At 42.9% G+C, this 61,960-nt stretch overlaps 2 protein-coding genes across 2 annotated transcripts; one reads left to right on the plus strand and one right to left on the minus strand.

Moving 5' to 3' along the window:
* The first annotated feature begins 24,195 nt into the window (after window positions 1-24,195).
* Window positions 24,196-33,318, plus strand: LOC144583667 (uncharacterized). Its single transcript, XM_078377965.1, has 5 exons — window positions 24,196-24,342; window positions 26,997-27,025; window positions 30,052-30,114; window positions 31,451-31,658; window positions 32,761-33,318. Exons 1-5 carry the CDS (start codon window positions 24,283-24,285, stop codon window positions 32,899-32,901), a joined length of 501 nt encoding a protein of 166 aa, XP_078234091.1. The 5' UTR covers window positions 24,196-24,282; the 3' UTR covers window positions 32,902-33,318.
* Window positions 33,319-39,012: 5,694 nt separating this feature from the next.
* On the minus strand, window positions 39,013-59,290 carry LOC110079156 (all-trans-retinol 13,14-reductase). Its single transcript, XM_020793998.3, has 11 exons — window positions 58,607-59,290; window positions 52,758-52,940; window positions 50,714-50,943; window positions 49,398-49,593; window positions 46,681-46,878; window positions 46,119-46,241; window positions 44,113-44,251; window positions 42,748-42,857; window positions 40,204-40,370; window positions 39,949-40,108; window positions 39,013-39,733 (listed from the first exon to the last, which is right to left on the minus strand). Exons 1-11 carry the CDS (start codon window positions 58,770-58,772, stop codon window positions 39,588-39,590), a joined length of 1,818 nt encoding a protein of 605 aa, XP_020649657.3. The 5' UTR covers window positions 58,773-59,290; the 3' UTR covers window positions 39,013-39,587.
* Window positions 59,291-61,960: the final 2,670 nt, after the last annotated feature.

The following is a 61,960-nucleotide window of genomic DNA, read 5'->3' on the forward strand; positions in this document are numbered from 1 at the left end:
CAAAATAAACAAAAGCACACAATTGGCACCAATGGATTCCTCTTCTCCTCTGCTCCGTCTTGTGATCATGCCTCCTTGTGAGCTTGTTAGCACCTGCAAATTTGCTGGCCCCTTGATTTTCTGGCCCCAATTTTCATGCAGAAAGCAGAGGTGGCAGAGAAAGAAAGGGCTTTCTTCCAAAACTGTTCAATCCCTTCCACTCCTTTCTCTCTCTCTCTCTCCCAATGCTTCATCCACATTTTCCTTTCCTCCCAATAAAGGCTTGGAATATATCCATTTCTGCCTTGAAAAAATGTACATTCCTTCATAGCATTTCCTAATAACGTATCATTCTCTTCCCAAAAAGATGGCATGGAAAGTGGAGTCAGCCCTTATGAATTTGAAGCTAATCAGGCAACAAAGCTACTTTACACCAAGCCGGACTGTTGGGCCATCTGCGACCCATAATCACCATTTACACCAGTGATTCTGAAACTTTTTTCCACTGACCATGTATTGTTTGTTCTACACATCAGACCATATGTGCATAACTCATATTAACATTTCCCCCTATCAGTTTCACCATCAGGATCCAAAACAGCAATGTCCCAAGAAAATCACAAGTTCTAGGAGAGGCTGCTTAAATGACAATAGCTTGAACTAACCAAGACTTTAGTTTTGTGTGAAAACTTTGTGAAGTCCTTCAGTTGAAGTACAAGTTTGTAGCTCACTGTGTGCTCAGAGGCACTCTGTTCTTTCATCAACAACAAATGTCTTTTGCACCTCTCTCTCTGCTTAGCAGCTTCTGCAGTTCTCTTTTTTAAAATAAAGTTCAAAGTACATCTGACAAGCCTAGAATTTTGTCCTGCCCTGTGATACAGGATGGTTGTGTGTTCTGGAGGTCCTCTTCACACACTTTGCTGAACAACTCAAGGATATTCTTCCCTCTGTGAGTGGGTGCAACGCCATTCCAGCCTTCAATAAACTAAAACAACCTCTTCCCATCCTGCCTTTGAGGAAGACAGTGATTTTCAAACCACCACCTGATCTCCACCTATTTAGTGGGATTAAGTTGCGGTGAAGGAGAACATTAAGTTTCAGCTCTGCACAATCATTAAAAATAATGAGATACCTCACTGCAGCCACAGGTCTCTGCCTTATGCGGCTCAGTTAAAACTATCTGCTGTCTTCCCAAGAGAATTATAACCATTCCCTGAGATAGCTAAGGCCTTGTTAGGAACAGGGAGGGAAAGGTTTTGCTACTGCAAGAAGAGTCAGGCCAATACTGTTAGAATATCACCGGCTTCTTCTGGCAGCAAGTATGATAGCCAGCCCATGCAAGAAGAGTCCTGAAGAAAACTGGGGTGACTATGATTCAGATCTCCAGGTGGTATTTCAACTCATTACTAACTCAGACCCTAGACCAGCTCCCAAGGTCAGGAGGAGGACCAGAAATACCATCTTGAGCTCCGTGGTGGAAACAAGGAGGTATACAGATAAGTACACAAGTGGGGCCATCTTGGATCAGGCTGAAGCGTAATGAAACTACAGTATGCTTCACTTTCTCAAACATCTGGTACACAGAAGCAACATGGCTAGAAATAAGAACGTTAAGAAGGCCCATGATGTATCAGATGATCCCACCTAGTCCAACATTCTGGTATACTTTAGAGCGTAGGCACCTTTTTCTACGTATCCCCAACTCAATACCGACTTGTTTTTCATGTGTGTCTACATAAGTGTTGTGCTTGCTTCCCTCCGGACTCATGCCTTCTCCAATTTCTGGGGCATCATAAGGACTCGATATCACATTGGCTATCTACTGGGTTATTGAAAGGACTCATTTGTCTCTGGTTTTAGCCCCAAAATCTCAGGATAGTTAATGCTGCTGAACTGGCAACCTTGTTTTGAATTATCATCCACTACGATGATTTTAATCTCCCTTTTTTTGGGGGGGTATACAGATTGTCATGTTTCTGGATGCTTCTATTCCCAACCAAATAGTTACATGCTGTGATACAACACAATGGAGAAAGCACTGGCTGACAGGCAGGTCTTTCATTACTGAGATGAAGTAATATAACTAATTCTACATCTCCTGAGGTTCTCCAAGTTTGCAGCCTCCATCTTGAGACTTTACTTTAAACTACAGATCCTGTATCCTCAATGTACGGCCACAGCCACGATCTTGTTTATGATTATTATTCATGCCATAAGCACCATATTACAATTAATAGAATGCAATATAAAAGTAGGCAATAGCTCATATAGAAACACATATCAAGTACAAACTGGTTTATAAAAATAAATTGTACAGCTTAGATAAGGAATCGCCAGGATAATTTTTTCATTCTTCTTTTTCTCCAGCTTGCACCTGTTCCTCTGTATTCCCAGACCAATCAAGAGTCTTGCAGGACCTGAAAGCTTGGTTGCTTCTGATTTTTTTTGTGGTTTAATAAATATATTGTTATGTGCTGTCAAGAATTGCCTTATGGCGGCCCTAATAGGGCTTTCAAGGTAAGTGAGACACTTAAGGAGTGATCTTACCTGTTCCACACCCCTCAGCAGTGAGTTTCCATGGCTAAACAAGGATTCAAACCCAGAGCTAGTCTATCACTCTGTCAACTACACCACACTGGGTATATAATAAAGGGATTTTGTGTTCTTTTTGTATTTTCTGACCACACTGGGAATTCCAGTTTCCCCACTGCCTTTGAACAGAACCATTCTATTGATACATAGAATAACTTATGCTTCTTGGTATCAATAGTTTGCCAAAAAAATCTGCATTAGCTGGCAGAAAAGATACCCTAATGACAAAATGCACTAGCTTAGTTAGTAGGATCATTTTTGTCTCAGCTGTTTTGTTTGTTTTTGGGGTTTTTTTTAAAGCCTGCCTGCTTGACCCTAAGTTGAGGCCACTGTTATAGCTCTGCAGGTGATGATGATGTGGGATAATGTGAGGGTTCAAAAGGGGCCTGGTTGTGTTTTTGCGCAGAGACTACAGGCTCAGTCGGAATAAAGTCAAAATCAGTATTTATTGCAACATTTAATTTAGGGTTCGTAACTCTCAAACTTATATCAGCTTTATCTCTCGTTGACAACGGGTCCCATGAGGGCATCCAAACATCTTGCATAAACGAGTAATAACCAGTTTCGTTCCATGGTCCCTTAGCAAAAGGATTAGAGTCCTCAGGATCCCCTGAGTCTAGTCCCGGGTCTCCTCGTCTCTCCCCTCTGAGTCGAAGGAGTGTTCTCCCCTGGGTAATAAGTCCCACGGTCCGGCCAGTACCCTCTCTGGCAGGCCTTCTCCTGCCTTGCTTTCCGTTTTCATTCTTCCCTCTCCACAGCCTCTTTCTCTTCCCACAACCGGTGTTGCCACTCCTGGGCTTCCTTTTCCCCCCAGTAAGAGGGGCGCTGTGGTAGACTTCTACTCCGTCTATAATCTGCCTCTTCCCGAGGCACCCGGACCTTTTCACACTTCCCCATCCATGGGTCTTCCACCCATATCAATTCCCCACCTCCCGGTATCTCATCTCTGTTCCCTTTTATATCCACCGTTCCCGCCTCCACAACGGCTCTGCCCCTTTCTTCTTTTCCCGTCGTTTCTGCTCCTGTTTGAGTGGCTATAGATATCTTGGCCAGCCCCTGCTCTAGGTCCCTGGTGTCTACAGCCTAATGTGTGACGACCGGTGCAGGCATGTCGGTCTGTGCCTCCTTTTCTTTCTTAGAGGAGGACAACACTCCGGCGAGGGCTTTTAACCCCTCGCCTCTAGTCTCACAGATAAGTACTATGTCACTCTTGGTCTGGGTCAGTTCCATGAGAAAAATGTGACTGGGATGGGGGGGTGGGATGAAAATGCCCTGTGCAAACCGAGGAGGGTTAAAGGGCCATGAATCTCTCTCTTTGAGGCACAAAGAGAATGAGAAATGATGGGCATGCCTTAATCAAAAGTCAGGACTTTCAGACCAGATTCAAACAAATGGGGCTCAAAAGCACTTGGTTGGATCATGACCCCAAAAGTCCTTTTGCAAGTGGGATACTAGTTGCCAGCCCCGATATTCAGACTCGCATGTCTGTACAGAGGAACTGTAAGTCTTGGCTTGCAGATGCATGGGTTCACATTTTCAGGGGCACCAGAAATTCCTTTTATTGGAACCAAACTGGCAGGTCTTTGTCCCTTGCCATCATTGCAGCCCCTATAGGATAACATTAATTACCAGGAATGAAAGCCAATCTCTGTCCAAAGCATCTCTAGAACAAGTGTCAACTCTTCGCTCTTGCGCCAAATGCGTGAAGGGAGCTGCTCCGTGTCAGCTGCCACTGCTGCAGTGGTAGCTTTCGCTGTGTGCCAGATTATATACAAAAGGAGGATTCTAGGATGTGCAGCTGGTATTTCAGAGACAGTAAAACCAAGAACCTGGAATGGAATTGTGATGGAAAGAGTGCCTCTGAGCATGTATGAAGATTGCACACCTCTTGCATGATGAGGTTTCCAGGATCTATGGCCTGTGATTGGCAGGCAGCCTTGATCACACTGTGTGGCCCCGCAGATGGGAGTCGCAGTCCAACCATCAGATCAGCAGGGCTGCACATGGCCCACCCTCAGTGCACTGATGAAAGCTGCCTGCCCTACACTCAGCGTGGTATGCACAACCTTCTGATATTAGACTCGTGAAATGATTAGTGTATAGCATGGGCAACATGTGGCTCTTCCAAGATGTTGTTAGATTGCAACATTTGGAAGGCCACATGTTGTCCACCAGCCATGCTAAACATATATTGGGTCTAATCTCTAGAGGGTTGCACATACCACACTGAGTTTAGGCATTGTCATGGTCATTCCGCGCATTTTTATTTGGAAGCAAGCCTTGCATTCAATGTGCTGTCCTCTTAGGGGAGCATGGATTGGACTGATTGACCCTTGCCATATTATAGCTGGAAGTGTTTTGAGTTCCATTACTGGATCTTATTAGAGAAGATGGCCATGCCCTGCTGCATTTTGCCACCTACTGGCTGGACAGCAGAGGAAATTATTCTTAGACCCATTCTCTGTTTGCTGTCGGATTTCCTGATGCTCATCTGAATAGCTCGGGGAGGAGGGGAGTTGCTTACAGGATGGTGGATGTGGTTTCTAAAACTTACATTCATCTGACTTTCATTTTCAGTAGTATTGGCAGAATACTTCCTTTGGACTGCAATGCCCAGAATCCTCTTTTGACCTCTAGGATTCTGGGAAATGTATACCAAAAGAGGAAGTTTGAGAAAGAGAGTATACATATGCATTTTGCATATCCTGCAGCCTTTTAAAATTCTTCACCATTTCTCAGAGAAAAACAGGGAATCCCTTGTAAACTAGTGGGATTAAAAGCCACTGCCCAAGATCTCACCACTCAGAATGTGAAAATCTCTGTTTCATTTTTCCTGTTTATCTCTAGATCCAAGCTAGATTATCCTCCCCCCATTTGTTTCATACTGAACAGTGTGACATTGTGTTGTGGAGTTTTTGCACAGAGGTGGACATCTATTTTTTAAAAAATTAATTTTCAAATGTTAATGTGTTTTTGTTAACATATGTGTTTCTGCATACATTCCCCCCGTCTAAAGCATGTTTGCATGCATTTTTCAGCAAGATACATTTTCAGCATTGCGCATTGAAGATTCGTTTGAAGAAAATACAGGACTGTTCTCTGTCCAATGGAACACATGTCCACTGGAATCTATTTGGAGAGGCACTTATGGAAGGGTGGTTGGAGCGAGGTTGGGAGGAAGGTGGACCACTGCCAATTTATTCTGTTTACCCTCTATGACATTGGCAAGTTCAGGCTCATGGATGTTTCAGATCTTGGTTCTTCTAAGACTGCTTCTCTTTCTCTGACTGTGAAGAAGATCTGATATCTGGAGAAGATCCCAGAGGTAATAAAGATGGCTGCCTAAGTAACTTAATAAACTTTTTGTGTTATCATTTGGTGAGCCATCAAAACCAAAACTGCACTCAAAAAGAGGATACTCAGTCCTATTTGTTGAGAATATGAATTAGCTGTTTGGATTATACCTCCCCAAAAACCCACAGGTTGTAGGGCATAAGCCTATGAGTTGGAGTATCTGGCTGTGGAGTCAGGGGCTGGGAGTTTGCAGCACCATTGTGTCCCTTTGGGAGAGTGTCAAGTGAGATCACTTCTGTGTGTATGGGTGAGTTTACCTGCCTGGCCACCTGTATGTTCTTGGACAAGCTGCATGATGCTAGAACAGTGGTTTCCAACCTTTTTCGAGCTACAAACCCCTCATATAATAGCCAAGTAACCTGCAATCCCCCACCACCACCATGTTTGCATTAAAAGGCATTTTTAATGGGGTAAAGTCATCCCTCCTCAGAAAGCAGAGGCGTCTTTCTCCCCTTGTTTCTCATACCTCCACACTAACTTTAATATCCTGCTCTGGAAAGCCAAGGAAGAACTTATTTAACAAGAGTCTGTTTCGGGGCCCAATTCAAAATGCTGGCGATGGCCTATAAAGCTTTAAAACATGAATTGCAACAACATTCTCATGCATCCCTAGTCCAGGTCAAATTTCCTGCTTCCTGCTGGGGCCATCAGCTAACAGAGCTATGCTGCTAAAAATAGATTGGAAAGAAGGGTGGTCTTGGGAGCTTTGCTTTTGGACATGAAGGAAAGACTCTGTTCTGCATGCCAGCAGGGCTCTATGGTCTCTAGACCAGTGGTCCCCAAACTTGGGCCTCCAGATGTTCTTGGACTACAACTCCCAGAAGTCTTCACCACCACCTCTGTTGGCCAGTATTTCTGGGAGTTGAAGTCCAAGAACATCTGGAGGCCCAAGGTTGGGTACCACTGGTCTAGACCAGTGGATTACAACTGTGGGTCCCCAAGTGCTCTTGGACTACAACTTGCAGGCGGCTTTTGTGAGTTTTAGGCCAAGAACACTTGGGGACCCAAGGTTGAGAACCATTGGTCTTCTAGAGGGTCACTTAAGCACTGACCTGCACTATAGAGCACCAGCACAGATGAATTCCATCTCCTTCATGGTAGTTCAAGCTGCAGATTGATCAAAGGGTCAACATCAAAATGACCACCAAGCAAAAGAGCAAAAGGAAGCCAAGGGAGAAAATACCTGAGGCATACCAGTAGAGCGGAATAAGAAAGGCATAAATCAACTGTTCTGCCTCATGGAATGGCGTTTTTCTTAAAATGTAGAGATCATCATCCTCAACACCAGTGCTGGTATTGTTTCACGAGCAGGGGAAGCAATTCTTCCTTATTTTTAGCACTATCCAGATGAGTCCTCTGGAAGGTCTATATTGGTCCAAACTGATATTGTTCTTCTGGGAATTCCAGCTGTGCCCTGGTGTGTCTTTTGTGATTTAGAATTTAGTATGACTGGAATCTCATAACCTCACGCTTTGTTTGTAAGCGGAGGAATTGAGAAGGGGACTGATGTCTGAAGTTTGAGGAGATCTCCACGGTTGCTCAGAGGTGTGGACGGCTCATGGCCTGAGTGGGGGAAGGGGGCTGGCTCCCTCCAAAACTGAGAATGGGCCTCTCCCTACACAGTACAAATCACCTTAGGGAGGAGGCAGAGCTACTTGCACTGACACAGATTTCCTATTTTCTTCCCCCTATAAGGTCTTTTTAAAAGGGGGAAGTATGGTTGCATGTTCCAATGACAGTTATTGGCCAGCTTGTCATCATTTCACATTCTCCACAATGTCCCAGACCTAATTTGTTCTACAGTATGAGATGATGGGACCCAAGGGCAGGGTGGCAGAAGATGAATAGTGGAGAATATCTGGAGAAAATTTAGTAAAGTCAACTTTTGGGGGTGCAGTTGAAAATTGGGGAGGGAGGGAAAGAGAAAATATCAGACATTGTCTCTGATGGAGGCAGAGAAAATATCATCCCAGCATGATATGACCTTCTCTCCCATTACTTCCTCTCTCCTTTCACTCACAGTAGCTTATAGAATGGAAGGATTGTAAGAGCCACCATCAGGGTAGAAAAAAAAATACTTGAACCACTGAGCTATCTAGGCTTTATATTGAATGGATCTTATTTTCAATGTCAACTTGGCAAAAAAATTCCATTAACTTTAGTGGAACTTATGTCAAGTAAGCAGGTACAGAATTTCAGTCCTGTTCGATAAAGAGATTTCAGATGATGAAGGGAGCTGTGGATTCTGTCCGTGCCTGCTCCCCTGGGTTGTCTGCTGCATAATCATCATAATAATGTGTCATCAAGTTAGTTCTGACTTAGGGTGACCCTTTCCAGGGTTTTCCAGGTAGAGATACTGAGAAATGATTTACCATTCCCTTCCTTTGGGGCACCTTAGGAATCTACAGCTTGCCCATGGCTGCACAGGCTGGCACAGGGGCCAATCAAACTCCCAACCTTGGCTCCTCAGCCAGATACTAAACTCACAGAGCTGTTCAGTCAGCATCGTCTGCTGCGCAGGAGTTAGTGCCAAGCCAAGATGCAGTTTCTGCCACGTCTCAGCTGGTTCCCACCACCAGCATTTGGAGGGATGGTTTCCAGGTGAGAAGAGGCTGCGGTTTCTAGGACTGAAAAAGCCCCAATAAATTGACTGGTTCCAATTTATTGGTTCTCCTTTCATATATTTCTCAGGGATGTTTCATTTTTTCAAGGAAGGAAGGAAGGAAGGAAGGAAGGAAGGAAGGAAGGAAGGAAGGAAGGAAGGAAGGAAGGAAGGAAGGAAGGAAGGAAGGAAGGAAGGAAGGAAGGAAGGAAGGAAGGAAGGAAGGAAGGAAGGAAGGAAGGAAGGGAGGGAGGGAGGGAGGGAGGGAGGGAGGGAGGGAGGGAGAGAGAGAGAGAGAGAGAGAGAGAGAAAGAAAGAAAGAAAGAAAGAAAGAAAGAAAGAAAGAAAGAAAGAAAGAAAGAAAGAAAGAAAGAAAGAAAGAATGGTGGTGGTTTCAAGTACAGAAAAGAGGGAGCAGGGAACACCTCCTAAATGCACCCCAATTCTTTTTCTTCTCTGTCCCCCACACCTCATCCCAGGGCCTGCCTTTGGAAAGCAAATCTGCCAGTGCCCACACAGGGTGGAAAACAGAATAATCTTCCAGCCGCCACCAGGGAATGGCCTGGGAAACCCATCAGTTTGCTTCTTCCAAAGTTCCAGCCCCTGGTTTACGTGGCAGCTCCAGCCCAGTAGTCAAAACTGGGACAGAGGAGGAGAATTTGCTGTCTGCCGGGTTCCACGTTACATTCCAGGCAGGCAATAGGGGCATGTCAGGCCAGCTGGGGTTTTGGAGCGGGGTGGGGGGGGGAGACCTTTCCTTTGTTGTAAAATTGCAAAAGAAGGAGGGAGGGAAGAGAGAGAGAGAGGGAGGGAAGGAGAGAAATATGACTATGCAGAGGGAAAGAGAGCGAGGAAAAAAATGTTTCCAAAGGACAAATATGTAAAACAGAAGGGTTTGCCTTCCTAAATTGGCTTTGGTTAGAGACACCATATTATTATTTTTTTTTCTTGTTTAATTCTTGTCTTTTTCTTCCTTTGCAATGATTCACGTATCTGCTTTGATCAAAGAGCAGGAATATATTTTGTTCAAAGCCAAACATTGGGGCTTTTTTAGTTTGGGGTGTGTATGTAAAGACAACTGACAGTGTGATCTTACTGCTTGTTTGCTAGCTTGTATTCATGTACTGTTTGAGGTCATAAAACCTTTAAGCCGTTTGCATGGAAATGCATGTGTAAAGCCAACAGAAAGTCATTTTTTTAAAAAAAAAACTTAATAAGTATGTAAAAGCATTTCAAATAAGTATGTCAACCAGCCCAGAAACGGAATAATTGATGCTACACACATTTCCTCACGAGACCTAAGTCTTGCTGAGGGGCAAACGAGATGGAAAGGAGAATAGGTAGTTCCTATAATTAACACATTCTCACTCTGACAAAAGGCTTTGCCCAGAGACGTGTGTTTCAGCAACCAGAAGTGCAAATAATGCCAGTCTTAACTTCACAATGATCAACCACAAAATAAATATACAGAGGTGAGGAAAATACAAATCTAGGGCAAACACACATTGCTTCTAAACAGATGCTAGACTAATATGTGGTCTAGTTTAACCTTGACTGAGGTTGCTGCTACACTGGCAATTAGTACATGATATGCTACAGAAGTAGAATTCAAATTTTTAAAAACTGATTACATGATGCAAAGGCCAATGCAAATCAGCTTGGTCCTTTTTGCTTACGATAGAAAGTTTTGGTGATATATTAAGCTAGGAATGATGTTTTGGACAGCAGGAACACCCACCTCCACAATCTTTCTCCCTAGTCACTCTGAAGTATTTCTTAATTTTAAAAAAAAACTACCAAGTTTTGCACTAGGTCATCTTATCACTGCATTGATACATTTGTTTAGCTCTGGATAACCTCTGCATGGTCATAAAAGAGATCACAACTGTTGAACTACAATAGACAACAATGCAAAAAATGCGAGAAGATAAATAGGTACCACCTTGGTGGAAAGGTAAACGGTGTTCTGTGTCTAGTCACGCTGGTCACGTGACCACGGAGGATTGTCTGCAGACAAAACGCTAGCTCTGTGGGTTGGAAATGGAGATGAGCACCGCCACCTAGAGTCAGACACGACTGGACAAATTGTCAAGGGGAACCTTTACCTTTACCTTTTTATGTGTTTGTATGTTATACAATTCAATCCCATTAGCAATAGAACTGGGATTTAAACCGGTTCTAGCATGTTTGAATGTATTTTCTTTTTTTAAAAGGTGTCTTCATGAGGTAGAAGGAAGCTTGTCCCCGCCCACCCCCCACCCCAAACTTGTGCTTTTCTGTTCGGCACCATATTATTTTAACTCCTCCTCCAGGGACCATTTATTTTAACTTTGGTGTTTTAAAAATTCACTTGCCCAATGCGCACTCTTCTGAGAGAACTGTTAAAAACTGCAAGAACCTATCAGCATGACAATGAACCATAAAATGAGATCTGGGGGTTGGTAGAGGTTGGGATCAAAGGAAGAAGTGGTGTGGGGCAGATTCAGCCACAGTGGATTTAGGGGCCAGTGTGGACACTGGCGCCAAAGGAATCTGCGGTCTCTGTGTGATCACCTAATCTGAACAGCAACAAAAAATAGGCTGCAAATCAAGCCTTGGCAAAATCAAATTGTTCCAGTTCAGGTTGCCAGTGTAATCACAGCCTGAAAGAGGACTTATTCCTAAGTGTGTATAGGATTGTAGCCTGAGAGAGAATATGATATGGGGTTATATGAAAGACACAGGGAAATGGATTAAAATTTGTTTTTCTCTACAAATGGTACAAGAGATCGATGTAAATCAGAGCTTGGTTCTACTGACAAAAAGAACTGCTATTGAATCAGGTTTCAATTTTTAAAAATTGGTTTAAATTAAGTGTCTACATGATGTAAATGGAAGCACAGAACGTTTTACCTAGGATGTGTGTGTTGTGTTTTTTTGTTTGTTTGTTTGAAAAGAGAGGTCAAATATTCTTCCACCAGATTGATTGTAAAACTGAATTATTTCAATTGTTGTAACATATGTAAACTGCTATCAGTGTAAATTGCATCTTTGCCCATTCGCCTGCACTGCTTGCTCTCCCACTCTCCCACTTGCTTCTCCACTCACCTGCTGGCCCTGATTGCTTGACCATCCATCCCTCTTGTTTGCCCGCCAGCCCACTTGCCCACTTGCTCACCTGCCCACACACCCTGCCTACTCAGATATAAGTGTAACTGATATAATGCATTAATGAACTATTAAAGAGATATTGTCAAAATCTAATCCTATTGTGGAACAAATGCAAGTTATAATGCCCTGAAAATTGATCGGCAGGATGTTAGGACTTTTGTTTTATTAAATTAAATCACATCTTGAAACCAAAATTTAAGGACTGAACGATAACTCCACATTAATGGTAGTAACCTCTGTGGCTTTGGATCAACCCAGTGGGTGGGGAATTCTTAGGAAGAGACTGTCACTGTAATGGTTTAGTTTAGAAACACAGAATGGTGGAGAGGAGGGAATCTCAGTTTCCCCACCCACTGGATAGAGATCAGGCCCTTGGCACCTTGATTTAGAGTCTTGCAATATTGCCTCTAGAACTACTTGTCTTTGAGCTTATGTACGCTACTGTTTAACCCCACAGTATGTATAGGAGTTTTTCCGCTGTGATAGGAAGGTCATGTGACAGTCATATGGTATATGAGTCATTATCTACATCTCCTTGAGATAATGGTTAAGGTGTTGCATTTTTGTATTGCTCCCCTTGGGGAAAAATGTAATACATTTTAAGCTGTGTTGTAGGGGGCTACGCAGGCTTTTAAAAAAGTTTCATTTGAGGCTTGCCTGCTCTGCCCTCGTGCTGGCCACTCACCACAATTGCTGTGGCGAGGTGAGGGAGGGAGACAGAGGTCTAAGCTGCTTCTCCTTTTAGAAAGTCTGACTGTGCCTGTCTCTTTAAGAATGCTCCAGTTGTTCCCATTTGTACCCAGAGAGATGAGGGGTGTCTGACCTTGTTGTTGTTGTTGTTTAGTAGTTTAGTCGTGTCTGACTTTCGTGACTCCATGGACCAGAGCACACCAGGCCCTCAAGTCTTCCACTGCCTCCCGAAGTTGGGTCAAATTCATGTTGGTCGCTTCGATGACACTGTCCAACCATCTCGTCCTCTGTCATCCCCTGCTCCTCTTGCCTTCACACTTTCCCAACATCAGAGTCTTTTCCAGGGAGTCTTCTCTTCTCATGAGATGGCCAAAGTATTGGAGCCTCAGCTTCAGGATCTGTCCTTCCAGTGAGCACTCAGGGTTGATTTCCTTCAGAATGGATAGGTTTGTTTTCCTTGCAGTCCAGGGGACTTTCAAAGCCTCCTCCAGCACCACAATTACAGTGGTGCAAAAACACGGATCCATAGATCTTAACATGCGATAATCCCCAAACCACCGTGCAATCTGTTGGTAGAGATGGTTCCTATGAATGAGATTGTTTTGAGGATGATCGTACATAAAAGTCATGTGGCCCCATGCTGTACCTCTGATCCATTTCTTACCCAAAGACAGCTCGTCGCCCCTCCATCCCCACACTGGACTGGTTGCATCCTCCCTTTCCTCTCAGGTTCCCTGCACCTGTCCATCCCTCCTTCCCTCCCTGTGGCTCTTGTTGCTGCTGTCACCTCCCCCACTCCTCTGCTGGTTACCTAAAGAGGTGGGCATGGTTGGGCAGGGAGAGTGAGCAAGGGGACCAGGAGACAAGGACCATGGTGGCAGAGGGCGATCAGGCAGGGAGCAATTTGTGGCAGGAGAGCAAGGCACTATGAGTAATTCGATGCATTAGACTGCGATTCAGCCCTGAGCTAAAATAAATGATCCTGCCAGAAGGAGGTTAAATGATGCTCTTCTGAACAGAATACAGTGGTGCCTCGCTTAGCGAGTGCACCGTATAGCGATGTTTCCATATAGCGATCCCTTTTTCGGGATCGCTATACGGAAACATACCCGATCTTCGCAATGGGGAAAACCCGCATTGCGAAGATTGGGTATTGCGGCGGCCATTTTGGAGCCACCGAACAGCTGTTCGGCGGCTCCAAAATGGCCCCCGGAAGCCCGGAAATGGCTGCCGGCAGCCGTTTTCACGCCCTGCCCTCGCTTAGCGAGGGCGCGAAAATGGCTGCCGGCAAGGGGAATCCTCGCTGAACGGGTAAGTAAGCAAGGTATTGGAACGCATTAAACTAAGTTTAATGCGTTTCAATACGTTTTCCCTACCCGTTTAGCGACGATTCCGCATAGTGAGGGTTAATCCGGAACAGATTAACCTCGCTATGCGGGGCACCACTGTAATGCAAGTCCAAAGGGAAAATCTATGATCCATTGTGGATTGTGTGATCAACTTTGTTTTTAACATCGATGCAATTGCAGCTAAACACGGTTCATATAGCAGTTCTTTTACCCATGTAATCAGGAGCTTTGCCTTAGAGCACAAGATACCATATTTTTGCTCCATAAGATGCACTTTCCCAAAAAAAAGTGTGGGGGGGAATCTGTGTGTCTTATGGAGAGAAGCTGGCGATTTCGCCCCCATTGGCCCCATGGGGGGAGCTTCGCAAGGGTCCGAGGGAGCCTTCCGGACCCTTGCGAGGCTCCCCCCACCCCCCACGGGGCCAGTGGGGGCAAAATCACCATCTTCTGGGACTCTCTTGAGGCTTGGGAAGCTTCAGAAGAGTCCTGAAGGTGGCGATTTCACCCCCTCTGGCCCCCGGGGGGGCAGGGTGAGCCTCCAAAGGGTCCTAGGGTGTGTTCTATAAGACGGACCTCTCCATAAGGCTCACCAAATTTTTAGGAGAAGAAAACAATTATTTTCCTGTTTTATTCTCCTAAAAATTTGGTGCATCTTATGGAGCAAAAATAAGGTATGTTTCCTGATCTGCACTCTGAGATACATTTCCTGATTTTGTAGCACACCCACCCCACCTGTAGGCAACTTTTGCTCTGACACCTTATTGACGTATGAAACTGAAAGGGCATTGATTGCTATCATATCCAGTTTGGGCATCAAATTTTATACTGCTGTCTTGGTTTACTGGAGCTACCTTTTAAAAATGGGCATTGGAAACAATTAAATTTTCAAAGATTTCATAGTGTTAAGTAAGCTATCAAAGAAACTGGCTGTACAGGAATATCTCCCAGTCTGAAACCCCATGCTGGAGTGATTGGGATTGCTCTAAAAATGTCCACTACACAATATTCTTGTTAAATTATTCTAGCCCATCCCTCATGGTGACCAATCTATCCCAGATTGGTCTAAGGTTGGAGCCTAGTTAATTCCGAACAGTTAGGATTGTTCCAAATAAACACAGTTTGCTTGCTATGCAATTGATAGATCACTCCAGTGTGAGTTGGGTGTGCGTTCTTCCTACATGTCAGTGAGGATGTGTAGAGGTGGGTGTGGTCTGGCTGCGGCTGTGAATGGTACCCATCATCCTATTTTGAACAAAAGCATTTTTTTAAAAAAAATACTAGTCTCCCTCTATTAGCCACTGGTTAGGCCTCCAGTTGTAATACTGTGTTCTGGACACACACTTTAAGAAGGATGCCAACAAAATGGGACAAGTTCGGAGGAGGGCAACGATGATGATCCATAGACTGGAAACCAAGCCCTGTGAGGAAAGACTGAAAGAACCGGGCATTTTTAGCCTTGAGAAAAGAAGACTGAGGGGTGATATGATAGCATTTTTAAAATACTTGGATAGATACTCAGGAGGGGAAGGATCCATTCTTGAACATTTATTCATTTGTTTGTTTGCTTGCCTATTTTATTTATTTATTCATTCATTTGAGGAATTTTTACCCTGCCTTTCTCCTTGAAAAGGACCAGAGGTGGCTTGCTACAGTGGAACTCAATATTTAAGATTGAAAACAATAAGTATACAACATTGGTTAACATCATTAAAAGACAATATTTAAAGCTAAAAACAAAGAGTATACAATTTAAAAAACACAGAAATGGAAAACAAAAATCGAAAACACAAGTAGTACTAAAAATCCAGTCAAAGCACTAATGCATAACCATCTAGCCAAAAAAATTCACACACTGGTAGCTACCGGTAGTTATTGAGGGAAGGCTTGCCTGAAGAGAAAGGTATTTGCCTGCTTGTGGAAGATCAGCAAAGATGGGGCCAGTCTGGCCTCTGTGGGAGGGAGTTCCAAAGTCTGGGAGCAGCAACAGAGAAGGCTCTATTCTGTATCCCCATCAGATGCACCGAGAGAAAGACACACTGATAATGTTAACACTCGAGCCGGCTCATAATACAATATTTGAGATGGCTTGGGTCCAGGCCATTTAGAGCTTTATACGTTAAAACCAGCACTTTGAACTGTGCCTGGAAACCGATTAGCAACCAGTGGAGCTAGTGTAACAGCGGAGTTATGTGATCCCTGAAACCAGCCCAGTCAGCAATCTGGCTGCTGCACATTGGACCTGTAAATTCAATTTAAATATTGAATTGATATATCACCCGTCTAGCAAACTGTTATTCTAGGTGGTGTGTAAAAAACTGAACATACATTATATATTAATAATACAAACAATGAACTAACCCAAACATAAAAACCTAAAACAGGCAGTGAAACAATTCCCAGAACACACTACAGATCACCCCAGAGTGCAGGGCGCATAATATGGGCTCAAGCCAGACTTTGGCTGAATATCAATCAGGAAGAACTTCCTAACTGTTAGAGAGCACGACAATGGAATCAATTGCCTTGGGAAGTGGTGAGCACTTCAGTGCTGGAGGCATTCAAGAGAAACCATCAGTCAGATCTACTTTGATTTAGATTCCTGCACTGAACAAGGGGTTGGACTTGATGGCCTTGCAGGTCCCTTCCAAATAATTCATTCTGTGATTCTATGATTTTTGTTTGAATTTAATTTAAACTTAAAATTTAAAAATACTTTTTCACTGTTGCATTGCATCAATTAAGCACTATAAAATATGGGCCTGAATACCCTCTCTGTACAACTTTACCTTTACACATGTTTATTGTCTCCCAGTTTTGCAAACTGACATTGCTCAATGCCTCTCAACAAAGACTATGTAGCACAATAGTACAGTAGGTGGTGATATTTATTTTATTTTAAGATGACAGTGTATTTAAGAAATCACGAGAGTCACTTAGGTTTCTTCAGCGATTAAACAATGCAGTGCTTTGCCACTGTGAGATGCGGGGTGAGAAGGTAGAGGCTCTCGCCGGAGTGTCGTCCTCCCTCAAAAAGGAACAAGAGGCATAGACAGACCCACCTGCACCACCCGTCGAGACTAAACAGTGGGTTGATGGCCCATAGCTAAAATCATATTGAATTTTCATAGAAAAAAGTCTAAAAAAGTTTTAAAAAGCAAATACAGAAGAAAGCAAAACAAACAGAATTGCTCATCCAGCTAAGAGGTTTTGAGTGCTTACCTCTTAAAAAACTGGCTTTTGAATCTCAGTGTGTTCAAGCCTCATTTGAGGTGATGAATAAGGGTTACAGCCTCTTTTTACTAGAAAGATCGTCACATTTAGCAGCTCCACAACAGACAAGTATAACTTGATTCTGTCCGTGCTGGCAATATTCAGTTTAGGTGGTTATCAATTTTTTTTCCAGCTTGGTGTTGAGAAGAACTCTTCCAGATGAGCAAATATTGTCATAAAGCAAAAGAATTAATTTGGGGATTTGAAACATCTGTGACATGGGAAAAACTGAAATTCACAGAATCACCATAACAAATATACTGTAGTTGCATTCTTCATTCTGAAAGAGCAGTCAGGGGCAGCTGATGGTTACTTTTTGTCATATACGACTATTATGTGCTGCCTATAATAGAAAAGCTTTCTGTACTGGGAAATTTGGAAAATAGTTAAGAAAGATTTTGAGTACTGCATGCATGCTCCCTTGCTAACCCTTTCCCCAATCCTACATAAAAGCACTTGCCTATGGTTTTTTTAAATCAATGGGAAAGGAAATCTCACTGCTCGTGACTTGTTGATATAATGTATGTCTTCTCACCAGCAGGCATTGGGGAGGATTTTGTTCAAACTTCATTTTGAATATGAACCACATTTTCACTTTGTAAATAAATAGACTAATAATCTTAAACCCACAGAGCTCAAAGGGACCCTACGGATCATCGAGTCCAGCCCCTGTCAAGGAAGCCCAGTGGGGGAATTGAACTCTCAGCATCTGGCTCGGATATCTAAACCACTGAGCTATCCAGCAGTTCACTATGCAAAGTAGAACACAGCCACCTGCCTACTTGAACTTCTCTGCTACTGTTCTCCGAGCAACAAAATTATGTATACAAAAATGTGCCTCGCTGCAAAAAAGAAATATTTTAGTGTCAGGGACATACGTACAAGAAAAGAGTGTAAGAAGAAAACAGCTTGCTAAAAGTTTGAAGATTAGCAATGAATACAAGCAGAGTATATTAGGAGTACTGTATTACATTACATTAGGCATCCTTCAGTCTCGAAAGACTATGATAACGTGCTCTGTATGGAGGACTTGGAACAGCGTCTAGCGTGACTGAGGAGGCCAGTTCGAGAGTGACAATCCCTTCCATACTGAAGACAAATACAATCTGTCCCCTGTCCAGCTCCCTGATTTTGCTGCTTTCGGGACTGCCTCTTTGCCTCAGCCTGCTGGACAAGGGTCTCTTCAAATTGGGAGAGGCCGTGATGCAACGCCTGCCTCCAGACTGAACACTCAGATGTCAGGATTTCCCATCTGTTGAGATCCATTCCTAAGGCCTTCAGATCCTGCTTGCAGATATCCTTGTATTGCAGCTGTGGTCTCCCTCTGGGGCGATTTCCATGCACTAATTCTCCATACAGGAGAGCTTTGCTTCAAAAAGTGAATGCGGTTTTGTGCACACTGTTTGGAAAATAATGCAGATTGAGAAGAAAATGAATAGAATTAATGAAGGGTGGAAAGATGAGAAACTGAAGGAATGAGGAATGGAAAGATTTGTCTACTCTTACCCTGAAGTGAACCCTGGTGAGTGCAACCAGGCTTAATGTAAAATAAATACATAGGATGGCAGCCATAGGCTATAGGACAAAATATACTGTTGAGTAAACTCCACATGATAGTGCAAATTTTTTCTTGTGAGCACACTTGCATAGCTTTATGCTGTAGGATTAATAGTGCTGGCCTAGCATATAAGGCTGTGCTCAGAATTAGTCAGTGTGTGCAAAAAGGTGCGGTCACACCTGCAAAAAGCTTCCTCCTCATGAATTTTGATTGTTTGTTTTGTTTTGTTCAGACGATACATGGCCATTACCAAATCTTTTACTCCCCCTCTGTGCTATCTCTGTGTCAAGTCCATTCTGTTGGGAGGCTTCTAGTGTATTAGTTCTGCGTTTCATCGAGCATTACATCGATAGGTTTGGGGAGGGAGACATTAGAAAGGTTTAACTGCAGGTTAGTTACATTGCGAATTTTTGGGACTGGGATAGACAGTGGCTTCCTGTAAATTGGCCTGCATTGACACCTTGTGGCCATAACCATAATAACAAGGTATGCATGAAGGAGGATAAGAATGAAAATTGTACACACTCCCCAGCAATTATTGCTGAATGCTGACTGCTGTACAACCTCTGGTCTTGGAGGTCACAGATAGTCATCATTGCTAGTCGTCATTGATAAATTTGTCTTCCATAAGTTTCTATAAAACCCTGAAACTCATCTATAACTTTTCGCTGTCACCATATTTTCTAGCAATGAATTTTATAATAACTCAACTACATACATCCCAGCTAATTCCCTCCAGCCAATCCCTGATGTGTTCCTTTTCTTTCTTTATTGCAAATTACTTTGTTTCCCATCTTGTTGAAGCTGTATTGAATTGTATAATAATTTTCTTTTATTTATATATGTACTTATGTATTTTATGATTTAAGCCGCCTAGAGTGGTCGTAACTGACCAGATAGGCGGGATATAAATGGAATGAATGAATGAATGAATGAATGAATGAATGAATGAATGAATGAATGAATCAATCAATCAATCAATCAATCAATCAATCAATCAATCAATCAATCAATACTTACTGTGAACAGAGCTTTGGAAAGTTACAGCCATGACAGCCAGACCTCACCCACCCTACCATTTTGCTGGGTGAAAAAGCATGTCATTTTATGGGTCCTGAACTCCTCCCAATTCTGATGACAGGTTCTGATATTAGGTTTGGGGGGGTACAGAAAGGGAGACACAAAGAGAGACTTCCTATCCACAATTTGTACATCGTGCATCAATCTTGCAGAATTAATTTCAGACCAGACAAGACCAGGACTATTTACCTACCTAATCATGTGTTGAAACTATGAGTTGACAATATTTGGCACATACTGCCAATGTCCACATCGTAGCTGGAAACTTCTAACCCCGGAAATGCTGTACTTTTGTTACGTTCCCTTGCTCTTCATTCAGTTCACACTGAAAGTGTGAGCAGTGAGGCCAGCAAAGAGAGGAAACTGCAGCTTCCTCTAGCCTTCCTTCTCTGTCTGTTGGTTAGTATATTCCTATAGCACTCCTGAGCCTTTAACAGGCATGTCAAACTGGGAATTTCTCAGATGTATCCTGAATAATAAGTTGTGGAAGTGTGCTCACCGTTTTTGCTCAAATGTACAACAGTCTCTCCCGGACTGCACTCTGAGTAAAGCACTGTCATGCATTTATAGTTGAAACCAGCTGTGCACAGTACTGATTGGCTAGAAACTAGTGACATTAACAACCCATGTCTCTGTTTTGACCTTTGATGTGAAAGAACAGAACCAGGATTTGGAAACACAACTCCTAATCATCACAGCCATTGGCTATGCTCCCTGAGGATTCTGGAAGTTATAGGCCCCAAAGAAACTTTGCCAAACTGTGGAGGAAACTACATATAACTATGTAGGGGATTCTGAAAATTCAAAATGAGTCTACTCTAGTTGTGACATGCTATGCTGAGCAGCAGGATTTCAGCCGGAGTGTGCTCGCAAACCGTTTTCTAACAGTTTTAGAAGAAGTAGCTGTGTTAGTATGAGGTAAAAACAGAAGAAGAATAAAAAAATTAAGACGACAAAAATATTTTAACACCTTAAAGACTAAGTCATATTTTAATAGAACATTTCATGGAACTTCTATGACCACTTCTTCCGACATGTCTGAAGTTGTCTTTCAGCATTTTTGTCTGCTTTATTTTATATATATATATATATATATATATATAATAAAGCAGGCATATATATATATATTTATTATATTTATTATATATATAATAAAGCAAAAAAAGGCTTCTTTTTTGTTTTGTTTCTCACCTGATATGCTTGCACAGGCTAACACAGCTCTCTCTTCTAAAACTACAAATGCAAAAAAAGGTAACTTTTACAAGTGCTAATTTTATTATCACCATCTTTCTGCTTGTGTCAGCCATAATGTTCTGAAGGCAGGAATTTGCTTTGTCCTTCCTTCTGGGCCCTTCAGCTTTGATCTCACATGTCATTCATTCATTCATTCATTCATTCATTCATTCATTCATTCATTCATTCATTCACTCACTTGCTTTGCTTTGCTTTGCTTTGCTTTGCTTTGCTTTGCTTTGCTTTGCTTTGCTTGCTGCATTTCTCCCCTGAGGGGACCGTCTAACAAAAGGACAGAGTTTCTACTTTTCCTGCAACAGTGAGACATCAGGCTACAAAGAACTGAAGTTCTACAGATCAAAGCAGCTTCATCCTTCTTCCGTGTCACACTACAGTTCATTGCCCCTTTAATGCACAACTTATTCCACAGCTGAGAATGATGACTCACCCGTTAAGAATAGATTTCTGATTGCACCCTTGGGTAATTAACCTTGTATGATACTAATTAAGGTGATTTTGTTGTAGATTGGCTTTACTGGTAAAGCTGTGGCCCTTCAATGTTCTTGGACTCCAGCTCCCATCAGCCCCAGCAAGCCACATCCTTAATGATGGGAGTTCAATCATATCAAAAGGGAAACACATTCTCTACCTGTTTTAAATTATCAGTTGGAGAGGAGGAATCTTTTGGAAATCATTGCTTCTCATTAGTTTGTTCTTAGGCACTAGGTAAAGGTAAAGGTTGCCCTTGACATATTAGTCCAGTCGTGTTCGACTCTAGGGGGCGGTGCTCATCCCTGTTTCCAAGCCGTAGAGCCAGCGTTTGTCCATAGACAGTTTCCGTGGTCACATGGCCAGCGTGACTAGACACAGAATGCCATTACCTTCCCACCGAGGTGGTACCTATTTATCTACTTGCATTTTTACATGCTTTCGAACTGCTAGGTTGGCATGAGCTGGGACAAGTGAGGGGAGCTCACTCCATTGTGTGGATTTGATCTTACAACTGCTGGTCTTCTGACCTTGCAGCACAGAGGCTTCTGCGGTTTAACCAACAGCACCACCACGTCCCGTTTTAGGCACTAAATACATGATAAATATGTATAGCTTTTATCCTTATGATAATACTACTGCTTCTGGTCATAAATAGAATGAATGAATGAATGAATGAATGCATGTATGAATGAATGAATGAATGAATGAATGAATGAATGAATGAATGAATAAATAAATAAATAAATAAATAAATAAATAAATAAATAAATAAATAAATAAATTCCCTGTCATCTCTCTGTTTTTCAAGGGCCTCCATCCTGATTAGCTGAACTGCTTTGATCTCATGGAATGTTCACAAGCATTCTAACAATTGACTGGAAAGGTCAGGATTGATTAGCAAATGAAAATCAGAGGCAGTTATATCATACAGGTAGAAGAAGTGTGGGCCCTGTTTCAGTACACTCAGCCACTGACGATGCAGAGGTGGTTTGTGTGAGTGGAGTGATTAATGAAATTTATAGTTTTAGAGGAAGTAGTAGCTGTGTTAGTGTGTGTGAGCATATCAGGCAAAATCCAAAGAAACAAAAAAAATCAAAAGATAAAAACATGTGGCACTTTAGAGGCAAACTATTCTATTTTAATGTGAGCTTTTGTGGATCATGTCTGAAGAAGTGGACATGATCCACGAAAGCTCACATGAAAGTATAATAGTTAGCCTCTAAGGTGCCACACATTTTTGTCTTTTTTTGTAGTGAAATTTGGTCATTGAACAAAGAATTCTATTTGATAGGGAATTAGGTTTGTCACATACAGCTGTATGTGACAAGGTTTAATTTGCTGGAACCCAGTTCACATTGGGATAAAGGGAAGGGAGCTGGATGATTCGAGTACGAGGAACAGCTCGCAGACCATGTCATTAATATATCTTTCCTCCTGTATCAATGTGAAATTAAATGTTGGTTTCAGAAGGAAATAGGTTGCATGTAACACAAGCAGTGGGTGCTGGATAACACTGGCTATAGGGCTCCCCCACCTTTTGTCCTACACTGCAGAACTTCCAGCTCTTTCATTGAAAAGATCATGCATGCCAAATTTGCCTTTTTCAGGTATTCTCTACACACTGTGCAGCCAGGAGGAGTCTTTTCTGTTGATAAAGTCAGTTGCAGTTATCATTTTTATTTATTTATTTAAAATATTTTTATCCTGCCTTTCTCCTAAAAAAGTTAGAATAGGCCCATTTGAATCAATGAAATTCATGGTAGGATTGACTCCCCAAATCCTCAGTTATTCCATCAGCAGGGATGTTGGCAAGTCTTTGAGTCCAAGTCCCACATCTGAATCCTTGGTACCAAGTCTGAGACCCTATTAAAAACAAGCTTTTTTTTCCCTAAAGGAAAAAAAAAGGAGAGATGGGTAAGTTCTGGATCATGAGTCAAGTCCCAGTCATTTAATAATAATAATAATAATAATAATAATAATAATAATAATAATAATAATAATAATAATAATAATAATAATAATAATTATTATTATTATTATTATTATTATTATTATTATTATTATTATTATTATTATTATTATTATTTGTCATTGTAAGTATATACACAGTATACCCATACAACGAAATTCACAGACACCCAGAGACCAGACACATGCACACACATAAAAATCCCCAAACACTCCCCACCCACAAAAGTCCCCCACTAAAAATACAAACATCTACACTATTTGGGGGTGGGGGAAGCAAGTTGAGTCCGAGTCAAGTAACTGGTGTGGTTGAAGTCTGACTTGACAGTGAGTCCCGCAACTTGAGTCCTCATCCCTGCCAATTAGGCTACTCTAGTGCAACTTACTACGCTTAAGTAATAGGATTCTGGCCACTAGAATAGTAGATATATATCTTAAGTTGTCAATTTCCACTGCCTGCTAGGATTGTAAGACTTGTCTTAGTGTTTTGCCACCTCCCATAGGGCCCATTCCACCTTGCCCCCTGGCTCACATAGAGCATGGCCATGTGCAACAGAGGACCAGCCTCCTGCATCTCAACAATGCCCCCTCTGGAATTCCTGTCTTTGCACAGTGATACACCTTACTGGTCTCCTCTTTCTCTTCTTTGCATCTGACCGTACAAGTTCTATCACCGCACAGCAGCAAAGCTTGAAACATATGAGCCTCAGAATCCTTCCCAGGAGAGGGATTCTGGGAGTTATAGATGAAAAATGCAATATTTTCAACACTCTCTGCAGCAGCCGATTTTTTCCTCGAGGATGTACATGGTCCTGGAAAAGCTGCGGAGTTGTGGGAAATCCCCAGCCTCCAACCTGTATTCAAGGCAAAGTCCACAGGGCGGTGAGTGAGATGACGTTTTTTCTCTTTCTGAACGCTGGGGTCGTTTTAGACAGGTGGTTGAACTCAAGGGCAGACGGACAGGAATGTTGGCGCTCATCAAGGCAGAAGTTCTCCTGTTTTACTTCACGACATTTTCCCAAGAGGTAAGGATCAATTTTGTCAAAACTGATACTTGTACTGCTCAGATAGTTTCAGGAAAGGACAAGCTATTTACAAAAACAAGCTAATCTAAACATATGTTTGTTATGAGCCATCAAGTTGGAACTGACTTATAGTGACCCTAATAGGGCTTTCAAGTTAATTGAGATATTTAAAGAGCAATTTTAACAATTTCAACCCACCCATCAGTTTTTATGGCCAAGCAAGCATTCGAAGCCAGGTCTCTGCAGTTCTAGGTCATCATTTGATCTACTAGGTCACACTGAGTGTTCGGGGAGAGGGACATTCTGCTGTTATAGTAGAATTTGTGATTTATTTAATATATGTATTTTCCATCACTTTTGCTAATCTGGGACTCGAGACAGCTCAGTATTTTTTTTGTTGTTGCTTTAATTTATATGTGCATTTCCTCCAGTGAGTCCAAGGCTGCATAAATTGTTCTGTAGATCCCAAGCAACTCTATGATGTAGGCCAAGCTGGAAATGATTGGTTGGCCTAAAATCAGCTATGGAGGTTCCTGGTTCAATGGGGCCTTGAATCTGGAAATCTCCAGTCGTAGCTGAGCACCCTAGCACACTACACCACACTGGTTCTCATCTTCCTCACACTGTGTATTTATGGAGCTCAAGGTGATGTGGCTGAATTTGCTGAAAGGAGCTTTCACAGATTGGCTGGTAATCATGACAAGGAAACTGAATCTCTGTGCTGACGGATGAAATGCAAGGGGAAGAGTTAGGGGAAGTGACTGCCTTCATGCGATACTTACCTTCTTGCTAGAATAGAAGCTATGGAAGTTACTTTATTGAACTCCAGTGCCCTGAATCCCACGACAGATTCCATGATTCTGAGTTTTGTGGTTTAAAAAGTAAGTTTTTTAAAAAAAAATTCTGAGAGATGTGTAGCTCGAGTTACTGGATTGGATAGGTTCTAGGTCTGATTTAACAGAGATTAGTAGTAGGTACACACTGTATTGCAACGAATAGAGTGACAAATGAGGATTCAGGAAGCCTGAATCTTATTTGGTCAGAGAAGTTCAATGAGGGGATGGTAGGACTGATAAAACCACATCTTAAATATCTCACCTGTCTGGAAAGGTCCTACTAGGGTTGCTACAATTTAGTTCCAAGCTGATGGCATATTATGCACAGCAATGTATGATTCTGAGTTTTCAGTGGAGAGACTCATTGATAAACATATGTGTCACTTATTGTTTAGCATAATAAATTGTGTTACTCATTAAAATGATGTGGATTTGATGAATCAGTTTCTCTGTGAGTTCCGTAGAGTCAAATGGGTTTATTCTGTGACTTGCTTTAGTGTAATAAGTTGCACTTAGAGTAGGCCCACTTGAATTAATAAAACATATGGAGAAATTGACTCATAAAATCTCCATTGATTCACTGGGCCTATTCTAACGCAATTTACTATGATAAATAACAGGATTTAGGCCTATTTGCCTTCAACTCTACTTTTTTCTTTAAACCCCATGGCCATGAGATTTAAAGAAACTTACACATTGATATAAATGAATGAAATTTTAATTCTTAATCCTTTGCATTGTCCAAATTTAATAGCTCATTCTATAGAGGTTTCATGAGGTACTTGCCTGCCATGTAGCTATTGCGGATAAAGAACCAGTAATAAATAATAAACTAGCAATCCTAATTTCAACATTACAAACCAGACTTGTAAGCAATATGCAAAGTCTCTCTGAATGAGGAAATCTTCTTCATCATGTGCTGTCAATTCTGACTTATGGCAACCCTTTTGAGTGTTCTCCAAGTAGAGAATACTCAGACGTACTTTAGTTTCCCATTTCCTTCTTCTGGGGGCATCCTGGGACAGTGCAGCTTGCCCAAGGCCACACAGGCTGGCTCTACTGGCAGGAGGCACAGTGGGGAATTGAACTCCCAACCTCTGGTTCTGCAGCCAGATACCTTAACCATTGGGCTATCCAGCCAGCTTAATGAGGAAATATGCCCATTCAAATGTTCTTTTTGTAAAGTTTATGAACAAATACAGTGGACCCTCGACTTACAGACGGCTCGACTTACAGACTTTTCGAGTTACAGACTTCTCTGGCTGCAAAATTTAGATTCGACTTGCAGCCAGAGAATCGACCTACAGACCAGAAAAAAACCAAAATAGAACAAAAATAGAATACAAACTGCCAGTTGTGGGATTAATCAGCTTTCAATGCATTGTAGGTCAATGGAGATTCGATCTACAGACTTTTCGACTTACAGCCATCATTCCAATATGGATTAATTCCTTAAGTAGAGGGTCCACTGTATGTGGATTTAGAAAAATCTTTAGAAGAAAATGAATCCAAATAAAATTGTCATTCTTGCCACGACAGACAGACAGACAGACAGACAGACAGACAGACAGACAGACAGATAGATAGATAGATAGATAGATAGATAGATAGATAGATAGATAGATAGATAGATAGATAGATAGAGGGGTCTAAAATCCAGATGTAAATCTTTAGTTGATCAGCAAGAGAATTAAGTTTTAATTAATTAATGCTTTGGGATTTTTCTCTCTCCAAAATGTATAGTTAAATTTAGACATTAAGTATCCCCACCCAATGCTTTCTTCCAGTCATTCAGACTGAATCTCATTTCTTTTCTAGGTGTCAGCCCAGAATTGTCACCAGTATGTGTAAGTTGCTGTTTCTGCTTCTTGGGATATCCAGTGGAGATCAATGTGGAAACCACTGTAAAACTTAACTGGGGTCTCTTTTTCTTTGTTAACCTGCTATGCAATGCATTACACTTATTTAAAAATAAGTGGGAGGAGACAGAAGGGGCAACAAGGGTTTCCCGTTCTTTTCTTCGACTTGTCTTAAAGGTCAGGTAGAAAACCTTCCCACAACTACGTAATCCCTCTCATTGCCCCTCCTGTCTCCTCCCACTCCCAGAAGGAAGTTTTCAATTTTTCCAAGTGATGGAGCTCATCACTGCTGCCATAATACAATCTAAACAAGAAATAAAAGTTGCTGTTTTTAAAGTTGCTGTTATGTTACCAAGCTGTATACCTGTTAATTGCCTTTTATGCAAAAGCTCTGTATGCTTTACAGTTTTCTGCTTTTTCCTCATAGCAGTCCGCTGTGTTTTATGTATCTAAATATTAATCATGCACTCTTAGCAATGGAATAGTTAGTGATCAATATGTTTTCTTTTCCTGAACATGGTTATGCACTTGTTATGCATCATTATTGTAATTGTAATTACATTGTAAAAGCATACAATTTCCCCACAAATAACTTCCTCTATTCTTCAAGGAGCAGAGGAAGTGTTAATATGCCAATCTGAAGTGGCTGTCTTCTTAAGACACTTGGCAATCTAGAAAATTGACAATGGAAGGAGCAGGATCATACCAGGATGGTACAACCGGACTTCCAATTTGGTTTCTAGTGACTCTGTTTGGCCCACTCCAGCTCAGTTCAATGAGACCATATTTCAGCCTGACTTAGAAACCCAGCAAAATTTCCATGTCCTTTAAAAAGTATGAAATTGAGGCAATTTCTTTGATAGGGCTGCCAAGTTATATGAGGCATAGTTCTTGAGAAACAGGAGAAGAAGCCTGAGAGAGCACAAGAGCAGTGTGTTGGTGGAGAAGGGGACAAGTTGATGACTTTTTAAATTCAAGGCAATTCACAGCTGGGAATTACTCTAACAAACTAACACCAGCATAATTTTTTCAGTTGTTTCAAAATCATTGTTTCAAAGTATACCTACTATAATGAAAAGTGTTTGAGGGCAGTTTGATCTTGAATGGGTAATGAAGAGCTATTAACTTTACAAAGTATCTATTCCTCATTTGTTGGTAGGGATGGATCTATCTGACTGAAATTATTGGACTATCGTGATGAGTGCCTGTACTTCCAGATTTACCACTTGCAACCTACCTTGAGATGCCAGGGAGTAAAACAGGGAGCTTTTGTGTGTAAAATCTTAGAACTACAGAGTAGGAAAGGTCTCTACAGATTATTTTGTCCAGTCCCTCTCAAGGAGGCACAGAGGGGAATCGAACACCCAACCTCTGGTTCTGCAACCAGATGCCTAAGCCACCGAGCAATCCAGCATTGCTTTAGGGATAGGGTTAGAATAGGGTTAGGGTGGCCATATGTCCTCTTTTAGGTCCTCCTTTTCAAAATATTTTCCATCTGAAGCCTAAGTTTGATTTTTAGGATAAAGAACCGCAAGGAGAGTAACCTTGAAATTGTCTATCCAAAATTTGTATGTGGCCAGTAGACTCAGCAGGCATATTGGACATCTGATTGTCTTCCCTATTCTAGCAAAATATGGTGTTATTCTATTTAACTTATGAAAAATAAAATTACAAAAATTATTTAAAAAGTTCTCAGTTTGCATCTGGACTTGAAAATTAGCACATGCCATTCTGTACAAATCACTGCCCTCTTTGGCCATCCTTCATTCCACCCCACCCCCAGCCCAGAAATAAGGAGGCAACACACAAGTTGTTGGGTTAAATCTTGGGCCACAATTTTATTAACTATTTAAGCTAGTCCCCCAACTACAAGGGACTCTGAACATAGTGTGATGTCCTCTGCCAGCTGGAGTAGCCTAGACCTCCAGACATTCATAGAGCAGGGCGAGCTCCTATTTTCTGAATCGTGCTGGCCATTGTACAGCACACCTTCAGGTGCTCTGTGCTAAGGGTACCCCCAACGTCTCAGCCCACCGAGTCTTGTGACCCTAAGTGGGCTGCTGACCAGGAATTCCCCTTATGGAAAAACCACCTCTCGTCAAATGCCCGATTGGCTCCACCTGACAGAAAGACGGCATAATTCTTGTGCCATGTGTTCACCGTGAACTCATTCCAACTCTTGTCTTCGCACTACCTGCAGCTGTGACCACATTGACTTTAACTCTAGGAATTAAGGTTCATTAACCTTACCCATCATGTAAGAATGGGATGGGCGAAAACGCACCCGCATCCAACGGCCAATCTAGGATGCAGGCCAAAAATTCCCATCAGGCTCCAAGAGGCAACCAGCTAATTTCATTCTGACTTAAGGGTGGGTGGGAGGGATTGCTTAAAAAATGGCAAAGAGGCTGAGCCGAAGGAACCATGCCTTATTAAAGGCTCCATCCCTCTTCTCCTCGGAAAGTGGCGTCATTCAACCGGGATGCCGCTCTCTGGGCAGGAGAGCAAACCTCCCCGCCATAGTGACTCAGCACCATGGCGGAGCAATCATGTATTTATTTGAGTCATACGCTTCCCCTTTAGTGGAAACACTACTCCAGGCAGTTTAGAAATTAAAATTCAGAAACCCACCCCACATAACACTACAATCAATATGGTGGTTCACCTATTTAGATCTAATATTTGTATAAAAAAGAAAAAGGAAGCACAAGAAAAGTAAAGCAAATTTAATACCACCAGCAGCCAGGGAAATGAAGTTATTAGAGACAGTACAGTATTGTATATTTCTGTCTTCACTCATTTCCTGAATATCTAAGTGACCAGCCTAAGGATGATGAAGCCAAATCCAGATAGATGAACCCCATGGTTACAGGTCTCTATGAACAGGCAGGGTTATGAAGCTTCTGCAGGGATCCTCTCTAGATTTCAGTCTACCTGTGCCTATGCTAATGGTGCAAGAGTCAGTGTGAGAAACATTTTCTTCTCTAAATCTTCGTGTCTCCTCCTCTCCCTAGGTGTATCGGTGACATATGCAAATGTGAATCATCAACACAATTACAAATGGTTACCTGGATCATGTATGTATTGCACAAAAGGAGATACCTGGCTAATTGTTTCTTTTGGCAGGGCTACTAAGGCAGAAACTGTTGTTTTGCTGGATTTGGGCTTGAACACTCCGCATGTCGATACTGAATCTGAGACTGGCCCACTCTGTTGATTGGGGTTGTGGAACACCCCCGCCATACAGCTTTGTTTCAATTCAAAGACTAATTCTGTTTAGAGAATTCGGATTCAATCCAAACTGACTCAGACCCTGATCCTAAGTAGGCATTAAGAAATCCCTGTCTTAGGATCTTCCTAAGTGGAAGTGATTCTCAGTGGAATTCTTCAGAATTTTTGCCTTTTTTAAAAATAAGGTGAATAGCAGAATTGACCACTAGGGGGAGCCACACAATATTTTCCTCTCTTTTTTTTGATCATACTGGTAACAACACAGTCTTTTGAATAGAGATATTTAAAGAGCAATTTTAACAATTTCAACCCACCCATCAGTTTTCATGGCCAAGCAAGCATTCGAAGCCAGGTCTCTGCAGTTCTAGGTCATCATGTGATCTACTAGGTCACACTGGGTGTTCGGGGAGAGGGACATTCTGCTGTTATAGTAGAATTTGTGATTTGCACACAATATTTTCCTCTCTTTTTTTTGATCATACTGGTAACAACACGAGTCTTTTGAATAGAGCAACAGTAAAAATAACAATAACCTGACTGTCACAAGACAATAAGTAATGGAACAACTTCCTTTTTTAAAAAACAAACAAATTATTTTAAGTTTTGTGCATGGAGCACTGTTATGAAAGCAGCCCATGTTTAGGTGTTTTGTAACATTCCTCACCTCTTCTTAAGGCCAGTAAAATCAGACTAAAACTGTCTCTACTCAGTTATATTTGTTTGATGTTATGATGACTCCATCCTAGAGACTTCTGGGGGTTGAGTTTGTTGAGGTTCCTAGCATTCTGTCCTAGATGGCTTGAGTATACCATTCCTTTGACCTACGGTGGAGATATCTATGTACTCCACACCATGTTACAAATCCCGAAATTCCTTAGGATAGAGCTTAATAACATTGAAAACGATGTCAATGTCATGAAATGGTGTTCTGCAGGTACACCTTTAATTATGCAAATTGGACCAGTCTGTACAATCTGCAGAATTTATACCAGCTGCAGAAATAATGCACTCTTGGTGTAGGATTTTGATGTAATTATGTCAATTAACTGATTATTAGCAGCAAGATTTAAAAAAAAATAAAGAGAGGCTTCCTGAAAAAATCCCTGATGTGGTTTTGGTGATTGAGGAGCCAGATTGGTGTCATGCCTTACGTTTGTTTGTTTGTTTGTTTTCTGTACACAGACCTGTGATTGGGCTCATTGGGGGAGTCATTGGATGTTGTGTCTTTGTAAGAGTTTTAATTTGGTGCTGTCGTGCTTGCAAGGGAGGGGAAGAGACCAGACTCCCAGAAGAACCAAGAAGGGATGTTCCCAGGCCACCTCCTGTCAACCAAACTGTGCCATCTGCTCCATCACTGAACCAGTTCATGGAACCTCCTCCATATACAGAGGTAAGAGCAGATAGTTTCCTTCCAGTGCAAATGAGAAAATCGGCCTGTTTCCTTCCACCTTCAAATTTCTCAGACCTCACATTGCTTCCTGGCTGAATAGGAAGAGGTTTCCAAACCTTAGTGTAGTCTTCAAAAACAAATGGAAACTACAGTATTTTTTTTCCTCTCAACTACACTGGGGAAAAAATCAACTAAGTGAATTGTTTCTAGCTAAGAGAGGACCACGTTGTACATGCCTGAGATGAGGCATCCCTAATTTCACACTAAGGGTCAAACAAGACATCAAGAAGAATGGGCATTTCCTCTGGTTTTCCCTCCTAAAATGGATTTTGCTTCAAGGAGATGTTTCACAGCAATTAGGCTTGTGAATTAAGCTTATGTTTACTTGTCAAGGAGCAATCACAAATCAAAGCACATAAAATACAAGATACAGTGGTGGTGGTGAAAATGATGCGCAAGATATATACACACCTAGCTTTCTTCACCTGAGGGGCCACGTCTTCTAAAATTGTGCTGCATGTATTGTCAGGCTTGGTTCTGAGATGGCTGAATACGCCAGGCTGTGGTCCAAAACCTGCTGAGAACGCAGGATATTGGGGAAAGTTGCCTTACAATATCTTTCTCTCCATAGCTGGCGGTGCATCATTGTCCCCTGAAGATCTAACAGGTCTCTTATTCAAAGCGAGAGGGACCCTTCCATTTGCTGATTTTCTAGGCATTGGTTCCCATCAGCCTATAGTTGTAATTCATTTTTTAAAAAACCTGGACAGAAAAGCAACAATATTGTTGCTTGTTTTGTAAGCTGATCTGATTTTTGTATGAAGGATGTGAAAGGGAGGTGATAAATGTTTTAGTTAATAAACCTGAAATATCAGTTCCCAGAAGCCCATCCGGCATGAGCCAGGTTTTTGGGAGTTGTAGTCTAAATCACTCATGGGGCCCCCAGAGATTTCCTAACAGGGGGTTTAACTCATTTGTTCAGCAGTCCAAGATCATTCAAGGAGACCTTTATAAAGGAGTCTTGTTTTTGAGACATTCTTAGGCACTTAACTTGTATCAAAAGAGAGAGAACATGTAACAAATTTTGTTTCATTTCCCCTAGGTTGGATGGAAGCTTCCTTTATACCCTACTCCTATGGAGGAGCCACCTGCCTATGATAATATTGCCATGGAAGGTCTCCCCCCTCTAGATGTTTCCCGGCCCCCTGGATTTATGCCTGAAGACAGAACCTCAAGAACTTAACATACATGTTGCTATTACCCAGAAAGACTGAGAATAACAGGAAAATTGTGTTGATGAGTACAAGCTGGATTTCGAAGGGGCAGAGGAACTAGAGACCAAATCGCTAACATGCGCTGGATTATGGAGAAAGCCAGAGAGTTCCAGAAAAACATCTACTTCTGCTTCATTGACTACACAAAGGCCTTTGACTGTGTGGACCACAGCAAACTATGGCATGTCCTTAAAGAAATGGGAGTGCCTGACCACCTTATCTATCTCCTGAGAAACCTATACGTGGGACAGGAAGCAACAGTTAGAACTGGATATGGAACAACTGATTGGTTCAAAATTGGCAAAGGAGCATGACAAGACTGTATATTGTCTCCCAGTTTATTTAACTTATATGCAGAATACATCATGTGAAAGGCAGGACTGGATGAATTCCAAGCCGGAATTAAGATTGCCAGAAGAAATATCAACAACCTCAGATATGCAAATGATACCACTCTGATGGCAGAAAGTAAGGAGTAGAGTGGTCCTATGTGATTCAGATAGGCGGGATATAAATTAAATAAATAAAATAATAAAATAATAATTAAGGAACCTCTTAATGAGAGTGAAAGAGAAGAGCGCAAAAAATGGTCTGAAGCTCCACATAAAAAACCTAAGGTCATGGCCGCTGGTGCCATCACCTCCTGGCAAATAGAAGGGAAAGATATGGAGGCAGTGACAGATTTTACTTTCCTGGGCTCCATGATCACTCCAGATGGTGACAGCAGCTACGAAATTAAAAGACGCCTGCTTCTTGGGAGGAAAGCGATGACAAACCTAGACAGCATCTTAAAAAACAGAGACATCACCTTGCCGACAAAAGTCCACATAGTCAAAGCTATGGTTTTTCCAGTAGCGATGTATGGAAGTGAGAGCTGGACCATAAAGAAGGCTGACCACCAAAGAATTGATGCTTTTGAATTGTGGTGCTGGAGGAGACTCTTGAGAGTCCCCTGGACTGCAAAGAGAACAAACCTATCCATTTTGAAGGAAATCAACCCTGAGTGCTCACTGGAAGGACAGATCCTGAAGCTGAGGCTCCAATACTTTGGCCACTTCATGATAAGAGAAGACTCCCTGGAAAAGACCCTGATGTTGAGAAAGTGGGAATGCATGAGGAGAAGGGGACAATAGAGGACGAGATGGTTGGACAGTGTAATTGAAGCTTTAGTCGTTAAGTTGTGTCCGACTCTTTGTGACCCCGTGGACCAGAGCACACCAGGCCCTCCTGTCTTCCACTGCCTCCCAGAGTTTGGTCAAATTCATGTTGGTAGTTTCAATGACATATAGATTTCTCAGGAGATAGATAAGGTGGTCAGGCACTCCCACTTCTTTAAGAACTTGCCATAGTTTGCTGTGATCCACAGAGTCAAAGGCTTTTGTGCAGTCAATGAAGCAGAAATAGACTTTTTCTGGAACTCTCTGGCTTTCTCCATAATCCAGCGCATATTAGCAATTTGGTCTCTAGTTCCTCTGCCCCTTCAAAATCCAGCTTGTACTTCTGGGAGTTCTCAGTCCACATACTGCTGAAGCCTACCTTGTAGGATTTTGAGCATAACCTTGATAGCGTGTGAAATGAGTGCAATTGTACGGTAGTTGGAACATTCTTTGGCACTGCCCTTCTTTGGGAGTGGGATGTAGACTGATCTTTTCCAACCCTCTGGCCACTGCTGAGTTTTCCAAACTTGCTGGCATATTGAGTGGAACTCCTTAACAGCATCATCTTTTAAGATTTTAAATAGTTCGACTGGAATGCCATCACCTCCACTGGCCTTGTTGTCAGCCATGCTTTCTAAGGCCCACTTTACTTCACTCTCCAGGATGTCCGGCTCAAGGTCAGCTACCACACTATCTGGGTTATCTGTGACATTCAGATCTTTCTGATATAATTCCTCTATGTATTCTTGCCACCTCTTCTTGATGTCTTCTGCTTCTGTGAGGTTCCTGCCATTTTTGTCCTTGATCATGTCCATCTTTCTACAAAATGTTCTTTTAATATCTCCAATTTTCTTGAACAGATCTCTGGTTTTCCCCTTTCTATTATTTTCCTCTATATCTTTGCACTGTTCATTTAACAAGGTCCTCTTGTCTCTCCTTGCTATTCTTTGGAAATCTGCATTCAGTTTTCTGTAACTTTCCCTATCTCCCTTGCATTTTGTTTCCCTTCTCTTCTCTGCTATTTGTGAGGCCTTGTTGGACAGCCACTTTGCTTTCTTGCATTTCCTTTTCTTTGGGATGATTTTTGTTGCTGCCTCCTGTACAATGTTATGAGCCTCCATCCATAGTTCTTCAGGCAATCTGTCCACCAAATCCAGTCCCTTGAGTCTGTTCTTCACTTCCCTTAAGTCTGTTCTTCACTGTGTATTCATAAGGGATTTGGTTTAGATTATACCTGACTAGCCAGTGGTCATCGAAGCAACCAACATGAATTTGACCCAACTCTGGGAGGCAGTGGAAAACAGGAGAGCCTGGCGTACTCTGGTCCATGAGGTCATGAAGAGTCGGACACGACTAAACAACTAAACAACAACAACAACAAAGTCAGACACCCCTCATCTCTCTGTTGTATTTTGTGGGTACAAATGGGAACAACTGGAACATTCTTAAAGAGACAGCCACAGTCAGATTTTCTAGAAGTTGAGAGTCCCAGACTAAGACCAAACAGTCCACAATTCCCTCTTTAAGAAAAATGCTTGGAAAAGGCTCACTTTCCTACTACAACTGCTAGGATCCCCCAGACATCATGGTAATTGCAGGAGGATATTCTAGGAGACATAATCCTAAAGCATACCTGTTCCAAACTCTACCCAAGAACACCCCTATGAAGATTGCTAGGAAGGCATCAAGTTGATGACTTGTCCCAGAGGCCAGCAAGGCCACTGCTTCCAGTAGTAGATCATGGGAAACAGCAGTGGACTTATTTCATCTGAACTCCAGCGTTGTTTCTCTCCGAAGGGAATCCATCGTCCAGTCTTTGCAACTATAATGCCTTTGAACTGTAATGCTGTATTTAATTATTACACAACCACTGGCCATATTGGCTATGGCAGTGGTCCCCAACCTTGGGCCTGCAGATGTTCTCAGGCTTCAGCTCCCAGAAATCCTGGCCAGCAGAGGCGGTGGTGAAGGGTTCTGGGAGTTGTAGTCCGAGAACATCTGGAGGCCCATGATTAGGGACCACTGGGCTATGGGATTCGGAGAGTTCATGTCCAAAAAGAAGTAACTTTTCCAAGCTCTAACTGAAAATAGTTGAGAGATTGTTCGTCTACAATACTTACTAGCATAAAAAAACCTATGTTAAGCTAGTGGTCATTGGGCCACATCTTCGTGTTTGTGTTTCTATAATTTAATTATATATTTAAACATGTGTGCATTTTTGTTTATCTTGAACACTCTCCTAAATTAGAAGAGGGGGAATATGGCCTTCACCACGTCCCCATTCCTCCTGATTGCAATGCCTCTGTCAATTACGTTCCACTGTAAACATCTTTTTTATAAACTGAAATAAAAAATTTCTGAGGTTTGAACGCACTATGTCGTTTGCTCTTTATTTAACATTGTCTGAAATCCTGTTGTTTATTGTAGTATGTTCCACTAGAGTAGACCCCTTTATCTGTAGGAGGTGTAATTTCCATTGATTCAAATGAGCCTACTCTAGTCGGGGACTTAATACAGAAAAATAAGTTTCAATTACAGTAGGCCCATTTGAATCAATGGAACCTATGGAGGTGTTGACTCACCAAATCCCCACTGATCCAATGGGCATATTCTACTGTAACTTACTACTGGGTTTCAGAGTCTATTTAGGGGCAGAGTGATAGTTGTTTATATGCATCTGATATTATTGGCCGATATCATACTGAGAACATAAAGGCAACCATGCCCATTATTGCTCTGCTTCAACAGGACTCCTGTTGTGTGACCAATTTTTGAAGCAGCATGAGATCAGGTAGACCAAGAGGAGCTTGTCAGCATGGGAGGGAGCTTACCTGGAAGCCCTCCACGATCACTTGACATAGCAAGATATTTTCCTCTGGTGCCAGAAGAGATGAAGAAGCAGAACACCACCCTCCAGAAACTTGGTCACCCTTCCCATCATACCGTCATTTCCGGGAACATCAGAGGTAGGCATTCCACAATCTGGTCACAGCTTCTCCCTCTTCCACTGGCAGGATTGCCACAGCCAATGGTGGAGGAGGACACAGAAGTGCTGGTGGTTGTTGTGGGTTTTTTGGCCGTGTTCTGAAGGTTGTTCTTCCTAACGTTTCGCCAGTCTCTGTGGCTGGCATCTTCAGAGGACAGCACTCTGTGCTCTGGTGTAGTTGGCTTGGGAGTGCAGTATTTATGGCTGTGAGGTAGGCTTTTGTCTTTTTCTGTAGATGGATGATTAGTGTGTCTTGTTGTGGGTGTATTGTTGTGCTAAGGAGAAGAGATTATCTGTCACTGTGGTTGATGGGTGTCATTAGCTGGTCTCACAGCCATAAATACTGCACTCCCAAGCCAACTACACCAGAGCACCGAGTGTTGTCCTCTGAAGATGCCGGCCACAGAGACTGGCAAAACGTTAGGAAGAACAACCTTCAGAACACGGCCAAAGAGCCCAAAAAACCCACAACAACCATTAGATCCCGGCCGTGAAAGCCTTCGCAAATACACAGAAGTGCTACTTGCACAATGTGGTTAGGAGCGTGTGAATGTGCACAGAGGGGTAGAAGTGACCTGATGACAGGGCAGCATGGAGTACCTAGGACTGGGTCTTGGCTTCCTGCCTCAGGTAACAGAGGAGCTTCAGCTGCCACTACAGGCTGGATCTGAATCACCACCCTCTGCTTTTCTCCAGAGACCTTTGGCCTGTTAATGTTGGGCTTGGTCCTGCTATTACCTACATCTGGTCAAAGTCGAAAGGGACAAAGTCGCTCCCACTTCAGACTGTGGAAATTCTTCCTCTCCAACTCTTTCTTCTCTTACTGGAGGTTAGATAGAATCATGGCCATCTTGACTTTGGCTGCGGCAGTTCCAGACAGTGGACCCGGTCTCACACGCTCTTCAGGCCAGTACGCCCTTCTCCTTCCTGCACAACCCTTTTCATTTAGTTTACCTTGAATGAGGAGTTGCAACGATCTGTTGTTTTTTTCTTTTTCTTTTTATTATATTAAATTTTCTAGCTTTCCTCATTTCATGTGTTTTATGATTTCTTGGTCTTTGCTTATTTTGGCCACCCTCTCAGCCCATGAAATTCTTTGTGTCCTATAGTAAATCCACGCTTCAGGTACTTCTATCCTTTTTATCACTGCCTGAGTTAAAGCCCATGATGAGTGTCTGCTGAGATGGTGAACCATTTTAATAGGAATGCGTTTGATGGGCAAACAAAGCATGATAACCCAGACTTCTGCACATGGACTCTGTTCACAAACACATTGTCCATAAGGCATACTAAAATTATTTGAAATGGACCCTCTGATGCCTGCCTTAAAGGACCACTAGCTCCAAAACTGGGAGTCGGGAAAGCTTAAGGCTGTGTTGCATCTGAAGCTTTTTCCTGTGCCTGCCCACCTACCCTTGCACTGGCTGCCTTATTAGAAAAAAAAATAAATAAATCCAAGATTGATATGGATAGTCTGACATGACAGTGGAAATTTACCAGCCCGCAGAGAGAGAAAGGGGGAAACTCATGGACTCCTCCTTTGGAAAGTGAAACTGACCAGAGATATTTACAATATTGGGAGCTTCTTCACTTTGCAAAGGAGAAAGGAGTGTTTTCTCCTGGCTCCTAAATGTCCACTGTCATGTTAGACTATCAAAATCTTTCTTGGGGGAAAAAAATAAAAATAAGGCAACCAGGACATGTCTGTGGGAAGCAGCCAAGCAGCCAGTGTGAGGCAACAGATACAATTTATTCTGACAAAGGCATTCATGTATACCAAACCAATGAAAAATAAATCAATTTTACATGTGGCTTAAAATAAACCACCCCTTGCCAGCCCAGTAAAATACCTTGCTTCTGATTTTAAAAACAAATAAACATGATCCCTGGGCAAATAAATAAATAAATAAAACCCATGTTTTCATTTGCATCATGTTGCCAGGATTTTTAAATTGATTTTATTTAAGATTCAACAGTGATTCTTATTGCCAGAGTAACTGAACCCTCAGCCAGTTTCTTTTCATGTGCTATTCAGGGCTAGTGTTCTTTTATGGTCAAGAGTGGAGCACAACACATCCCGATTTAAAAACAAGGGTAAAGTAAGGGCATGGATACTTGTTGCAAAACTTGCTTTTAAATCCCTTGAGTACGTGCAATGTGGGTCTTTCTTTGCAAAATATATCTTACTGGTGAGTTATCTGAACCCTCTGTAGGGAAGAGAAATGGCTTGAATTAGGGCATCCAGTTGGCTGTGTCTTTCATGTCCTTCCAATTTTTTTTCCAGTTATGTCTATCTACCTATGAAGCTCAAGAGTCCCCAAAGACCTATTAGGGTAAACAATACTATTTTTAGATAAGAAAGCTAGCTTGGGGACTACCCGAAGGCACCCTATTTTCCACAGTGGTCAAGAGGATGCTGGACACTTTTATTGTGATCCTACAAGGCTCTTCTTAAGTTCCTATATCCAATGCACAGCCTATTTTCTGAGAGAATTGGGTACAGATGAGAGGACTAGATCTCCTTCTTGCGATTTTCCCTCTTCAGTTTCTTCTTCAGTGATGCCAGGTCCAGGTATAAAATGCGTCCCAACACAGCTGAGGCACAAATCAAGCCACCATGTACAGCTCCTACTACACCACAACTGAAGATGTCTTGACCTACATTGTGAGGGTAAAAAGGAACAACTCAAGGGAATGCCCCAGACACAGAGATTAGTCCTTAGCATCATCCATCAACCTTGATTCAGCTTACACTGAGAAAAGAACTAAAGTGAGGCAGGAGCAAGAATACTGGCTCCTCTTTACCAGGTTTCCTCTTTCTATTCGAACCATACAGGGAAGGTATAAGAATGGAAAGGGAAGTAGCCACTCACCTGTTAAGTAAAGATTCTGAATGGGAGTCTTTGCTCTGATGGTGGCCACAGCCTGTGGATCAAAGCGGCCTAAGTCGTGGTCAGCGCCACACGTGTCGCCCAGAGGGGTAGCGAGATAATACTGGTTGCTGAGAGGGGAAGCAGCTTCCATATATTCCACCTGGAAGAGAGGATCAAAATATGAAAGGAGATAACAGACAGATTTTTAGAAAGGGGATTTGTACACAGCTAAACATGCACCCATGGAGGCCTTACCTTGTCACGGAGTTGAGGGAACTTTGCCAGAGCCACATCTAGGAGCTGCTGGGCAATCTCCATCTTGAAGGCGTCATAGTCAGCCCCTCTGTTCCTCACACGGCCTCCGGACCATTCCTCAAACCAATCATACTGAGCCATGGTGAAAATGGTCATACAGGACCGACCTACAAGTAACAGGAAGACTTGCAAGTAGTATTTAATGTCAGTTTTGCATGGGTTTCCCTGCAATCTCATGTGAAACTGACTATACAGTCGGACCATGGTATCTGTGAGGGATCAGTTCCAACCACTCCCAAAAAATACAGAATAACAAATGCTACACATTGCATTCTGGCTCCCTCTAGTGGTAAATACACTTTGGAAATAAAAGGTAAAGGTTCCCCTTGACAATTTTTGTCCAGTCGTGTCCGACTCTAGGGGGCGGCGTTCATCCCGCTCTTCAAGCCATAGAGCCAGCGTTTTGTCCGAAGACAATCTTTCCGTGGTCACATGGCCAGTGTGATTTAGACACGGAACGCTGTTTACCTTCCCACTGAGATGGTACCTATTTATCTACTCACATTTGCATGCTTTCGAACCGCTAGGTTGGCGGGAGCTGGGACAAGCAATGGGCGCTCACTCCGTCGCGTGGATTCGATCTTACGACTGCTTGGTCTTCTGACCCTGCAGCACAGGCTTCTGCGGTTTAGCCCACAGCGCCACACTTTGGAAATACGTATATATAAATATGTATTTCTGGGGTTTTTTATTTAGTATTTCCAGGCAGTGATTAAGTGAATCAGTGGATATTGATACCACAGAGATAGGATCCTGCTGTACATTTAGACACAGAAGAAGGCAGGCACAAACCATTTCGGAATCTTGGCTCCCTCCCTGCTATCCTTCAGCAAGCAAGCAAAATCCTTCCCTTTTAGGCAGGCTTTTACAACTGAACTGGACAATGGGAAAAGATCCGGTCATATGGAACTATATACATGTTACTGCTTTACTGTGTTTTTAAAAGGATTTCAACTTGTTTTTTAAATCAGTGGATTTTAAAAATATGTTTAATTTTTTATTATATAAAGAATTATCTTTTTAATTGTAGTTTTTGAAATCATTTTTTAAAGGCCAGGAGAAAGGTCAGAAATATAAATACAAATATAAGTATAAAATGTAATATTTTCATTAAACTGATACACAGCGTGGTGCAGTGGATAGAGTGACAGACTGGGACTCAAGAGGCCTGAGTTTGAATCCTCACTCAGCTATGGAAACTCACTGGGGGCGTGGAACTGGTGAAACCACTATTTAAATATCTCACTTACCTTGAAAGCCCTTTTAGGGTCACCATATGTTGATTCTGACATGACAGCATATAGCAATAAGAAACAATAAAACACACGTTTATGCATTTTAACGAAACGTGCATTTTATATGGTGTTTGGGCAAAGAACTATATTGTAAAGTTTGTAGAATTGCAAAACTTATACTGTTGTGCTGATCTACGGATTAGTCTGGAATCTGTGAAATGGAATTATATACTTTAAAATGTAAACTTGAGCAACCCTGGTTAAAACACAACCACAAAATAGCTTATAAACATGTTGACTGAAATGTGCACATTGCATTTAGAATCTGAACTCCTTGGCAAAAGATATTTGTTTATACTTTGCACAAGCTTTTCTCACCTCTCTGTCTTGCAAATTATCTTCCTTTGGTTTATGGGTGGTCATCAGAAGGTAAATACACTCTTGATTTGCAAGTCTCATTTTTTTGAGCCTTCAATTTCAAGGAGATCCCGTTGCAGAAAATAATATGCTAGTTTCCAATCACAAGCTGAGTGGTATTCCCAAATTTAACTCTTATTGTGAGTTAATGGACATTTTGGCTCAGTTTAACTTGACTTATGACTTAATAGATCTTTCTGACTTAGTTTAAGTACAGTGGTACCTCGACTTAAGAACTTAATCCATACTGGGACTGCATTCTTAAGTCGAAACGTTCTTAAGTCAAAGCACCATTTCTCATAGGAATACATTGAAAACCATTAATCCGTATCTGCTGTTTTTCATTCTTAAATCAAAGCGCTGTTCCTAAATCGAAGCATTAGTTTCCATAGGAACTAATGCAAAGCTGGTTAATCTGCATCTATCACTAGGGGGTGATTTTTTTTCTTTTTTTCTTCTTTTGACCTAAGGTGAACTTAGGTCAAAAAAAAGGCAGGAAAGTTTTTTTTTCTTCCTTTTTTTGATTAAGTCAAGGCTCCATTCTCAAGCCAAAACAACTTTTTGCAAACGGAGCCATTCATAACTCGAATCGTTCTTATGTAGGGACATTCTCAAGTCAAGTTACCGCTGTAAAAGAAAGGAAGCGAGAGAGTAAGGCCCTGTTTGCATTTTTAGTGTGTTTAGTCCTCTAAAGACCACAAGTTAGGTTATGAAACTGGTTCCCAGTAAAACACCACATAAGATGGTAAGAGACACATGGACAAACATGCATTAGTATAAAGCCTCCTCTTTCTGAAGTATTTCCTTCCAACAAGTAAATAAAATGTGATACCAGGATGCCTCTCTTGGTATGTAGGATCCTTGGCCGATGGGAAAGTGATGAACATCATATCAAGGTTGGCGACCACTTCTTCTCTGGGTAAGGTAGCATATTTGGCCATCCTGCAAAAGAAGAAAAGGGAAATTGGAGGTCTCTCTACAGGAAGCAACAGCAGAGGTAGAACAGTCTAATCTGAGAATATGGAGGAGTCATCTTATGCCAAAGCCTCGCAAGCTGAAGAATCTTATAACGTCAAGAATTTTGGACTGATTTTTGTTTGTTTGTTTACTTTTCCCCTATCACCTCCTTGATACAAATTACTGAAGGAAAATAGGTTTTCCAGCTTGGTTTGGAGCAAGGCCCAGAACTACACATTGCAACAGGTAGAATGGGGTGGTGGCTAATGCAATAGAACAGTGGTCCCCAACCTTGGGCCTCCAGATGTGTTTGGACTACAACTCCCTGAAGCCTTCACCACCACATCTGCAGGCCAGGATTTCTGGGAGTTGAAGTCCAAGAACATCTGGAGGCCCAAGGTTGAGGACCATTGCCATAGAACACCAGGAGTGGCAATTTGCATCTTTCCCCCCTCCAGAAAGGTCTCCTTCACCCCCACTGTCTCATCTCCCTCCTTTCTCTATTGCCTCATCTCACTGTTAGAGTTTTTACAATCTTGCATGCTGGCTCTAGTAGAGGTGGCTGGGAAGGACTTTTCCAGGCTGGGGTGAATCTCAATCTATCCAACATGAACCAATCATTCCTTCCTGTCTCAAAGAGAGTCCTGCCTCTCTGCGGAGTGTTCCTTTCCCTCTCTTTAGTCTCCTGGAAGGCAGTTTGTTGTTATTTTGCTGTGATCTGTTTGTAACTGTAAGTAATGAAACATTTTTGTGCTTTCTCTTACAAATGTCTCAGAACCAGTTCCTGAGATCTAAGGGCCAGTTAATGAGAGAGAGGTGTACTATCTGGGGAATTTGAACCTATTCTCTTCTGTGAGTCTCTGTACTTCTACTGTGTAGCAAAAGGAATTGTACCAGAAATTTAAAACTCAACAACACTCCCCACATTTCTCAGTTTGTGCTCCCTATCCCAGCACTACCCCTGTTCTTCCTTTCTACATACTTTTCCTCATGTCACCTGGCCATTTTCTTACCCACTGTAAAGCAGCACAGGCTGAACAAAATGGCCAGTGCTGCTTTATATATATTGCAAACAGGCAGGTGAGACAAAGGAACAAGGAGGAAGGGAGGCAAGATGAGGTGGGAGAAGGCAGTGGGAGAAGGAGGAGGCAGGACAAGAGCAGTGGAGGGTAGGTAGCAGTAATGAGCTGGCTGTTTTCCTCGTATGTCATGTGACAGCAGAGCTGATGTGCCCACTTACATACTGTCCAGATCATTATGTTTGTAGATCCAGTAGCTGCTTGACTTGAGGCCAAGTTCTTCTTTGGTCCCTCTAAGGCCCACAAAGACTAGCAAGCAACCCATGCTGTGCTGGACCAGGTTAAGGAGGGACTGGATCTCTGGATGGATTACAAAAGTACATTGCTGAAAAGGACTGAAAACTCACAGAATCACAATTTCACATGTGCACACACGCACAGGGACACACATACACAATATGGACGCCATGGTTTTTTGCCACATACAGGACATGGTCCTGACTAAAGCTGCCATGCTGCCACTGGAGGGAATCTTCCTCCAACGATAAATCAGTACCTCCTGGACCAGAGGGGATGGGAAAACATGCCAGTCTGGTTGACTCTGACCCTCGGGGGGGGGGGAGTTTGAGAGGGCCTCAACAGAAGAGTTTGGAGCTATGCTACGGCCACTCTGAGGCCGAAGAAAGGGACAGGGTTTAAAAATACGGGCAAGGCTGTGGCCTCATGAAGGAATGCTCTCCTATGGGGAAAGACAAGTCCAGGACTTGCTGAAAACTAGGGCTTCCTCATGAAGAGGACATGGGCCCACATGTTTGCAGCACTTGTGGCCACGGTGGGCTGTGGCACACTTCTATGTGTATGTTCTTCACAAGGAAGGCTACCAGAAACAATGCCTAAATAAAGGATTTGTCAACCTCCCTGCTTGAACCTGGATGGGTTTGTGACTCTGATTTCAACTTGTCCTCATCTGAAATATCTGTTATGTGGCTTAAGCTTTAAATCAGTTGTTCCCACATGTGCGAAGGATGGTGGGCGCTCGCACGGGCACTTGCACGCATGTGTGAAAGGTGGGGTGCTTGTGCGGGTATGCACACACTCATGTGCAGGCACGAAGGGGCTGTGTGGGTGGGAATGCATGTGGGGAGGTGGAAGATCTATCTCCGCAGCCCAGTCCAGCCCAGGGCATGGACCGGGACTAGGCCGCAGATTGGGGGTTGGGGACTCCTGTTTTAAATGGCCTGGACTTTGCTTACATGGCCTACTGGAACCAGCCAGCACCATTTATTTCTACCAGCTTTTATAGAGCATGCCCGCATGGCAGACATTTCATTTCCCTGCTCCAAATAGTAGCACAAAGGTACGGGCCTATACCAAGGAACTGCATGTTCACTTTTCACTCTCCTCCACTAATTCTCTCATGCCTTTCTGCATTGCCCTAGTTGCTTCCATCAGAAAAGAGCAGGTAGCAATAACCTCAAAATCATATATGAATGTGGCAGTTCCAAGGGCCACTAGGTGGCATTGGACTTAGCTTTTTCTGGCTAAGAGTTGGTAGTCTTCACTTGCTTTTGTTCCAGCTAGAAGGAGACTGAATCTAAGTTCACCTCTAGACAAGTGCAGTGCCTAAGCAAGCTGGTCATGTTCTGAAGTTCTGGAGGGCATTGACAGGTCCTAGCCCCATCTTGAAGCCTCTGAAATTCTCTGCATGCCAAATTACATTCCCAGAAGTCTAAAGAGGGCACAGTTTGACATTAAAATTCAATTCCTCTGACCTCATTTGTAGGTTGGAAAAGACCTTTTTTTAGAAACTGATATGTATGTGCGTATCCATTTTCTCTCCCTAAAAAAATGCATATGCACATGCATACCAGTGCTACATTTAAAGGGCAAAACGTAATCCCAATACATCAATGGAGATGAGGGATTTGCAATTAGGGTAGGTGAAAATACTTTTTGGAATTATGGGGATGGGGATTTTCAGAGGGGACCAGAAGCCACATTGCTATCTCTGGGGTGCCACATGCAGTTTGCAGGCCTCACTTTTCCCACACCTGGCATGAGCCTTCCAGGAACCCTGACATGCTTACCCACATCAAACCCAAGTGCCAAATCAAAGTTTGGGACAGATTCAGGATGGAATTACAATAGATGCCTTCAATGACAGTCATGGCCCATTTGACCTAAAGGAGCTTGGGCTTCACCAAGAAGAAACTGTGTTTTCCCTTACCTGGTTTGCTTGTGATGTGAGGAGGCACCATCTTCTCCAAGGTATTGAATATGCCAGCATCTGAGATCACTACAGGAGCGTAAATTTTGACCTCACTGTTGTGCCCTTTCTGCACACTTACCCCTGGAACAAATTACCATTCAGTAAAGACGGCATGATTTGGAATGTTTCTCTACAGCTTCCCATGAAACTAGAAACCAAGGGTCTGCTGATTAAGGGCAGGATGTGTCAACCAGGCCACTGCTAGAAAGGGCCTAGGAAACAACAGAGTTTCCACCCATCATCTCCATTTGGCTTTCAGACCAGTCTTCCATTTGGTCAGAAGTACCATCTATAGTCACAGCATGGTAACCCCAGTCCTGAATATTATGGCAGACAGCTTTGCTAAGATTTCTCCTCTTCTGTTTTCCTTGTCTTCTGCTACAAGTTACCACTCCTTAATAATAGTAGTGACCACAGGCAACTCTATTAAGTCCAGTTATTTTTCTACTTGTAGGGGAATCGGCCAGTGTTAAGAAGAAGCAAGGAAAGGAGTTATTTCTGCAATATTTCTGAGACTCACCTATAGCAGCACCACTCTCTGAAACCAAGATCTGAGAAACACGGGCTCTTGTTAACAGGGCACCTCCGGATCGCTCAATGATGGGAATCATGTGAAAAGGGATCTCGCTAGCACCCCCTCTTGGGTACCATGCACCACGCTTATAGTGATGGATCATCAGAGCATTCACGAGGAAGCTTGAGTCCTTTGGAGTAACCCCTGGGAACATATGTATGGAAGATAATAAGGGACTGAAAGAGAAAAAAAGATGACTGCAGGAGGTAGCCCAAAAAGTGACTTCTCCAAGATCAAACATTCATGGCAAACCCCAGGGGCTACGGATCTTCTTGGTCAGGCATCCCAGCTTAACCACTTTTCAGACAACCTTTGCCATAGTTTTCAGGATGTTCTTGTTTTTATTGTTATTTTCCTGGTAAACTTTTCCAAGAATGATAGTAAAAGTTACGTAGCTTGGCAATAGCAGTGAGACAGAAGCAAAACATTGTGTAAGAATAGGAGATGAGGGACTTGCAACTGGAAAAAAATCCATCTTGCAATGGAAAAAAAATCTGTCAAGTCCTTTTTGCCAGATTTCTTCCTTTCCCCATCTCCAAGTTTGTTCCATTTCCATTCTGTGCAGAAATACGTGTGCATGCACATGCACAGTGAAGTAGAAAAACCTACAAGTATGTGTGTCCCCCCCCCATGGCTACATGGTTTAATTCACTGGTTCTTAACCTTGGGTTACTCAGGAGTTTTGGACTGCAACTCCCAGAAGCCTTCACCACCAGCTGTCCTGACTGGGGTTTCTGGGAGTTGCAGTTCAAAAGCATCCGAGTAACAAAGGTTAAGAACCACTGGGTTAAATGACCAAAGCATCTGTTGTGCATATTTTAGAAAGACATACTGTGGTTTTTTGCACATTTTTAAGTGTGCACATGTGAATCAAATGCATGTTTCCACTTTCAGTGAACGCACAGCAAGTGCACAGGTAGAGAGTGTAAATGTATAGGTTTCTGGCTACAAACGCCATCCAGTTCTGCATCCAGACTGAAAGATCCTGCTAGAGCCATTTTTTAAAACCAGGGAATGTCTGCAAATTTCTTACACATCCCCAATGCAATGATCCTCAAAAAGAGAGATGAAACAATTTCACTAGTGTCAGAAAACATTCCTACTGGAAACCAATGAGATCAAGCAATTCTGAAGCCCTTGCTTTCTTTCAGAATGAAATCCAAACTCTAATTGAACTCTGTGGTTCAGCAGATTCCTGTTATTATAAGCAGGGTGGACTCATCATCATCCCACTTTCTTCCCTTGTTTGTTGATACCAATAATAATAGTAATAATTACTTTCCTTCAAATTGATTCTAAATAATGGAAATAATTTTCAGGGTTTGCAAGGTACTGAGTACATTCCAGAAGTGGCTTACCATCCCCTCCTTCTGGAGGTTACTCTATGATTGCACAGCTTGCCCAAAGCCACATAGGTTGGCACAATGGGGAAATGAACTCCAAAACGTGCATAACTTGCTGACCTATCCAGCCAGACATTGATATCTATAGCAATGCCAATTCTACATGAGTGAATCATCAAAACAGAACCACCCATGCATGAATGAAGCTTAAGAGAACCCTGGGGTCTTGCAAGAAATGCAAGACCCCAGGGAAGGGAAATCCCTAAAACAGCCCAATAGACTCAGTGCTTACTCAGGGAGCCTGGCACACTGACTGTTATTCGAAGAGTATGACAGGGACGTGGTGGCACTGTGGGCTAAACTGCAGAAGCCTGTGCTGCAGGGTCAGAAGACCAAGCAGTTGTAAGATCAAATCTGTCCCAGCTCCCGCCAACCTAGTGGTTTGAAAGCATGTAAATGCGAGTAGATAAATAGGGACCACTTCGGTGGGAAGGTAACAGCGTTCCGTGTCTAAGTTGCACTGGCCATGTGACCACAGAAGATTGTCTTCGGACAAAAAACCGCTGGCTCAATGGCTTGGAAACAGGGATGAGCACCGCCCCCTAGAGTCGAACACGACTGGACAAAAATTGTCAAGGGGAACCTTTACCTTTACCTATGACAGGGAACCATAATGTCATTGCTGAAATGCTGAATTGTAATGCTTCACACTGCAATATTTTTGTTAAGCTCTTAGTTATCATGTTGACTTGGTCATTGCAACAAGGAATAGGCAACATGAGCGCTCATGATCTAAAAACCCATATTTGTTGAATGATTATCTACATCAGTGGTTTCCAACATTGGATCCCCAAATGATCTTGGACTACAGCTCCCAGAAATCCTAGCCAGCACAGCTAGTGGTGAAGGCTTCTGGGAGTTTTAGTCTAAGAACCTCTGGGGACTCAAGGTTGAGAACCACCGATGTACATGGTAAATAAGAATATCCAGCCCTTTAGGCGTTTTGACTCCAGCTCCAATCAGTCCACTTGTCACAACATGGCCACAAGTAATGAATTGTGGGAGTTGTAGTCCAAAACATCTGGAGGGCCAAATTTTCCCAACTCTGAGCTACGGGGATTGACAGATGCTCTCCAGAGTCAAAGTAAAGGTTGTAGGGATTGACCCTCAGCCCTTCAGCAAGGAAAGGAGGTACTCCAATAGGGTAGGGAGGTGTGGCCTCTCTGAAAGAAGGAATGGTCCAAACCCTGTAGAATGAATGGAAAAAAAGTTACTATGAAGAAAAACAACCACCAAGAAAACTCGCCACCCTTTCCTCACCATAGAACAAATAACTGAAGATAGCACGCAGGTCTTTGTTGGTGGTCAGCTGCTCTATGATTTTGCTGTGGCTGGTATTTAACAATCTGAAAACAGGAGAGATCCAGTGAACGATGCCCCATCGGATCAGGAAGGTAGACAGCCAGAAGGGAATCATCTTTAAGATGACAATCAAAGGCATGTGCCTCACTACAATCTTTGGGGAGAAGATGGGAAAATTTGATAAGTACAATTAAATATTCAACTTAGCTGAGATCTGTCTGTACTGTACCTCCTTTGCTATGTAAGACATATAAGACAGAGGTGCTCCTGGTCAGCCAGAAGGCAGATGAAGGAATAGGGATCCAACCCATCTAGATAAGGTAGCATTCTCTCACACAGGAATGCAGCTTGGGTTGGGCCACCTGGATTTGTCTTTGAGCCTGGATGCTCAGGTTTGGGCAGTAGCTGGCAGTCGCTTTGCACAGTTAAAACTAGTGTGCCAGCCGTACCCATTCCAGGAAAGGTCTGGTCTGACCATGGTGACACATGCCTTGGTTACATCTCAGCTGGACTACTGTAACACACTCAACTTGGGGCTGCCATTGGAAAGTGTTCAGAAACTCCAGTGGGTCCAAAGTGCCACAGCCAATTTTTTAACTGGGGCTGGTTACAGGGAACATACAAATCTCGTGTTACAGCAGATCCACTGGCTGCCAATCCATTTCCAAAAACAATTCAAGGTGCTGTTTTTAACATAAACAGTTGGGGTCTAAGATATTTAAAATACCATATATCCACATATCCCTTTATGAGCCTGCCTTGGTATTAAGATCATTAGGAGAGGCTTTTCTCTAGGTCCCACCACCTTCATAGGTGGGGACATGAGAGAGGGCCTTCTCTGTTACTACTCCCAGCCTTTCGAACTCCCTCCCACAAAGGGCCAGCCTAGCCCCATCTTTGCTATCCTTCTGCAAGCAGGCAAATCTTTGAAGGGATCTAGTGGCATTTCTCAGATATGTTGTGGTCAATTTTTTCTGGAAGAAATGCCAAACTGCACAATATTATTCCAGTTCCTGAGCAAAACAAAATGTTTCCTGCACGGGATTCTTCAGAGAGAGGATTACAGTGCACAAAATTTGAAATTTTCCTGAACATGCACTAAATAAAATAGAAGGGCAAGTTTGAGTGAATTTAGAGGAAGTCACTGATGTAAGAGAAAGTCTTGGTGGGGAATCCTGGCATGGCAAGACTGAGCAAATTGCTGAGAATTATAAGCTTTATAAGAACTCACTATATCCTGATTACATACAATGAGCCAGTCTTCTCTCTCTCACCTTTGACAGCCTCATGAACTCTTTGATGGCTTCCTTCTCCTCCGGGAACTGCCTCTGCAGCTCCTCCACAAAGGCCTTCTTGCCAGAGAACATTTGGTACTCTTTGTCCCCAAGAGTTATAATGTCATAAGGATCCTCTAACTGAACCCAGTCCAGCTGCCCGTCGGTGAGCTGGTCCATGATCACTCGTGTCAAGCCTGTCTTGTGCATTTGCCCAACATAGTGTACACCTGTAAAAAGTGAAAACCCAAAGTCAGAAAAGGGAGGGGAAAGTTGGCTCATTTGAGCAGATATGCCTTTCACTCCTGCTTTGGCTTATTTGTGCATTAGCAAACCTTTCAAGTGTGCTTTGTGACAGGTCTACATCTACCTGTCTGTAAGTTCAAACTCTCTCTGGTCCTGTGACCGCCATAGTGCACAAGACCAGCCATGTGTCCCCTTTTATAGAATCATTTACAACTCACAATATTGGGTCCCCGGATGTTCTTAGACCAACTTCCAGAAATCCTGGCCAGCGTAGCTAGTGGTGAAGGCTTCTGGGAGTTTTAGTCTAAGAACATTTGAAGACCTAAGGTTAGGAACCACTGCTTGATTTGAAAGCCTGCCAGAGGACAGTCTTCTTGAAGATGACCTCTACTAGGGAAAAAAGCAGAGACCTGGACGAGCCTTGATTGAGTTTAGAGGGATTCAAAAACCATCTTTGAGGGCCCAATGTGGTCCATGGCCCACACGTCTGGGCAAGGCAGAAGTCTCCAACTCCTTTGCAACAGGACCAACGTTGTTCTAACAAGGTGTCTAATTTTGAAGGCATTTTACAATTTTACATGTGCTTCAAGCCCTTCATACTATGTAATCCACATCTGCACGTTCAGGAAGTATGAAATCTGGTACTTCTAAAGGAGTGACTACCTGTGGATTTGTCCCACCGTTTGGGTCCATTCTTGGGAATGGGTTGTTTCATTCCTTTTCCTGGCAACCACACAATGTGAGTGCCAGGGCAAACCTGTCCATCCTCAGAGCATTCTTTCCTGTACCTTTCTGACTCTTGGCTAGGGCTATTATTATTATATATACACCTATCCATTTTGAAGGAAATCAACCCCGAGTGCTCACTGGAAGGACAGATCCTGAAGCTGAGGCTCCAATACTTTGGCCATTTCATGAGAAGAGAAGACTCCCTGGAAAAGACCCTGATGTTGGGAAAGTGTGAAGGCAAGAGGAGAAGGGGACATCAGAGGACGAGATGGGTGGACAGTGTCATCGAAGCTACCAGCATGAATTTGACCCAACTCCGGGAGGCAGTGGAAGACAGGAGGGCCTGGCGTGCTCTGGTCCATGGGGTCACGAAGAGTCAGACACGACTAAACAACTAAACAAAAATAATTCCTCAGTTTTGGTTTGGTTCCAACATGTGCAGTCTCCGGGATTGAACCAAAGTGAACAGGTTGCTGCTTTCAGTTTCCCAATCTCACAAGCAGCTTAGTCACTTCATGATACTGGGAAATTTAAGATGTCCTCTACTCCTCCATGATGGGGGAGAGGGAAGAAACAAATGTTTTTCCCCCTTAAGCTTGTTAGGGCAGTGCTGACGTGCTGTACCTTTTAGAAAACATGAAGACAAATTGAAAGCTTCTTCCTGGAAGGAGGAGGAGGAGGCAAGGAGGATGTGGTTTTTGTTTGTTTGTTTTGTTTTTTCCTTCTCTTTAAAGGGAGGTGGGCCAAATAGGGTCGCTTGAGGTGTGGATGCCATGTGAATGCAAGGATTGAGTCAGATGGGATATCGTATCACTGTGTGACCTTAAGCAACCCTACTTAGCCTGATCCAGGCTGCTCCCATTTAACTGTCTAGTCAAGCCTTAAGCTTCAATCTAAACATTCTATTAGTCTGTGTGGATTGGGACAGAATGTGTACCGGACTTTGCAAATACTGTGAACTATCCCCCTTCCCTAAATCTTAGTGTACATGAACACCGTGAGACAGTTGGTGGCACTGGGTCTTCCTCCTCAAATAGTTTTTCACCTTCTCAGAAACTTTCACCCTTACCAACATCAAATTCAAAGCCTTTTTCCTGAAAAGTGTGGCAGCATCCTCCGGCCTTGGTGTACTGCTCCAACACCAGAACCCGTTTCCCAGCCTTCGCCAAGACTACGGCCGCAGATAGGCCTCCGAGGCCACTCCCGATCACTATTGCATCTAGGTTGGGTGGCACCGCATTTGGCGAAAAGCCTGAGAAGGAGAGAGGAAGAGGCAAAGAAAATCATATCCCTAATTCAGTTTAGAAATGGATGGGAAATAATCATATCAGGGTGCATTCAGACTGCAAAGGCATGCAGGTGATTGCACTGGAAAGAGTTGGTTTAATGGGAGCCATTTCCTTTAAACGCTTCCATCTCCTGGGAAATCACTACAGCATAATGCCCAAAAGTAGGAGCCCTGGAGCTGGGCCAAAAAGATTCGTCTTGGGCAGGTATCAGGGTCAGTCTGGAGCACTTTTTTTGTTGTGTCATCAATGGTCGACAGATCATACCAGAGTGGTCCACAAGGAATCCAAATTGTGATCTATTTCACCATGTGTTCACACCCTTAATTGGGAGAAGAGAATGGGTTTAAAATCTGCAAATTTCTTCATTTTTAGAATGCAAAACAAAACAAAACCCTTGAGATTTAAAAAGGTATATAGTCAAAACTGAAAACAACAGATTCTTCCATCCAGGCCTCTGGATCTATCCAGGCTTTGATTACTTCATTCTTCAAAGTCCAAGACTGAATCAGAGTGCATTAAATTATGTTAGTCTTGAATTAGGGTTGCCACACTTTCCTGTGAGAGATTCGTAATCATCTATGCCTATGCAGCCAGCAGGTACAACATAATGTTCTCCATGATAGCTCTACCTGTTGAATTTTACTGGTGTATATAGAGCATAATTTCACTTCAATTCATTTTTGAAGAATTTACCAAAATCCCCCAAAGTCTTCATATTTAGGACAGAAAAAAAGATCTGAAAAATGCACTAGTGTAGCAAAGGAAAACTGACAAATTTTTCCCTCGCAGCCTGTAACTGAGTGCTTCTATGAGAGGAAATTATTTCCATCTCAAATATGCCCAGTCAAATCTAGAATGGAAAAGAGAGGGATTAAATAGAAGCCAATTATATTGACATAGCCTAGAATTCTAAGACATGCTTGAATTCTATGAATGGTTAAAATTCTAGAAAAACATGCAATATGTTTCAACCACAGCACTACTCACTTAAAGAAAATATTTCGTAGACATTTTGTCATGGCATTTATCTGTTTAAGTTTTCAATTGCCTAAAGCCTGTATAAATTGACTACAGTATAATAAAAACGCAATCTATGTAGTCATAAAATTGCAAAATAGCCATAAAACAATAATCACCGTACAACAGCCAGAATAATAACACGACACTTAAAATGGGACAAGGTAGTGCTGAAAACACTATCAAATTATAGCTGTCAAATCAGTACTATCAAGCAGTGTCTCTGAACTTAATTAATGAAAGTGATAGTTTCTATGGGAACCAATGGGTACCCTAGAGAAGTGATCAAAATATGGCCAGCTTGCCATACACATCAAAGGACATCCTTCTCTTAATAACTACAACCCTTATCTAGAAAACGGCAGCCCCGTAAATCACAGTCGTAACTTGTTTCGTGCGACCACTTATTTCATGATAACGATGTACCAGGTGGTGTACAGATCATAGATCAGTCCCAGCATCAGAGAGATTACAGTACAGGTCACCTCAGCTCACATGGATCTGAAGGAATGTTGCACAGAGGGAAAGCCTTTAAGTCAATAGTTCCTGACCTTGGCTCTCCAGATGTTCTCAAATTGAAACTCCCGAAGCCTTCACTGCTAGCTGTGCTGGCCAGGATTTCGAAGAGTTGTAAACCAAGAACATCTGGGGACCCAAGGTTGGGAACCACAGCTTTAAGGGAAGGCATGATTCAAAATAATAGAAAATCACAATGAACCTCAATCCAATGTATGTCCTGCCTCGAGTAGCCCAATGAGACCTGTGAGACACAACTAAGAAGCTGACTACACAGATTGTTTAGTCCACTGGTTCTTAACCTTGGGTTACTCAGGAGTTTTGGACTGCAACTCCCAGAAGCCTTCACCACCAACTGTGCTGGCTGGGGTTTCTGGGATTTGCAGTTCAAAAACATCCGAGTAACAAAGGTTAAGAACCACTGGTTTAGCCCACTGTTTGGAGCACTGTTGGAGTGGACTGGTGCAGTCTTAAAGATGGCAGATACCTCAGCCTGCCTCCAGACCATCCGTACCTGCACCCTTCAGGCCCCTGTTAAGGGGCTTCTACTTTTATGGTGTGGGTAGGATCACTCTGGGTTGGACCAATTCCAGCAATGAGTTCTTCAACCAATCCAAAACAATCCTTCCACTTTCAATTTCCCAAACTTGTGAAGTGACTTGATAAGCAAGCCACTTCAGGTTATTTGCAAATTAATTATATCTCCTATTTGGCAGAGGGCAGAGAAAGTGAAATAAATATTTTTGACTCTATGCAGATTAGTGCTGATGCACTACATCAGTTCTATGTATATTTTAAAGATTTTCTTTGCCTTGCCTTAAAGAGCTGGTCAAGAAACTGCTCACAGTTAAATCCACAGCAGTAGATTGTGATGTGAGCCACTTCAGGATAAGTGAGCCACTTCAAGATATTAGCAAATTAATCACTTCCCCTGCTCGTCTATATATACCCTAACTTAAACAAATTAAGGTGACATCTGCAAGCAGGTGAAAGCCTTTCTCTTCAGGCAAACTTTCTCTGAGTTACTGGCTGCTTGAGTGGGGTTTTTAAATGTATTGTTGTATCTTACTGCTTTGAATGTGTTTTGGTGTTGCTTATGTTTTTCCAGTATGGTATTTGTTTCATCCTTTTCAATTTTTGTATCCTCGCTGTTGTAAGCTTTCATGTTGTCTTTTAATCATGTAAGTGGTCTCACTTTTTTTTTTAAAGAAGACAGGTGGAGAAAAAATTTAAATAAATAAAAACAAATAAATAGACATCCTTGATCCATGCCCAAGCTGGACCTTTTTGGGTCCAAATCTAGGGCTACTACCTCTGGGGGCCAGTATTGGAGTGATTCCCCAGGAGAACGAAGGGTCCCTTTAATGCTCCCTTTCCTGTGTGATCTGACACGTGCTTACCCACCATCTGTTAATGCCCCTTAATGGTTTTAGAAGATTTGCTCTGGGTAGGACTAAAGTTGGGGTTACATTCCTACCTCAGGGCAAAACTAGCTAGTTTCAGCATTGAGAGAATGTATAATTATTCCACTTACACAAACTTTAGACTGACATCAGGGTTCATTGCAGGGAGACTGTTTTGCTTGCCTGCGCTCTTTCTCAATCCTCTGGTCATCTAGCATTAAGAGTCAAAAGGAAGGAGGGAGGGAAACACACGTGGCTGATTGATTGCTATCCTGTACTGTACTTTTGGCCTTAAGAGCAAGAACAACAGTGAAAGGACTGCTGGCTAGCTCTTTGGTTTAGGACGGTCTCTGGCTGTGGAGCCAGAAGTTGATAGATCAGTTCTCTGCTATGCCTCCTTGACAAGACCTGGACTCCGTGATCCATAGAATCCCTTCCAGTTCTGGAGTTCTAAAATGATTATGATTATAACTACAACTCTGCCGTTTGTTGTGCTTAAGAGAGCAGCCTTTTGACTTTATCTCTATGGTAGCAGCCAGAGCTCAGGAAGAATAAATTTTGACATTATTACTTCCAGAATCTGGCTTGGTGATTCTAAGAGTCGTAGCCCCAAACTCTAACTTTTTTCAAGTTCTATAAAGGGCATAGTTTTAAGGGCCAGACCAGGAAGCAATGATGTCATGGTAGGTAAAAGTTTCAAGAGAAATTTATAGCCGATGGGCAGCTCAAGAGAACCCCCAGTTTTCCTGGTCTCTAGATCTGTAGGTTCCTTTGACAAAAACAAGTCCTTATCAATAAAACTGAAAGATTAATTGTTGTTAAGTCCAGTTTTCTGAACTAAAAACTTTAGAATCTGGATATCCAAAATGAGGATATGCATCAATGAAAAGGACAGAATTGGCTATGCTAATGTATGTATAAATGTACAGTATATGTGGGAATAATCACTATGATGGTAAGCAGAAGTGCAATGTATCTCACCACAATGAGGAAGACTGTGACCACAGGTGACCTGTGTGTTTCATTGCTCATTCTATTCTAGGTTCTAAGTCTCAATTAATGGGAAACTTCAAATCCCCTTTTTACTCTATCTTCTTATGGATTTTGCTCTGTAAATTGGAATTGGATGGCATAGTCAAGCAGTAGGGGGCTTTAAAGAGGATCATTCTTGATGCAGTAAGACACATGATTACACTGCTCTTAATTCAGGAATTTGGAAACGTCCTACAAACAACTCAGGAAAATCTGTGAAATTACACCCAGCTTTTTAAAAAAAATTTAGACCTTGGTTTTCATACTCTTGAAATATTGTGCAAAGCATGGGAGAAGCCATACTTAGCAGCCCCATCATAGTTTGAGCTTGGATTTTTAAAAACTCTTAGACCTCTTTGATCTGCAGAGGAAGACTCTAGAGATCATCAAGTCCAGCCTGTCAAGGAGGCACAGTGGGGAATTGAACGTCCAAGCGCTGGCTTCACAACCAGATACCCCAACACTGAAGCTTTGCCTCTGATGTTTGCTTGCTTGCTTGCTTGCTTGCTTGCTTGCTTGCTTGCTTGCTTGCTTGCTTGCTTGCTTGCTTGCTTGCTTGCCTGCCTGCCTGCCTGCCTGCCTGCCTGCCTGCCTGCCTGCCTGCCTGCCTGCCTGCCTGCCTGCCTGCCTATCTATCTATCTATCTATCTATCTATCTATCTATCTATCTATCTATCTATCTATCTATCTATCTATCTATCTATCTATCTATCTATCTATCTATCTATTATGTTCTGCTAAGTTGGAACTGACATATAATGACCCTAATAGGGCTTTCATGGTAAATGAGAGATTTAGGGTGTAGTTTTACCAGTTCTACACCCGCAGGGAGTTTCCATGGATGAGCATGGATTCAAATCCGGATCTCCTGGGTCCCACTCCATCACTCTATCCAGTACACCACACTGGGTATCTAATTTAATGTACTCAGCTATGAAGTACCATTGGTATACACAGAGCTTTGGACTACAACTCCCAGAATCCTCTGGCTTGGGAGGTTTTGGGATCCGTAGTCCCCAAATATTAATTTTTCCAAGAGCATGGTTCTTTACAGGGGTCAGATGCCTTGAGCCTGCAATAAAATATCTGGTCACAACCAAAGATTTGCTGCAGGAAAACATCAGCGGACACAGAAATGTAAAACCAGGGGTAAATGTGATAATACATGATTGTCTCAGTTAATATTTTGTAATTTGAGATTTCCATTTGCGTTCCTTCTACCGTTTGTCTTTTTGCCTTTACAGTGGTGCCTTGCTAGACGATGATAATCCATTCCACTGAAATCGCTGTCTAGTGAAATCATTGTCTAGCGAAAAGCAAATCGTCGTCTAGCAAAAATCGGTTTGTGAAGCAGGGACCAAACATTGTCCAACAAAATTCCCCCATAGGAATCACTGTTTTGCGAATCGTGATCGCGATCGCAAAAAGTCAATGTCTAGTGAAAAAACTGTCATGCGGGGTAACTGTCTAGCGAGGCACCACTGTACTTGATAGAAACCAAGCAAGCACAGAATGCTTTTGCCTATAAGAACCAAACAAGAAAACCTTCCCCACAGGATTCTCTGTTCTAATCCAATAGCGTGACTGGCTTTTAGCATTCTGAAGAACAGCATTCCTTCCCATCAGTCTACTTCATGGTCACTTCATACAGGCTCACTTACCTTTCTGGAGCACCTTTTTGCGAGCTTCATAATCCGTGACGATAGGCTTTGGAGAGCTCACAGTTGCCTGGCTAAAAGGGTTCCTCCCAAACCCATGGATAAGAAAGAAGAAAACAAGGCTGGGGATCAGAAAGGTGAGTAACAGAAGCAGCAAGTAAAACCACATGGCTGATTGTTTGCCTGAGAAGAACAGACCCACTGGGCTTTGTCCCTGAGACCAGGTTGCGAAGCCTGAGCAAATTTATCTCATTATCATCCACGTGACCAATCAGGGCAACAAGCCAACTAAGGGGAAAGATAGGAATGTAAGTCCTTAAGCTCACAACTGATCTCTCAGAGCTAGAACTAAATTGTTTCGCTGCCTGTGGAAGACCACCAGCAAATGGCACATTTTTCCCATTCAAGGCAGATGGAAGTTGAAGCCAACCAACCTATTTTCACACCTAAGTAAAGCTCACTTGAATTTCTTACTTCATGAAGTTTGGAAAGTTACTTTTAAAAAGCAGTTAGGTGTATTAAAACTAGAGATAGGGACGAATATAAAAACAGACCAGTTTTTCTGGCGAATATAGCCGATTCGTCATTTATTCGCCGATCCATATTTGTAAAATTTTAAATCAGGACGAATATGGCTTGACGAATATTTCCTCGGTTTTATTTGTCGATCCATTCATATTTGTCTATATTCGTTATCCCTTTGGGGGGCCTTTCTGAGCTTGCTGGTGCCAATTTGAAGCTCAGGCCAATCAGGACAGAGATCCTGGATTGGCATGTCTGGCAGCCAATAGCGCTGCTGAAAGGTGCATCTACTTTTACAGACGCTTCATATAAGCTTTTCCCATCTGGCCGTTCCCCACTTCTGGGGAGGGATTTCAGGTAGCTTAGGCTACTTCTTCAGAAGGGCTTAATTTTATTTCAAATTCAAATCAATCAAACCTTTGTTTTTCCTGGAAGTAGGGTTTTGTGTGTGTGTGTGTGTGTGTGTGTGTGTGTGTGTGTGTGTGTGTGTGTGTGTGTGTGTGTGTCTGTTTGTCTGTCTGTCTGTCTTCCGGTGGGGGGGGGGACTGTTGTCGTGTGTCTGTGGAGCTGACCCGTGGAGCAGAGGTCAGCACAACTACCTCTCACTCACAGCCCACTGGTGGCATCCAGAGGACTTGAGTAATGGCAGGGCATCGGCGACAGGGCCACGGGGGGGCACTTGCCCTGCCCCCAGGCTACAGGTCCGTTCTGTTGCAGGCGTGGCACATCAAAGTTCAGTCGTTGGGACGGAACATCACCGATGAGTTCCTGTCCATGCTGCAGGAGTGGGCACTGGAGTGGGAGGTGACCCATGGCCACATGGTCACAGATGCTGGGCTGAACATGTTGGTGGCATTGAACGTGGTGGGCTTTGAGGCAGCCACATCAAGCCCGAGTGGGACACAGGCACCTGGGAGATGCAAGCACTCCTGGAGCAATGCTGCCAACTGGTGGGCCACTTCTCCTGCAGCCTGAAAGCTGCCTGCCGGCTACGTGAGAGGCAGGAGGAGTTGGGTCAGGAGACCCACGTTCTCCTGACAGACCTGCCCACCAGGTGGAACTCCACCTACACCATGATGTCCCGCTTGGTGGAGCAGAAGGCCATTTTGGAGGACATCATGTCCTCCATGCCCATTCTGCCCAGGGGGAGAGAGGTGGGCATCAGTGCCACAGATTGGCTGGCCCTCTCCCAGATGGTGGAGGTGCTCAAGCCCTTCCTGGAAATGACAGACATCTAGTGTGGTTATACGGCAAGCCTGGGGCAGGTTTATCTTGTGCCAACAACCACCACCATCCCTTTCCTTCATCAATAACAAAACAAACAACACCATTGCATGACTTCAGACTGCAGAGTTGATCATCTGGTTTTCCAAAGCTGCCCTCCTGGCTTCCCGGTGCCAAGAGGGCTGGGCTGATCCAAGCCCTTCTTGGTAGTCAAAAATAGCATACTTCACTAAATAATTATTTCTGGAGGCTTCTATTTTATATGCCATCTTCATGGCAAACGCCACCCTCTTGCTCATCGATGTTGAAGATTTCTGCCACTACACACCCAATGGGCAAAGCCTACTTTGCTGCCAATTGCCTCGGTGCCCAATGCCTATTAAGACATGCTTTCCTGCCTACTTTGAAGCCAGCTATCTGATGCGGCAACACACTCTACATTACTGCTGCCCACTACTGCAGTGCCCGAATGGCCAACACACTCTGCTTTCAGTCCCATCTGGGGACGGAAATAGGTAGGCAGGAGTTGGAACAAACTATCCAAATGAATTAGCTCAGTGCACCATCAGCCCTGCGAATTAACTGCTGCAATAGCAGCGTGGCCGGGCTCTGCCCCACCCAAAGACTGTCTGCGTGTCACCCAAACATGCCAAGAGGGCCATCTAATCCTCTTAGCTGGCACACCCAGAGCTGGTCCCGGCACCCCCGAACAAGCACAGAGGGCCGTTCAGCTCTCTTGGCAGACCCTAGACTGAGCAGTAAGAAAAATGTACAAGAACAAAGTGTTGGGTGATGCCCATAATGTGCCAAGACAGAGGGCTGTCCGCCCATGTTGGCACACCCAAAGCTGGGCTCTGCCCCATCCAAGCCTCACCCCATTACCCCATCGCATGACTTCAGATTGTAGACCTGATCTAGTTTTTCAATCCGTGCCAAGAGAGCTGGCTGGTCCAAGCCCCCCAAAACCTCTGAGGGCTCTCTTTGTTGTCAACACAGTCTACGTTGCTGCTGCCAACTTCCTCGTGTGCCCCGCATGACTAGACACAGAAAGCCAATGCCATTAGCCGTACCTTCCCAATGAGGTGGAGCAATTAATCTGATGATGTTATTGTTGCTGCTAATAAGTGTTGCTTGCTTCCTTTTGTTTTCAAAAACAAGCAACACACCTCCATGGCCACCTTTTGCTAATCCCCAACCAGGTCTGTCCCTGCCCCACTCAAAGCCTGTGCAGGCGTCCCCGTGCCAAGAGGGCAGAGCTGTCTAAGCCCCACCCCAAACCTCAAGGGCTATCTTTATCATATTTGGGCAGTCTTAGAAGCCAAGTTGCAATCCCCAGCTTTCTAGTTCTAAACAAGCATCTTTGTTTTTTTGAAAGTTGTCAGCAAGTCTAGTTAGACATTGGTGGACAGGTGAGTCTCCTAGGTCAGGCTGTGCCCCACCCAAAGCCTGTCTGGGCATCCCTCGTGCCAAAGAGGGCCTGTCTCAGCCCCACCCAAAGCATGTCCAGGCATCATCCCATCGCCCAGCTTCAGACGGTAGAGCTCGTCTGGTTTTCAACCGGTGCCAAGGGGGCCGGCCTGTCTAAGCCCCCCCAAACCTCTGAAGGCTTTA

Source organism: Pogona vitticeps, chromosome 6, assembly GCF_051106095.1.
Source record: "Pogona vitticeps strain Pit_001003342236 chromosome 6, PviZW2.1, whole genome shotgun sequence".
NCBI classification, from domain to species: Eukaryota; Metazoa; Chordata; class Lepidosauria; order Squamata; family Agamidae; genus Pogona; species Pogona vitticeps.

Coding starts and splice junctions, on each gene's coding strand:
- LOC144583667 (XM_078377965.1), top strand. CDS start 24,283: ATGTTGGCGCTCATCAAGGCAGAAGTTCTCCTGTTTTACTTCACGACA. Junction 24,343..26,996: donor TCACGACATTTTCCCAAGAG/GTAAGGATCAAT, acceptor TTTCTTTTCTAG/GTGTCAGCCCAGAATTGTCA. Junction 30,115..31,450: donor CAAATGGTTACCTGGATCAT/GTATGTATTGCA, acceptor TTCTGTACACAG/ACCTGTGATTGGGCTCATTG.
- LOC110079156 (XM_020793998.3), bottom strand. CDS start 58,772: ATGTGGTTTTACTTGCTGCTTCTGTTACTCACCTTTCTGATCCCCAGC. Junction 50,944..52,757: donor AGGCTTTGAATTTGATGTTG/GTAAGGGTGAAA, acceptor CACTTTTTACAG/GTGTACACTATGTTGGGCAA. Junction 39,734..39,948: donor TCAGAATCTTTACTTAACAG/GTGAGTGGCTAC, acceptor CTCACAATGTAG/GTCAAGACATCTTCAGTTGT.